Source organism: Lathyrus oleraceus, chromosome 5 (assembly GCF_024323335.1).
Source record: "Lathyrus oleraceus cultivar Zhongwan6 chromosome 5, CAAS_Psat_ZW6_1.0, whole genome shotgun sequence".
In the NCBI taxonomy this organism is placed as follows: Eukaryota; Viridiplantae; Streptophyta; class Magnoliopsida; order Fabales; family Fabaceae; genus Lathyrus; species Lathyrus oleraceus.
Window position 1 is genome coordinate 1,356,722 of NC_066583.1, and position 72,089 is coordinate 1,428,810.

General features: G+C 36.1%; 4 protein-coding genes and 1 long non-coding RNA gene across 5 annotated transcripts; all 5 read right to left on the minus strand.

Moving 5' to 3' along the window:
- Positions 1 to 15,870: 15,870 nt before the first annotated feature.
- LOC127086442 (cytoplasmic tRNA 2-thiolation protein 1) lies at positions 15,871 to 18,015 on the minus strand. Its single transcript, XM_051027207.1, has 3 exons — positions 17,117 to 18,015; positions 16,920 to 17,031; positions 15,871 to 16,517 (listed from the first exon to the last, which is right to left on the minus strand). The coding sequence occupies exons 1-3, from the start codon at positions 17,890 to 17,892 to the stop codon at positions 16,359 to 16,361; spliced, it is 1,047 nt and encodes a 348-aa protein (XP_050883164.1). The 5' UTR covers positions 17,893 to 18,015; the 3' UTR covers positions 15,871 to 16,358.
- Positions 18,016 to 24,187: 6,172 nt separating this feature from the next.
- Positions 24,188 to 25,499, minus strand: LOC127086443 (50S ribosomal protein L3, chloroplastic). Its single transcript, XM_051027208.1, has 2 exons — positions 24,848 to 25,499; positions 24,188 to 24,613 (listed from the first exon to the last, which is right to left on the minus strand). Exons 1-2 carry the CDS (start codon positions 25,389 to 25,391, stop codon positions 24,324 to 24,326), a joined length of 834 nt encoding a protein of 277 aa, XP_050883165.1. The 5' UTR covers positions 25,392 to 25,499; the 3' UTR covers positions 24,188 to 24,323.
- A 2,629-nt stretch (positions 25,500 to 28,128) lies between these two features.
- Positions 28,129 to 37,550, minus strand: LOC127086445 (UTP--glucose-1-phosphate uridylyltransferase). Its single transcript, XM_051027209.1, has 20 exons — positions 36,740 to 37,550; positions 36,542 to 36,642; positions 36,363 to 36,453; positions 35,264 to 35,324; positions 34,936 to 35,013; positions 34,798 to 34,848; positions 34,664 to 34,716; positions 34,194 to 34,266; positions 33,912 to 33,969; positions 33,751 to 33,797; positions 33,602 to 33,652; positions 32,946 to 32,978; positions 32,735 to 32,772; positions 32,577 to 32,652; positions 32,445 to 32,501; positions 31,628 to 31,711; positions 31,435 to 31,533; positions 31,232 to 31,336; positions 29,612 to 29,683; positions 28,129 to 28,685 (listed from the first exon to the last, which is right to left on the minus strand). The coding sequence occupies exons 1-20, from the start codon at positions 37,366 to 37,368 to the stop codon at positions 28,659 to 28,661; spliced, it is 1,884 nt and encodes a 627-aa protein (XP_050883166.1). The 5' UTR covers positions 37,369 to 37,550; the 3' UTR covers positions 28,129 to 28,658.
- A 9,230-nt stretch (positions 37,551 to 46,780) lies between these two features.
- LOC127086827 (uncharacterized) lies at positions 46,781 to 47,533 on the minus strand. Its single transcript, XM_051027643.1, has one exon. The coding sequence runs from the start codon at positions 47,531 to 47,533 to the stop codon at positions 46,781 to 46,783; it is 753 nt and encodes a 250-aa protein (XP_050883600.1).
- Positions 47,534 to 53,596: 6,063 nt separating this feature from the next.
- LOC127086446 (uncharacterized) lies at positions 53,597 to 55,468 on the minus strand. The gene is made up of 3 exons (XR_007789481.1): positions 55,321 to 55,468; positions 54,871 to 54,930; positions 53,597 to 53,715 (listed from the first exon to the last, which is right to left on the minus strand). It is a non-coding gene; the product is annotated as an uncharacterized LOC127086446 (long non-coding RNA).
- Positions 55,469 to 72,089: the final 16,621 nt, after the last annotated feature.

Genomic DNA, 72,089 nt, shown 5'->3' on the forward strand with positions numbered 1-72,089 from the left:
TTGAAGAATTGAGAGGGCAATGCATTGTATTTATAGATGGAGGGAGCTGCAAGCATCATCAAACTCGTGTGCATGGGAGAAGATGGCCTCCATGCATGGGCCTGTACAGGCGCATGGAGGGCCCAATTCTGATTGGAATTGTAAGATATACATCACCAAGTATGAATTGGACGTGCAGATTGGATGTTAATGGATCATGCATGGCAATTGGAATGATTTTCATAAAATGCACTATTTCATTGAAACCTTATAAAATGCCATGTCCAAAATCAAAATGCAAGCTTATGAGTAATGGTTGGAAAGCTTATTGCATAAGGAACAAATGTCATGTTGATCAAAACTTCATTTGGGCTTTGGAAATTAGTGAAATTTGAGCTTGAAGGGTGATGTGCAAAACATGTCAAGGCAAGGTTTCTAAAATTGGCCAACTTTCAAGCCTTTCTGTTTTGATGATGCAAGCTCTAAATGGAAACATCTCCAACATCAAAGTTGTAGATATTTTCAAGACATTCAAAATGGACTTAAATTTTGCATCATTTGGATTTTTGATGAAAGAGTTATGGGCACTTGAAGTTGGACTTTTTTTTACTTTTAATGCCTTTGACCCAAAAGGAACTATAATGTCTTGCATTATCACATGTATTTCCTTTGAGATTTTGAAATTTCGTTCAACATAACATTTGAAGTAGACATCTTAAAATTTCCAATGCGTTTGATCCCACCTCAAAATCATAAACAATGAGTGAGTTATGTCCTTGGGAAGTTGACCCAAATTTAGGGTTTCAGTCAAAATGACCTATAATGTATTGGAATGGAAGATGGTCTTCCATGCTTCAAATCAATTTTTGATGAACATGAAAGTTGTTCATATTGTCTTTAAGAACAGGTTTTCTTTTGGAACCATCTTCATTTGACCAACACATAAAAAGTTAGGTCTCAGTATATTTCAAAAATAGTCAGATGATCTGACTGATCAACTTTTCAAGTCCACAACTCATATCTTGATGAATTGATGATTGAGGACACTCAAATAAGTTCAAATATGCATGAAATGATGAATTAAAGAACTTCCCTTGATTGTATTTGACCATGGGCTGAGGTTGCTTCATGAGCAAGGCATTGTGGTGCACAGATGATTAGGGTTTCTCTGAAGAGCAAGACCTCAAACCCTCTGACTTGTTTTGATCAAAATGATGAATTGAGATGCTAGGGAGACATATTTGATGGATTAGAGCTTTGGGGACCATTACCATGCTGGCTATCATCTCTTCTTGACCAAGTCTTTGTACAAATGATCTCCTAGAAGCTTTTGACCTTGTGATTGCTCAAGCTACAAACAAAAGATGTTAGTGACATATTTTTGTGCTTTTGGTTAGTAAACAAAATGAGAAAAGCAATGATATATAATTCAAGCATGCTTGGTGATCTCAAACCACTCACAAGGAGTCTCACCCAAAGGTAAGGGGAACCAAGATGCTTAAAGATCCTTGAGGCTATGCAAATGCAATGTTATGATGCCATGAGGGATCTTAGGGACAAAATTGGGGTCTTACAGAATGCTCTTCTTTGAATTTCGACTTTGTCTTTTTAGGGCTATCTTTGTTTCCAAGAGTTAACTCTTCTGGATGAGAAGACTTGTACTTGAAGGTCTTCTTGGATTGTGATGCATCTGAGGAGCCATTTTGTGCTTTTTCATATTACTCATTATCAGGATACGCTTATGAGGCAGGATCAACTTCTGGATCATTAGCTTCCGAAGTTCTGATACTTATGAGCATCTAACTTCAGATGTATTGATTACTTATGAACATCCATCTTCTTGACCTCTAGCTCCTGATGTGTCTTCAGATACACAGATTTCTGAAAGAATTTTAACTAGCTCTAACATTTTACTATCAGACTCTTTGTCATCAAATTCAATGTGTATTGAATCTTCAACCATATTTGTTTCAAAGTTATACACTTTGTATGCTTTAGAGCGTTCAAAGTATCCCAAAAAGACACTCTTTTGAGCTTTAGCATCAAATTTCTTCAGATATACTTTATTGTTTAGAATGTAACCAGTACATCAAAACTGATGAAAATAAGAGATGCTTGGCTTTCTTCCCTTGAACATCTTATATGATATATTATTCAGAATATGTCTAATATAGATTTTATTCTGAACATAACATATTGTGTTTACAACGTCTGCCCACAAGTACTTAGGTAAGTTGTTTTCATGGATCATGATTCTGGCCATTTCTTGTAAAAATATGTTATTTCTCTCTACAACTCCATTTTGTTGTGGAGTTCAGGGAGAATAGAACTAATGGAGATTCCATGTTTTTCACAAAATAGTTCAAATGGATTATTTTAGAACTCACCATCATGATCACTTCTTACCTTTAGATTTTTTTTATTCCTTTTCAGCTTGTACTTGTATGCAGAAGATGCTGAACACATCTATGATTCATCCTTGGTTCTCAGGAATTTAACCCAAGTCAATCTGTTATAGTCATCAGCAATGACTAGACCATATTTCTCCCAGTTTATTGAAGCAGTACTAACAGGACTAAACAAATCAATGTGAAGCGGTTCTAAGGGTCTATAGGTAGAGACAATGTTTTTAGTTTTCAAAGAAGTTTCACATATTTTCCCTATTTGACATACTCCAGAAAGAGCATTTGAGTGATAATTGAGATCTGGAAATCCTGTAACAAGTTTCAACTTGCTTAGAGATTAATCTCCACTTAGCCTGATTTAACTTTTTGTGCTAGATTCGCTTCTCATCACTCACTGATAGAAGGAAAAGTACCTTCTGATCAACCAATTTAGAAAAATTAATTTTATAAACATTGCCCTTTCTCTTACATTTGAATACTATGGACTTTTCAGATTCATTCATGGCTATGTAGTTATTCTTATTAAACATGACTTCATAACCACTGTCACAAAATTGGCTAATGCTCGGTAGGTTATGTTTAAGTCTATCTACAAGCCAGTTATTATTAATTGAAATAGAGAAGTTACTAATAGTACCCATACCGGTGATCTTTCCTTTCTAGTTTCCTTCAAATCCCATAGTTCCTCCCTCTTTTAGAGTTAGGGTTTGAAACATAAGCTTTTCTCCTGTCATATGTCATGAGCAACCACTATCCGTGTACCATGACTGCTGCTTTTCTTTTCCCTTGAAGCATATTTGTAGCAAAGACAATTTTAGATTTAGGTACCCATAATCTTATGGGTCCTTTATGGTTAGTTATGACATGTTTCTTCTTGCTTTGTACCTTTGTTTTCATACGATAAGGTTTAGGATTTTTAATGACTTTTGATTTAAAAGTTTGTTGTCTTGAATGAACCTTGACCTTAGGCTCTAAGCCTTTCAGAACCTTAGCTCCTGATATCTTAGGTTTTGGCTTCTTCAGAACGTTGGACTTTAAAGTCTTAGGCTCTAGTTTCTTCAAAACCCTTACCTCAACAACTTTAGGTTCTGACTGAATCAGAACCTCTGCATTTTCAGTAGCAGGTAAAAAATAAGAGTCAAGCCCTTTCTGAGTAGAGCTTGAAGATGAGGGATATGTTGGTTTTCTCAAGGTTTTAAACCTTAGATTAAATTTTTTTGATAGTAACCAAGACTTTCCCATTTGCTTCTACTTACTCCATAAATCATCGAAGCAAGTTTAGTTCTATTGAAGCCATTTATGAGAAATTCTTGAAGAGTCAGTTAACGCTCATCAAGATTTTTGTGAGACATTTCCTTTACTAGAGCAATACGATCTTTCTCTAGAGCTTCATTTTATTTTGAACAAATTTTAACTCATCTTTCAAAAGATCATATTGCTTTTTCAATATTTTCATGTGTCTGGCTTTCTCTTGACATCTTCCCATGAGCTTTTGAATAAAAGTTATTAAATCAGAACGAGATAGTTTAGAAAATACCTCATCCTTTTCCTCGAACTCTGAGCCAGAATCTGAGTTAGATTATGCTTCCGAAGATATAATATCCATCAATGCAAGGTTGGCTTGATCTTCATCCTTTTCAGAGTCTTCCTTGTTGCCTAGTTCATCCCACGTTGCCATGAGACTTTTCTTGATTTTTTTCTTGAAGATATCTTTCTGAAAGTTCCCCTTCTTTGGCTTGTCCATTTCTAGCTTAGAATATTAATCAGTGAAGTGACCAGGCTTCTTGTAGTTGAAGTAACCTTTCCGATCATCCTTCTTTTCTCTGGAGCTAGATCCTATGAAGCCACTACTTATGCCAGAGAATATCTTGTTCTTCCTGGCCAGATGTTAAAACCTTTTAATGATGAAGGCCATTTCCTCATCATCCGAGTCATCTTCAGAATCTTTTGCATGAGAAATTTCTTCAGACTCCAAAACTTGAGGAGCCTTTGCAGTTTTAGCAACAAATTTCAAAGCTAGAGGCTTTGACTTTCTGACAGGTTCATCTCCATTGAGCTCTATCTCATGGCTCTAAAGATTATTGATGAGACTCTCAAGACTTAATGTGTTTAAGTATTTAGCCTCCTGTATAACTGTCACTTTAGGTCTGTATCTGACATGAAAAATCCTAAGAATATTCTTGACCTAATAAGACGTATAATATCTCTTGTTCAAAACCTGAAGTGTAGATACAATAACTTTAAACCTAGAAAACATGGTTTCAATGTCTTTATCCTCATTCATTCTAAACAGCTCATAGTGTTGAACCAGAAGGTTAGCCTTAACTTCCTGAACTTGTTGATTCCATTCATAAGTAGCACATATGGAATTGGAAATGGTCTTAGAAATATATTTGTCAATGATTTTGATGTACTCTAAATGAGGTAGAGCATCAACCAAGATGCCTCTAACTCTACGATATTTTCTATAGAACTTTTTCTGAGTTGGTCTGGGGGATTTTCTATCAAACATCATTTCAACTCCATGTACTATAATTTCAATTTCATCTTCTATAATGTCTCAAAACTCATCATCAAGGCCTATTATATGAGTATCTATCTTGCTCTTCCGCCATTTAAACTCAGTAGAATCTCCACTAAAGGTTGGAGGTCTAGCTATGTAATTATTCTTTTCTGGATTGTTATAATCATTATTTATAGCAGCATGTAGAGTAGGAGTACCACTTCCAGATTCATAAACAACATACATATTTCAATATGTTTTTCTTAGGATCTTTTCTGTACCGGTGTTAAGTGTTAAGAACAAATTGTGCTCTGATGCCAACTGAAGGTGAGAAAAACACAAGAAGGGGGGTCGGTTGTGTTGACTTTTCCTTTCTTTTTAAACTCTTAGTTCAGATTCTAAAAACAAGTTATAGAATCTAATTTAGTCAGATATAGGCCACAAATATAAAATGTAAGAAAGAAGAATAAAACACAGAGTTATCCTGGTTCCTCTCACAACTCGAGAGTAATCCAGTCCCTTTGTACTTACAAGATATTTTCACTATAATCACACAAAATTGCAATTTTCTCAAGTACGCAAGCAATAGACTTCCTTTTTTGAAACACACAAGTAATAGACTTCCTTTTCTCAAGCATACAAGCAAGAGACTTCCTTCTTGAAAACACACAAGTAAGAGACTTTCTTACTCAAGCATACAAACACAAACTCGAGACTTCCTTTGCTCAAACACTTAGTAAGAGACTTCTTACGATCTAGCTAGAAGATAGATGATTGTATGGAAAATACACTTGGTATAAAATTAGAGGTGTATAAAGAATACATAACAAATAGACTCTTACAAACTTAAGGATTTCTAAGATATATAAGGATAAGAAATCCTAAGTTTAGTTTATGGTATTACTTTGATAGAGTAACTTCTCTTTTGTTGTCAATTGATCTATATTTGTGTAATGTTCTTCAAGTATTTTAGCTACTTAAATAGATAAGAAAAGAGTTGTTTAGGATGCAACGTTGTAGAGTCCTTTTAGAAGCTTTAAAAGAGATGTTGGGATGTTTCACCAAATAGTCAGGTTAGGTGAAAACTAGTTTAAAAAGCCTTTGCTACAAAAGGAAATATTATTTGAATCCCAACTGACTATATGAAGAAGATAGAGCTTAGGTCAGAGATGAACAGTGACATATCAGTGTCACCTTGGTCCTTGCTCTTTGACTGGCTCACGTTCTGATCATCAGAAGCAAACTTCTCTAAAGTCTAGTCTTTAGAGGCTGACTCCTTCAGACTTTGATCTTTGGATGCTAACCTCTTCAAAAGATGACTTCTTCAGAGTCTGGTCTTCAGCTTCTGATCCATTAGAATTTGATCTTTACGCTTCTTATTGAATATTCTGAGTCAGAACAAATACTTGGATTTTATTTAAAATTTTAGTCTATGCTTCTTCATACTTGAACAAACACTAGTATACTCAATTGTTCTTTAAAACCTAAGGGATATAAGACAAACCAATTTTGTTCCAACAATATCCACACCCCTTTTCGACCCGAAATAGAAACATGTTTTTGTCTAAATCTTATATTTTGATTAGATTCTTAAACCTCCATGGTTGGGTCATTGTGCTCTTAAAATCCCTAACATTGAAGGAGTTAAAAGTCCATAGCTTTCCAAATAAGTTTTTTTACGATTGTATTTTATTTCCACTTCCTCGACCATCGTCACACCATCTTCCTCCTCTCATAGTGGAACATTCTTCCATTTCTACATCGAAGGATTAACTTTGTTTTGTTTTCAAAAAAATCATAGAAGTATGATACTCCGTCCCAAAATATAAACAAAACAAAAAATGTATTTTTCTGTCCTAAATTATAAATAAAAAATTAACTTTTATTGTTCGAAAGTGAAACTAAATACAAATGATACTATCCCATTTTTTTCATAATCAATAATCAATTGAAATTATTTTCTTACACCTTACTACAAAAAGTATTTTAAGAAAAACACACGATGTTAATGTAAATTATTATGTTTTACTTTATTTTTTAATAAATTTGATTTTTATTTTATTGTGTCTAGTCGATATCCTTTTATACATTTCTTGGATAACTCGAATATATAGGGGTTAGAATTGCAATAAGTTTGCACCAAGGTTCATCCCTAGTTCCTTATGATGACTTCTCGGCAAGTGTACTAATAATGTCACAGTAATAAAAAGATCGAATCTACAGGGACTGCCTTCAAGCAAGACAAAATGTGTGCAATGTATAAAACCTAGTAAAAATGGGGGTTCTCGAGTTTTAGTGTGAAAAGTAAATAAATGAGTAATCGGAATCACTAAAGCGGTCATGTTATCTTTTAGAATCCTTGATCCCTCTATTGTTGATGTTTGATGCCTTGTATGAATGGTCTTATTACTATAATCCCACGACGAATTAGAAAAACCATTATAGTCGATCCCTCGCGAAATAAGTCACTAACCACTACTCAAAGCTTTCTATCCCTAGTCCTCTAGCGTAAGAAGGGTTAGGCAAATGTATATAATGTTAATTCCCTATGTCAATACTTGGGGTCTCCTATTCCTATTCAACCAACGTAAGTGCAACAATTACCATAGGTCCAACATATAGACTAATGGTCAGTATTCCCTATGTGCCAATAATCAGATTAAAAGAGTATCTCACATGAAAAGCATTAAGAACAATAAGCAATTGAGTGGTATTATAGATCAAAAGGTTCATATAAAGTCAAATCAACATAGAATCAAACAATATTGAAATAGGTTCATCATAACACAACCTAACCTAGAGGGGCTTAGCTACTCATAATTCAAATAACAATACCATAATTGATAGATGAAAATAACATGAATTCCCTTGACTAATGACCTCCAATGGCTTTAAATGCTCTAAAAGTCATCCTGTATACTCTCAAAATCGTGATTTGCTCTCTCCAAGTCGCAACCCTTATGAAAGTGCATAAAATCCCCTTTTATTGGCTTCAGAATGGACCAGAATGCGTCAGAAAAGCTCAGAAAAAGTGACCATCGCACGCGTGATGCCTTTCATCGCGTGCGATGCAACTTTTATGGCCCTATCGCACGCGCGATGTTACGCAATGTTGCCTGGATTATTTCCTAAGTTTCATCCTTTTTTGCTCATTTTTCACTCAAATTTTCACTAACTCCACAATCTTCACACTTAGCTATTTTTTTCTCATTCTTTGGTCATTGTTCTTCCTTTTGGCTCATTTTTCACTTGTTTTGCTCTTATTCTATTACTAAATTTATGCAATGACGAACTGTTATCACAACCCCAAACTTGAATGGTTGATTGTCTTAAAGTAACTCGCATGCAACTGCACATTTCAACAGAAAATAAGCCGCACAATATCAATATAACCTCACCAACTTAAATATTTCTTTTACCTGATCATTGTTCTAGCTTCCAACTTCTATCCGGCAAATTCATAAAATGTCCTCATTATTGTTGAGTACTTAACATGTCTCTCATCTCACTTTAACTCACTCAATAGATAGGGTAATCTCTCAATCAACATGCAAAATAAATTATGCTTAGCTTGATCATGTTCTAATAGAGTTCATCACAGAAATCACAACACACACATTAGAGGTCTTTTCTGGTTGTAACTTGACTTATGTTTAGGTAGGATAACTTTAGGGAAGTAGGTTTAAATCTTTGAAGTTAGGTGCCTAATTTTCCTTCTATCATTATACTTTTTTGTTCCTTTTTGACGGTACTAGATATTTTTAGTCATTCTTTTCTTTTGTCATTTTTTTTGAAGAAGTGTTTTTTCCACTTATTTTTTCTCATAAATTTTGAAATTTTTGGCCAATATTTTGTAGTACCACAACCCCAAACTTAAACATTGCTCACTTCCAAGAGCAACCTCAAACTTAATCTTTTTCATACACTTTAGGAACTATACTTCTACCTAAATCCAAAGAGATGGTGGAAAGAAAAGATCTTTCAAGTCATATAGCTAATAATTTTAGGCTACGTCACCGAAAGAAAGGCTAAAGCTCAAAGTGGTTAGCAATGGATATACATATTACTACAAGGTGGTTTAAAAAGGCTTAAAGTTATAAACAAAAAATTGCCTTAATGTGTATCGGTCAAACCAGATAAACTTAATCGGAAATAAATCCAATCAGATAAAATAATAATGCATGGATATACTCATAAAGAATGAAAAGTGAACAATGGAAGTTATTTGCTTAAACCTTACTAGATGAGGTATTTGTAGGTTGATTACAAGTCCATTGATTCTTTTCTCATCCTTCACCTTCAAGTTACTAGTTGTTATTGTGATGATCAAGATTCTTTAAGATCATTTGTTCAATGCTAAAGTGCTAAACTTGCAAATCAAATAAAACACAAACTACAAACTTGTTTATTAAAGAAAGCATAAATCTTATGGAAGGATTATGCTCGAGTAGCTAATTCCTCTTATGGAAGGTCTTGAATAAAAATAAAGAAAGTTCTGCAAAAAAAACTAGTTAAAACCGGTAGGTTGCCTCTCACCCAGCGCTTCTTTAAGGTCCAAAGCTTGACTCTTTTTATTTTGTGTGTTAGGACGACATATATGACACGAAAAATACATAATCATTCTTCTTCCTTTTGTTTGGTAGGAATTCTATCACTTTCAGGAATTAAAGGTTTTTCTTCCATATTTTCTTCAGTTTGATAGTATCTAACAAGGTATAAATCTCATACAATACTTCATCTATTTCTCTTCTTTTATTAGCCTTGTTGCTAGGTGTAAGACTATTATTTTGTTGAAAATCTTGTAGTTGGATATCTATATCTAAATGAATGATTGAATTTGAAGTTTCATCCGAAACTATATAATCTTCATATTTCATTCTTATTTTTTTCTCACATACATTTTTCACACCCGCTTCTTCTATTCTTGCTTTTATTTCTTCATCAGAGGGTGTGCACTTTTCTTCTTCTTTCTCTTTTTCAACTCTTCCTTCATCGACTACCTCACATTCATGTTTTTCAATTTCCGCATTTCTAGGACTATCTAACATACTTTCATATAACTCCCCACTAGATCTCAGTTTTAATGCTAATTAACTAGATACTTGACCAAGTTGTATCTCTAAATTCTCGAAGGATGTTTCCATATTACTTCGCACGGTTTCTTGATGCCTGTTGATTTTCTCGAAATTGAGTTGAGTCATCTTTATAAACTGAGTCAAGGTTTCTTCAAGTTGACATGATGAATCATTCTCCCATGAATGATCAGTGTAAGGTTCTGGTTCTGAATAATTTCTAGCATTTTCTATAATGAACGTTTTTGTTGCAAGTTCCTTTGCATAAGCTTCAAACTTTGCAAAGGTAGCATAGACGTCATCTTGCATGATTGTCGTGACCTTGCATTCAAACAAAAAGAAAAATATATTAGTAGCATTGCACTAGATAAAAAAAATAAAAATAAAAACAAAAAGAATAGGAAAGAAAATTTAAGAAGAAACAAAAATAACTAATTACAAAAAAAAACATTTTAAAAAATAAAAATAAACAAAAAACAAAATTAAACGTTGCACAAGTGTTGCCTTGTTGAAATATCAACAGTCCCGGGCAACGGTGTCAAAAACTTGATGACTTCTCAATAATTGTATTGATAATATCGTAGTAATAAAAAGATCGAACCCACAGGGACTACCTTCAGGCAGGATAAAATGTGTGCAATGTATAATAGAAACTAGTAAAAATGAGGGGTTTTCGAGTTTTAGTGCGGAAAATAAATAAACGAGTAAACATAATTACTAAAGTGGTCAGATTGTGTTTTAGAATCCTCCATTCCTCTATTGTTGATGTTTGATGTCTTGTATGAATGACCTCACGGAGAATTAACAAAACGATTATAGTATATCCCTCACGAAATAACTCATTAACCATTACTCTGAACTTTCTATCCCTAGTCCGTCAGCGTAAGCAAGGCTAGGCGATGTATAGAACATTAATTCCTTATGCCACTATTCAGGGTCTCTTATTTATATTCAATCAACGTAAATACAACAATTGCCTTAGGCCCAACATATAGACTAATGGTCAGTATTTTCTATGTGTCCATAATCAGATAAAAAGAGTATCCCACATAAAAAGTATTAAGAACAATAAGCAATTGAGTGACATTATAGATCAAAAGGTCCATACAAAGTTAAATCAATATAGAATCCAACAGTATTAAAATAGGTTCATCATAACACAATATAAACTAGATGAGTTTAACTACTCATAATTCAAATAACAATACCACAATTGATAGATGAAAATAACATATGAATTCCCTTGAAGTAATGGCCCCAATAGCTTCAAATGCTCTAAAAATCACCCTTTGTGCTATCAAAATCGTATTTTGCTCTCTCCAAATCGTAACCCTTGTGAAAGTGCAAAAAATCCCTTTTTATCGGCTTCCGAATATACCAAAACTCGTCTGAAAAGCCCAGAAAAAGTGACCAACGCGTGCGTGATAACTTGCATTGCGTGCACGATGCAGCTTTTATGGCCTTATCGCACGCGTGATGGTGTCTGTGATTATTTCCGAAGTTGCATCCTTTTTTTGCTCTTTTTTCACTCAAATTTTCACCAAGTCCACATTCTTCACACTTAACTATTTTTTCCTCATTCTTTGGTAATTCTTGATTTTGGCTCATCTTTCACTTGTTTTGCTCTTATTCTTCAACTAAACTTATGCAATGACAGATCGTCATCACCTTACATTTTTACTTTAATTTTAGATGTACTCACATAGCACATCCACGAGCTAGCACCAAAATGCATGTTTTTTCGTAGATGATATAGTCATACTGGGTGAGTCAAAAGAGAATTTAAACGAAAGGTTGGAGACTTGGAGGTGAACTTTAGAAATACATGACTTTTGTCTAAGCAGAAATAAAAAAAATATATGAAATGTAAGTTTGGCAAAAGGAGAGTCGTTTCTAACCTAGAGGTAAAAATTTGAGACCATATCATCCCACAAGTCAAGCGGTTTAAATATCTTGGGTCTTTAATACAAAATGATGGACAAATAAACGAGGATGTAAACCATTGATTCCAAGATGGATGGTTGAAATGGAGGAGAGCATCATGAATTTTATGTGATAGAAAAGTACCGCTCAAGTTGAAGGAAACATTTTATTGGACTGTGGTAAAATATGTGATGTTATATGGAACAAAATATTGGACCTTTAAGAATCAACTCGTAAGCGTAACAGAGATGAGGATATTGTGTTGGATGCATGGTAAGATAAGACATAATAAGATTAGAAATGATAATATTAAAGAAAGCATTGCGATATCACTTACATAAGACAAAATGGTGGAAAATAGACTTCGGTAATTTGGGCATGTAGAGAGAAGATTTTTAGATACTGTGATATAGAGAATATACCACATAAAGAAGAATCAAATAGTTAAAGATGGAGAAAGATCTAGAAAAATTATAAGAGAAATTATTTAAAAAAACCTAAATGAAATACCGATATTGAGTTGGAGAGAGTATTAAACATACAATCCAACTCATTTGTTTTTCTATGTTTGTGTCAAATGGACAACGGTCATAGCATTTTGACACCTACGATAACAATGCTGATCAAATCCTAGATCCTAACATTAGGAAATATAAACATTTATATACATTAATCGATTATATTCATTGGTTTGAGATTGACCACAAAATTATCTTTAAACTACATTTTTAGTTTGGTTTGTTAGAATTTTTGCCAACCCAAATATTAAATAAAGTGCAGACAACTACAATACAAGAGAAGTACTTCCATAGAAACACATAAATTCATATTATTTGAAACATCCGATAATAAGAAATAAGAAAATTTTAAATTTATTTAAAATTTAATTTCTTTTTTTATTGGATTCGTGAAGTAGTTGTGATACGAAGGAGAAAATTTTATTTTTATTTTTTAGTAATAATTTTTTTTTGATTGAATGTGTATAAATATGTGTTATGGTTGTTTCCATCTAAAAAATTTCCACAATACAATAGCTTAAACGAATATAAAAATAAAAACCGACTTCCACAATCATTATAAAAAATTGGGTTAGAATTCTGTATATTTGTAGTAAGAAATTGTGAACCCACGCCATTTGAAGAAAAACCGACACAATAAAATAAAAAAATTAATAATGATGACGATGATGGAACCCACTATCTATTTGGATTTTTTTTAAATAATCATATTTTTTAAATTAAATTCTTAAATAATCATTTTTTTTCAAAATAAATATCAAAATAACCACGTTTCCAATCAGATATGTCAGTTGTACTGGCGCATCCATTTACATTTCAAAGGAGGCGTCATTGAAACCGACGCATGCTCCCAATGGTCATGCATGTAGGCATCATGCCTCTTGGCGCATGCACGTATGCATTGGTGTATGTGCATATACATCTGGCGCATGCAACTTTAATTTTATTTTTTTTTATTTTAAATGTTAATTTAATAATTAAATAAAAAAAATATTAAATTTTTTTATTTATTTATGTTATAATAAAAATTACATGGAATTGACCAAAAATTCAATGACCGACCTGATTGAAACGTCCCTTTGTTCCACATCCAGGTGCGTTAGTCTGTCTTCGAGGTCTCCCACGATTTTTCTGAGGTGTTTGGGTTCTTTGAGTGCTGACATGATCCAATGGTGGCTGGTGTGAAGGTCCGGTGGAAGGTCCAGCGGTATTTGATATATGTGTCATCATTTGTTTCCAATAGCTCGGGGGTTCTTGCCAACGGCGCTTCCGTAATTGAGTTCGGTGCCACATGACAATAAATCTTGTGGAATCAATGAACTCTGTCTTTAAAGGCATCTGAAACCTACATATAACCGCTTTAATGCAGGCAACATATTTCAGGCTAGGGGCAATGTTTGAGATCAGACGTTCCAAATGGAGTTCAGTGTTGCAATCTGGATAGTTGCTCAGTGATGCTTCAATGAAATTCATTAGATACGAAGTTACCAAAGCAAACACGCACGTGGTCACGGTGTTTGACCGTACTAAAGGTTGGTACAATGTTGCTAAGTCCATGGATCACAATGAAGGCATGCCGATGGGATAATACAGAATGAAACTAGATAGAGGTTGGTGTGACTGCGGAAAGTTCCAAGCCTTTCGTATGCCCTGCCCACATGTCATTGCAACATGTTCAAAGGTTTGAAGGGATACATCTTACTTACTATCTGACGTTTACAAAGTCATAAGCATATTCAATGTTTACAAAATTAGTTTTTCAATAGTTGCAAAAGAGGATTACTGACCAGAATATCAATGGGGCATTCTCTGACACAATGAAGTTATGCAAAGAAAGAAAAAGGATCGCCCAAATAGTAACTGTATTCGAACCGAAATGGATACGGCGAATAAAATGGTTCGATTATGTAGTTCATACCGACAGTCAGGTCACAATCGTATCAAATATCCTAGTGTTGGAACGAACACAACAAGATAATTTTATATGTGCCTCTTTTGCAATATATAAAAAAACAAAACTTATTTCATATGATAACTTTGTGAGGTAATACCATTACAAACAAATACAACACACAAGTTACACATAAACAACAACACAAACAACTACAACAATTAAAATACCATTATTATAACTAAGGGATTACAACCATCAAAATAATTTTGAACATATTATGCATCATCCTGCGAACGTCTCTATCAATCTTAATATACACTCATTCATGCACTTCTCCATTTTGGTTGAACATGGACTCACGCCATTGAATCCTTCTCCTTCTAACCAACGGTTCAACGTCCAATTAAGACGTTCTAACGAATCTATATTTCAAAGTCGAATCTTTATCGACGGTGCAACGGTTGAAAAGATTAAATCAACATTCCCCTTTTGAATGTATTCAGACATGATTAAAAAAAAAAAAATTTGAAGGTAGTTGAAGTAGAATGAAAGAAAATAAGGTTGGAGGATAAGAAGCTATGTGAAAAAATATGTGAGATACGCAGGATATTTATAAATGAACCATGAAATGCATGCATCAAAGACTTAGGTGCCACACACAAACACACATGCATGTGTCAGATGCATGGGTGCATGTGTCAGATGCATGGGTGCATGTGCTAAACTACACATGCATGCGCCAACAACCATGGCGCCTTCATGCAATGCCATTGAAAGCATATGCCAATGGAACTGACGCCTCCTTTGAAATGTAAATGGATACATGGCGCATCTGTTTGGAAATATGGTTATTTTGATATTTTTTTAAAAAAATGATTATTTAGAGATTTAATTTGAAAAACATGATTATTTTTAAAAAAAAATCCATCTACTTGTGTCTATTTCTTTTCAAATTAAGTCCTCAAATTTTGAGAAACCGAAAAGATCCCAATCCAACCTCAAGCCAGAAAACAAAATCTCAAAACTTTTGAGCATAAAGAGAACATAAAAAATAATAATAATAAAAAAATGACCAAAGACTATTCCTCCCCTACAGCATACTTCATCAATCCATCAGATTCTCCTTGTGGGGCACTCAAAAGTCAATCTTCACAAAAAAAACTCAATAAAATAGAAATCAAGGGAACTTCTTTCCCTATTCATCATTTGTTATAAAGATTACAATTTCCACTACACAACTGTGTCGGCATCCAGCACCCATAAATATTTACATGACAAAACTATGGAGGAAAACACCAACGGTTTCCGGAATTTAGACTTCCCAAACCATGATTCTTTCGTTCAATACTTAAATTACCTGGATTGCTTCCCCTCCCTGTTTTTTAATTAAGATATTATCACAATGATTGCGGTGGAATTAATCAAGTAACCACTGCCACCAATAATAAACACGCCTTTTCCTTAGAAATACAGCTTGCCCAGCTTAACACTCATCCTTATTGGTATCCTATAACTAAGTCATGTTAGCTCTCTGGTAAAACTAACAAAATAGAAAACTTCATATAACACAATAATATACCAATGTGAAAACAGTGCTCAATTATTCTTGCTTTCTTCAAGAAAGCCATTGCTAGAGAAGAACATAAGCAATATTGCAATATCAAAACTCAAGTTGCATGTCTCAAGGATATGCAAGCCAGTACTTGAGGTTGCATTCTACAGTAGTACATTGTTGAGTTGTATGGACGAATTCTGAGTATAAAGATACAAATAACTGTACCGCAAAATATTGCTCACAAAATGAAGCTAGAGATGTTTAATTAACTACAAGGAAAAGTAACAAAATCTGTGAATAATGCAACTATTCAAGACTTGTTGTTTTAATCAATAATCATTATTTTTATATTACTACAATGTTCTGCAAAGTCTACCTGCCTTATACTTTTTGACATCAGATATACTGACATTTAACCAACTGCCATGGAATTTACTGATAGATATTAACTGCAAGTACCTTTGATCATCAATTAGAACCCGCTGTTATAATGATGCCTACACAGAAAATCAGAAGTCTAAAGATCCACATTGTTTGCTCTCAATGCTTTTTCTTCCATGGCTTTCATTTTCTTCCTTGCAACCAACTTCAACCCGACTCCGTCCAATTCCCAGTTTAGGCAAACCTCGATTCAATCCATCAAGCAGAACACAAGCTTTACACCATTTCTGTACATGAAAAGGTTATTGTATCTCAGCTGTTCTAGTTCAGATGACCCAATAGTGAAATCAAACGGAGAAAAAGACCGAACAATATCTTAAGGACTATGAAAGCCCATTACAATACAGCTCATTGAGCCCAAGGAAAACAGAAGATGAAACTGATCATCAAGTTGAATCACGTGGAAGTCTTTTGAAATGAGTAAGAATATCAAAGTTGAAAAACAAAGTTAGCAATATAAAATAATAACTTAATCAAGCCATAAGCTTACTCAAATTAAGATTTGTTTATAGTGGTATGAAAGCAAGATTAGCTGAAACAATCTTATTCAAAGGAAACCATCAATTTGGATTGAAAAGTATCATTGTATATATATGAAACTATGTTAATATTCAACCATAGGAAAATACCTGACTTGAAATATAACCACAACGTTCACACGTTCCCTGCTCGGGCATTTTAGTAGTGGTAGAAATCCTGAAATTCTCCCCGGATTTTATGATGTCGAGAATGGCCCTGGGTCTGCATTTTCATGAACATGAGTATGATGTAATATTGTGATAAATAACAAACAAACAAACAGGATAAATGGATAGGGGTTTAGCACCTGATTCGCTCCAAATCCTTGATGAACTCGCGAGCAAAACCACGATAAGCATTTGGAGAATAAATGCATTCAGTGGAAAAGTAATCAAGCTTCTTGAAATAAGCATACATAACAATCTCTTTTTCATAAGTATATTTGAAAGGTTTACATCTAGGGATTGGCCCATCTTCACCTGTTACAATTGAACTGCATCTACTCAATCTAGCTATATCTCCTCTCAATATGTTCAACAGAATCGTCTCCGCTATATCATCGGCATTGTGTCCTGTCACCAGTTTATCCACTTTCAGGAAAGCAGCTCCCCGATCAAGCGCCTGGCGACGGAAGACGCCGCAGAAAGTGCAATTGTTCTTCAGACCGATGAGTTTGACAATCTCGTCCATCGTCCAACCGTATAAATCCTTGTAGGAAACAATTTTGAGAGGCAATCCATACTGAATCTGGTTTCGATGAACGGTTTCAAGGGAATCGTCGCGGTAGCCGGTGATGCCTTCGTCGACGGAGAGGAGGAAGAGATGGAGGCCGTAATCGTGGACGCGGTTGAGTTTAGATAAAACGTAGGCGAGGACGGTGGAGTCTTTACCGCCGGAAGCGCCGATGGCGACGCGGTCGCCGCGGGAGAAGAGACGGTTGGAAAGGATGATTTGGTGAATCTCGTTTTCGAAGGCGAGGTAGAAACATTCAGTGCAAATTTGTTGAAGGGTTTTAGGTCTCTTGAGAGAAGCTCTTCTTTCGTTGCATAAACAGCAAATGCGCACGTTTCTCTTTCCTTCCATTATTCACTACGACGGAACAGCCACCTAAACCCTAACGATCTTCAGTACAATAGGCAAGCTACTACTTTCAAAAGAACAACAACAAAAACAAAAATAAAATAAAATAAAAAATTGGATTACTTCCATTTAGAGAAAGAAAAAGAATACTAAGTTATTTCAAAGGTTTAATGGTGATGAATTGGATTACTTACATTTAGACAAAGAAAAAGAAAACCCACCTATTTGGGTTTAGGGTGATACATGTAAAAAATATTTACAATGTCATCTAATAAGAATATATCATTTTATCATGTCATACAAATATTTTAAAATTTTGAGTCTGACTTGGCGGGATGCATGGTCGTCATTGGTTCACAGTGTAAAATTCACTCATTTTTTCTTCAAATTAAATACTCAAATAATTATTATTTCAAAAGATTTATCAATTAATTATTTTTTAATGAAACGAGAAGAGGAGTAGACACTTGGGTGGCACATGCATGCGTTTTCTAATATAGGCGTCAACCCTAGTGGCGCATGCTTGCATATGATGTCACTGCAAGTGACGCATGTATGCATTCAATAGGAGTATGTGTCACTGGCAGTGGCTACTCTTTCGTTTGTGTTTTATTTAATTAGTTTTAAAAAAAAAGAAAGGGGAAATAAAATCAAAAATTAAAATTAATTTATGATATTATTTCATTAAATTCAATTACATAATGATTGAATAGAAAATCAATGATCCGGTCGATCGTAACAACCTTTGGTTCCACACTTTGACGCGTTTACTTATTTTCGAGGTCTCCCACGATTTTTTTGAGGTATTTGGGGTTTCTCAGTATTGGTCTGGGGCAAAGGTGATTGGTGGGAGGATCATGGCATATTTAAAATATTTCTAATCATTTCTCTCTAGGAACGGGGGTTGCGTAGTCGAGTTCGGTGCCCATGTTCTCGTAGTTGGGTCAGGTGGATGGGTTACGTGTGGACGGGTTGGTTGGTTGAATTGGGACATTAAATTATTTTGGAAACTAAGCAATGATTCTTGTGATGTGAGAAAGTCATATGGTAGTTGGGTGCTTTGACAATGTGATGTTTGGGTGTACATTGGTGGGGGTTATGGTGGGATGGGATGGAATCGAATGAATTATCGGGGCTATATAGTTGTTAGCGGAATGGGTCATGCTCTTAGTTTTGTGTTTGGGTGTATGGCGTGAATTGTTTGCGGGGTTAGGTGTTTGATGGTTTGATGGTTTGATGTATCCGGTATGGTGACTTTGTGAGGTTGGTCGTTGGTTTTGGGTGGGTTGACATTGTTATTGGTTTTGGTAATGGTGTGGGATTGGTTATTGGACGGGGTTTTTTGTTGGGTGTGTGATGACGAAGCTCGTTGGCGTGGATCGATCAAATACCTCGGCAGACACAAAAATGTGTTGTTGTAACCAACATATTCCAATTGATATAATTTTGAGTTGGTATAACACCATGTATGATAGGACCGGTTAAGATGTGTCGTTGTAGATTCCTCCATTGATGACACATCTCTTTAGCGAAGTATTTTCAATCAGAATAACCTCCATTGGGCATCAACTTTTAAATGATGTCACTCTCCCAAACACGTCGGAGAGTTTGGAATTTGTTGTTGCATGTCGAACTACAATTTGACACGGTCACTATGGTGCATCTCCACAGTAATGAACCTGATGATTGGTGTTTTTGTTATCCAAACTGCAACACCATCGGGGTTAACTTGATGGTCGAGACTCATATACGGCCTCCAGACAAACTGTATAAGAAAAGTAAATGATTAGAAGATTTGTAATTTGGTAATATTAAAACCAAATTTATAGTTGTTTAATTATAATACATCTTTTGGTCCAAGGTGGTCCAAAAGATTGCAATAGACTACTATAGCATGTTTGGGACATCTTTTGTAGTTCATCCCCAGAATATTATAATTAGCAACAATTTATTGTTGAAGTTGAGTATAATAATCTCGCAAATCGTTACACTATACAATTATACTCCCTCTTACAAGAAAGTGTGGATAGGTAGGACTAAGGCGGTTGAAAGAGTGTTCGGAAATTAGAAGGAGTCGTACAAAGAAATTCCAAAATACTTGGTGGCACTTAAGCATTATGCTCTGGGGACTATTGTCATTTTGGAGACTTTGCTGGCATATACCCCAGACGGGACTTGTGTTAGTGGAAATGGCATTTTCCACCGACTCTTTTGGCCGTATGAACAAATCATCAAAGGTTTTGCTTTCTGTAAATCTATTATACAAATTGATGGAACATGGTTGTACGGGAAATATAAAGGAACTTTACTCAAGGCAGTGGCACAATATGGCAACAACAATATTTTTCCAATCGTCTTCTCTCTAGTTGAAGGGGATAATGCTTGTGGATGGAGTTTTTTCCTAAAAAATCTTGGATTACACGTTGCTCCCCAGCCTAACTTATGCTTGATTTCAGAAAAACATCCATCAATTGAGAGTGCCTATAAAAACATTGATAACGGCTGGCAGGATCCTCCTTCAACATATGTTTACTGCATTAGACACATTGTTTAAACTTTCATGCGGAAGATCAAAGACATGATGTTGCGGAAGAAGGTTGTTAACGCATGGTATGCATTAACAGAACATTTCGTCAAACACTATCGTGAAGACATCAGATTAACAAATGCAGATGTAGTAAGGTGGATCGGTAATATTCCATTGGAAAAGTGGACCAGGGCATACGACAGTGGTCAACGATGGGGCCACATGCCAATAATTCTCGTGGAATCAATGAACTTTGTCTTCAAAGGCATCTGAAATCTACCAATAACTGCTTTGGTGAGAGTAACCTATTTTAGGTTAGAATCACTGTTTGAGATTAGACGTTCAAAATGGAACCTAGTGTTACAGTCGAGGCAACTGTTTAATGATGCTTCAGTGAAATTCATTAAGGAGGAAGCTGTCAAGGCTAACACACATGTGGTCACAGTGTTTGACTTTGTATTTGTTTGTTTTGTTGTTTAATTATTGTTTAAATTATCGTTTAGTTGTTGTTTTTAAATTGTTTTAACCGAATATTATGATATTTATGAAATTGAGATATAAGATATAATTCAAGTTGTGTGTGGCCTAAGTCCAAAGTCAATTAGGGTTTATGGTTTGTTACTTAGTTTGTCACTTAGTAGTCAAGTAACTTTGTATATAAATACACAAATATGTAAATCAGTTTGTAACACATTCATTCTTCAATAATAGTAATCCTTATTTCATATTCTCTTTCTCTTTTCTCTATTCACAAAAGTGTCTCATGCGCTAACATTTTTTTGTGTACAAGTGTGAGTTGGAAGCTCCACATTGCTTAGAAAAGTGAAGATTTGACACTTTATAAGTGAGAGGAATCATACACCTATCACCTTAAGGTTTTGGGTAAATATATGGTGTCTTTATCACTTATGTATTGCTCTTGACCCAATGTGAATGCTCTTCATTATGACCCAACAGTGGTATCATAGCTAATAGTTCAACTAAGGGACTGACTCCTTGTATCGAAAGTCTTTCTGACAATGTGGTGGTCAGACGACGTGTTCTGTTGTAGTGTTTGTAACGGCGGTACAAGAGTATATGGATGAAAGAGCTTCCGTTTTGGGAGGAGTATAGTCGATGAACTCACACTTGAGAGGGAGATTGTTGTGTACAAATGTGAGTTGGAAGTTCCACATTGCTTAGAAAAGTTGATATTGATCATTTTATAAGTGAGATGACACATACACCTATCACCTTAAGATTTTAGGTGAATATGTGGTGTCTCTATCACTTGTGTGCTGCTCTTGACCTAACGTAGATACTCCTCATTATGACCCAATAGATTTCTCATATAAAGAAATACATATGAAGAAAGAGTCAATGGTAAAACTACATAAGCTCTGAAATATTAATTACGACATTCAATAGCAAAGATCCAAAATTAGGTGGTTGGGGGACAAAGATGAGAATACCAAGTATTATCATGGGTGCTTAATTATAGGAAAAAATTCATTGAAATTCTATCTTTAGAAGTGAATCGAAGAAAGTTAAAAAGAAGTGGATGAAACTATAAAAAAAATTGAGCACTTCTAGAAACATTTTTTTATAAGAGAGTGAGATTAAACATTGCTAGTGTCAATTTCAAAATATTGGATGGTGGGGCTAGTGAAGACCTAGTCCGGGAGTTTTCAAAAGACGAAGTTCATAAAGTGGTTTAGAAATGGGAAAGGTCTAGATGTCAAGATCATGAAGAAGTTAATTTCATATTTGTAAGAAAATTTTATGAAGACATTTAAAGTGATTGTATGAGACTAATGTTTGAACTTCATGCAAACCGATGGTCAAAAGGGAAAAATTGTTCCTTCATAGTACTTATCCCAAAGAAAAATAATTTGGTGAAAAAATAAAATTTCATGCAGATATCATTAGCGGAATGTATATACAAAGTCCTATCAAAGATCTTGATAAATAAACTAAAAACTTGTTAACCTAGTCAATTCAACTACAAAATCAATGTCTATATTAGGCAAGAAAATCCTTGACGAGATCCTTATGACAAATAAAATAATTGAAGGAGTTTCAGATGTGTCGAGGGTTAAGACAATGAAACATGTTATAACCATTCCTTTTTCTAATTGCACTTGAATACTTTAGTATGTTAATGAAGATAGCAGTTGAGATGCGGAGGTGGTTGAATATGTGGATCACTATGACAAATATATTCTCTTTGAATTGATGTCAGGATTAAAAGTAAATTATTATAAGAGCTCGTTGGTAGGGGTTAATATATCTCAAAGATGGATTGAAGAGACCACTAACATTCTTAATTGTTAAATAGATCTCATGCCGTTTAAATACTTTGGTCTACCAATTGAGAAAGAATCGAAAAAATGGATTAGAAATTAGGCATTTAGGGTGTTTGACTCTATTTGTCATTAGCTCAGAACTTCCACAGTATTAATAACAGATGGAGTGTTGCCTTTGAAATTGTCATTCTTACTATGTTATGTATAGAGAGCAGCAAGTCTTGGTATAGAATTACTTTGTTTAATTGGGTTGCCAATGTTGTGGTTAATTCTATTTTTTTTAACACACTTTGTTGTTCGTTTAGCTTTAGGCAGGAAAGGTGAAAGGGTGTATCCTAAAGTTATCTTACTTATAATGTCCTCAAGTTATCTTTTAACCAATTGAAAACAGGAATGCGTCCTAAAGATAATTTTAAGAAAGAGCAATTTCGGATTTCTATAAAGCCTATAAAAAATGCAGAGTGGGTGGAGTAATTAACAATCTCCTTTTTGTTTTATTGGCCATGCGGGTGCTTTAGAGTCATTCTATTTGGAAGAGGCCATATGGAGTCTTGTTTCTTTACCTGGCTCAATGTATTCCTTATACTTTGTTCAAGTCCTTTATTATTAGTAGTAGCCACAAATTCATCTCTAGTTTCTTCTATATGAATTCACCGGCTTATCCCTTAAAAAAACCGAATTCATGGAATGTTTAATTATCAAATTCAAATTCAAAATCAGTCAATTTTTCATTGCACCAACATCTCTGAAAAATGGTGTGTCCGTACGTGTCGGACACCGACACTTGTGATTAGCTTTAATTTATTCATTTTTAAAATTATTACCAACGTTGCCGTGACGGTGTCAGTGTCGTGTTTGGGGTGTCCGTGCTTCATATCATAGCACAACTACACAGATAATACTGACAGACACCCTAGACTCTATCCGTATGCATCTGATGTTTTATTTTTTGTAACATAGATGGTGATCAAATTAATTGAAAATATACCCTAACTGTCTTAAGTTTTCTGTTATTCCAAAAGAGAAATAAACTTTTAAAAAATAAAATAAGTGTGCAATAAATCTCTAAAATATGAAGCAATGTTTATTGCAAACACATGACCAGAGGCCATGTATCCAAGACAGTTTGGTTGAACTTCGGATCACAAGAACTTGGTGGTTGTCTGCAGCAACCACAACCACTAGAATTTTAGGGAAAAGTTACAACCAAACCATTAGCTGAATATAGGAATGTTACTCACTAAACTCATGACAACAACGGGAGTTGCATCAAAACCCAATTCCATGACAAGAGTTTAGAGAATGTTACTCACTAAACTACATGATATAGTGTAAAACATGACAATGTTGCAACCAATCTCACCCAGTGAGAAATGTTTTCATTGTTATTTTCGTCTTTAGGGATGAACTGTATTTCCAAGAACAATAATCATGTTTGTTGATTGATTAAGACAGTGCTTGCTTTCATAATTGTTAGGGGGGTGTATAACAGAATCAACTCAATGGATTGAGAAAGCAAAAAGTAGTGTATAAATAAATTTAACAACAGTTACAGACAAGCTAACCAAAGATAACACAAAGTAAGAAGAAAAGAAAAACAAAAACCTTACAAGAGCAAGAGACTAATTCTTTGGAATGTTCTTGCCAACAATCTTGGCCGGAGCTATCCGCAAAAGATTCCCAGGCTTACCAGGAAGAGCACCTTTGATCATGATAACATTAAGCTCTTTATCAATTTTAACAATCTTAAGCTTTCTGATCTTTGTGTTGGATCCACCCATTCTCCCAGGCATCTTTTTTCCCTTGTATACCCGACCAGGTGTAGTTCCGGCACCAATTGAACCCAATTGTCTATGACTCTTGGAACCATGGCTCATCGGACCCCTCTTGAAGTTATATCGCTTGATTCCACCTGTCAAAATTCATCCATTGTTGAATCCAAGGATACATTATCATCAACTCAACTTACACACACTACCTTAAGAACAGTTATAGCTATGCAGAAACATCAGATGTAGGGGCGTGAATTCAAACCCCGGCAACATTCCACTTATTCAAGCCACTGGTCTAGGTTTAAAAAAATACTAATATACTTGTACTTGTTTAAAATAATAATAATGAAAAGGTAAGTAATGCAATTGCAAACCTTGGAAACCCTTGCCAATGGTGGTGCCGGAGACATCAACAAGATCACCCTCTTTGAAAAGTTCATCAAAGACAAGGAGCTGATTAGGTTGAAATCCTTCAACAGTTTGAAGACGAAACTCCTGAAGATGGCGCAAAGGAATGACTCCAGACTTTTTAAGATGACCCAATTCGGGTTGGGTCAATTTGGTGTCCCTAACCCTACGGTAACCGACTTGGACAGCGTTGTAACCGTCCGTGGCTTCGGTTTTGATCTGAGTGACAATGTTGCCTTCTTTGAAACCGACAATGGTAACGGGAACAACTTCTCCGTTAGGTTCAAAATAAGTCATCATTCCGAGTTTGGTAGCCATGACTCCAACGCCAGCCTCCATACTCATGACAACCACTCGTCTTTTTGGTCTATCATGTTGCTGCAATTTGAGGAATTGAGAAGAGGGATTCTTGGAAATTGAAGTTGAGAATGAAAGTGAAGTAGAACGGGAGGAGGAGGGTAATGAAATTGAGAATGAGGAGAATGCCGAAGAAATGGAAGCGAGCGACATGATGGATGGATGGATGCTCTAAGTGTCAATGGTTAGTTAAGTTGTTATGTGAGAAGAGAGAGAGCCATAGACAACAATGCTTTTAAAAACAAGTCTTATCTTCTTTTTGCTATGGATTACGGATTTCATTTTACAGTATTTGTGTTACAACCCGACCCGACTTCATTTTATTTTGGGCCTTTCCTCTACTCATAAAGACGGCCCAATAAAGCCTAATAAAATTTAGAATTTTTTTTCCATCTTTATGGTGCAGCTCACACCTCTGAAAATCTGAAATTATTCTTAGGTATTTTTGAAGATGCATCTTCGAACGCATCTTAAATCTCTTCATCCTTCATAAATCAAGTAGTCACCCCGTATTTGCCCAAAATTCGTCCGGAGATACATCTGCGAAAATTTTATGGGATATATTCGAAGATGCATCTCCAAAAACTTCTCTCCCTGAATGCATTTTTAGTTATTTAAACTGGATATTTTTGATACTGTTGAGATATTCTAAGATGCACCTCTAAAAATCCAACTGAGTGCATTTTAACCTATTTAAACATCATTATTTTGGATATGCATCTTAGGAAAAATATTGTCCTAAGTTTATATTATTTTTTTGGAGCCAAAATTATTTTAAGTCAATTAACAGTGTTATAATTTTATTCAAACATTAATAAACATGCAGATTATAGAACAAACTAATACATTAATTAAAAAAACATATAATAATATTACAAACAATGTTCTCAAAGCATGAAAAATAATACTAAAACATTCAAAAAAAAAGAATAATCTACTGTGCATACCTAATCCTAATCCCATGGCTCCTTCTCTGGCACCGATAATCCAAGGCATTCTCTGACTCGGTAACAATAACATGTGTGAGGCATCTGCATCATCGTCACCTCTCTCAAATTGCCCAGACTTTATGCCTCATACATAAGGCACATAATATTTTGGCATATCGGCAACACATAAATGGCATGGTCATCTCAGGCATGTTCATTCTCCAAGATCTCCTCGTGAGCTGGCCTAGATGGACGTCCAAAAGCGTATGGTGTCATGACAATGTATGACACATTATAGAACCAAGTTATGTAACCGTCCACAAAAGGCCATTGACATGTGGTTGACATCCTCTGATACTCCTCGAGTACCATATGTCTCTCGTAATCCGCTAGTATGTTATCAGGATGTCTACGGACGGTGTTGTCAAGAGCTGACTCGAGTATCGAATGACATTTTAAAACCAATCATCCTCAGACTAGTAAAAAACCAAAATCTTTTTGTTGTGGTTAACAGACTTCAAATGCGCTTCTGTTAAAAAATATAATAATATCAGTCGCTTAGAATTTGTATAAAACCTATAAATAACAATCGTTAACAAATATACATCTTGGCACATACATATCCAACATCATGATCTTTATAGTATATTAGTAAGGAGGTGTCAGAGGACCCTCCTTGATAACCCTCTACATGGACACCATCATGTACAACAGGAGTTACATGTGAATAAGTCTCAGAAGCTTCAGGTTCATCTTGGTCTTCATGAGTAGGGGAGACGTGCCTGTGGGATGAAGACCCCTGAGACAGACAACTCCTAGAAGTCGATGTTTCCTCGTCATGAGGCCTAGGGATGGTTCCTCGTCTAACCCTGACCTGCTCATTCTCGTGTCCAATCCTCTCACATCGAACGAACGCATGTTGGGTTTCATGGCCGAATCTCAATCTGTCAGGATTGTGTTACAACCATTTTTCCAGAAAAAATCAAAAAATAACATCAGTCTACATCCACGACAGATCAGGAAATGACATTAATTTATATCCATAATACTTTTCGAATATGCATCTCTGAATAAGCTTGTGTTTCTCAACAATGGTAGAAACGCAAACCAAATATTATGGACACTATTTTTAAAATATATATGTATGATGGTGAAAAATGTAACAATGGTAAATAAATTTAATATAGTAAAAAATATCTCTTAATAATACTATTATATTTTTATATATACAATGTATGATGGTGAAAAATGTCACAATGGTTTAGTTTTATATATACAATATATTTTTTTAATAGTTTATTTTGATGATATTTTAGTTTTACAACTCCTTAATCAATTCTATAATTATAATTAAAGATAATGGTTTAGTTTTGTCAATCACTCCACTCCAAGATTGAAGGTGTTACTAGGCCTTGAACATATATGATTAAAGAGTTTTTGATGAATTCATCCGACAAACTCATAGAGTGATTAGGATGACAATTAAAGTAAATTGTCATCATCATTAAGGTTAGATTCAACTATAATAATAGTTAAATTATAAAAATATTTAATACGAGTATCACAAAAAGCTGACAGGGGTGTTATATCCTAACTTATATAAAGGTTTTATGGACATTTGAATTAATCTTAATATAATCTTCTCTATGATAATTTTCTAAGAACTTTCTATCTAACAAATTATTAGTTAAATGATATGATTTTGATAGATTCAATGGTATGAATAATTTGTTTTACTTTGAAAATCAAATGTACTAATTTTATAAATTTCTTTAAGTTTAATTCGTAAAATAGACCAATTAACTAATCTATTTTCCATCTCTTAAATTTTTAATTCTTAATTTTAAAAGGTATCTTGACCTAATTCAATTTTATAATTATTACGTGAATTGCTCCCTATCTACCTTGATTATCTGCCTTACATGGTTACTAACTTTATAAACAATTTTCTAAAAGTCAAGTAAAATTAAATATCCGAATTGGTTATTCTTTAGGAGTTTCGAAAGAAACCATTTTGAATAACAAAACAATAAGTTCACAGATGTTCGTGAAAACATTATTTCACAGAACACATTCTTCCTTGGATGAATAACAAAACAATAATTTGTAGTAGTGTATGTTAGCCAACGACAAAAATGCATGCTAGGCTCCAACTCTTTGGCACAGTGGTGTGACTCTAGTATTGGGGGCAAAAGATCACCAAAAAAACTAATGATTTTCTATTCTTCATCTCAGACATCAAGCCTTGCTCTAAAAGCTAAAGCTACAAGATTAAATGAATGGGTGGAGTCCATTATTTCATTACCACCACCACACTTGAAAAAATAATGTGCCAGAAATTATTTGCTTCGGCAGCCGTTTGGACCCGAGTAAAAAGAAAAGCAGGCTGCAAATGTGACATATAAATTGTATTGCACTAACAAAGCAAAGCTTCGGTAGTTCACATATTTGCTAGAACCAAATATATCATCAACTTCCATGACATTCATCCTTAGATATCGGCAGGGTCGTTGATCTCCTGTAAATCAGCAAAAAGTGACTGTAAGAAAACTATCAAAAGTAAAACTCTGGGAAAAGGTTTGATGGTGAATCAAGACGAAGCACATGCCAACACTATCAAATCTACTATATTTCATACTTCTTTCGCTCTTCTCACACTCTCCCCTGTCTTTCTCTCTTCTCAATTTATCTTCACAACCAAACGCGCCCTTAAGGATTATATTGAACTTGTCCTATCTGATAATTGCAGGGTGGTTAACTAACCCCGTAGTAAGTTTTGGGTGTGGTGATTTGTTTGGAAATTAGTGTTGGGTGGTCTTTTGTTTCTCTTGGGGTCGGATGGATATTTTGTTTTGTAAATTGTTTTACTTGGGTTCATCCTCTGCTTATTATTTTGCAGTCTTTTTTTTTGCCCTTCTTGTGCTAATTGTGTTGGTTATATAAAATTGTTTGGCTTATTAAATAAATGTGTCAGTTATTTGTATTAATAGGGTATAGAAGCTATCATATTACGTTGTGTTTTTTCTGTCAGATTTGCGGAAGAGGTGATTCCTTGTCAGAGGGAAGCCCGGTGTTTGTAATTGAAATCTAACCTAAAACCAGATTCTATCAGTAATTAATTCAGAATTGTGTGTTTAATTCTTAAATGCTATCATCCTCTATCTGCAGTCTGGATATATTTTGAATGCTATCTGCGGTCTGGATATATAATTAATAGGGCTACCCTGTGATTCCAATGACATAAATACCCATGTTTTGATCACAAAACATGGAACCAAACCAAAGATATACATATTAAACCAGTACAAACGAAACATGCTTTTTCAACACATCCAACCCAAGAACCACCACCCAATAAATTAAGAAACAAGCCTATAAAATCATGGAAAGGAACAGTGTGGCTATAAAGAAATTCAAAAGTTCATACTTAAATTTGTATTGTACCTTATTCTCAATTACTACCCCATCTGAAATTTCCAATTTTGAGCCAGGTTTTGCAGCAATAGTCACTTGTCCCTGATAGTGTGTATAAAGGGTCAGTAATGCAAATACACGAGAACTCATAAAATTTCCAAACAGTTAAGACAAACTAACCCAACACAATTATATATAATATGTACAGACAATGACATGAATTTGGCATCACAAATTAGTTAAATAGCTGGAGTTTCATTGAATTTGAATTCTTACAACAAGCTATAACAAGAGTTCCACTTCAGGTTGAGCTAATCTCAATTTTCCATTCCCCGAGTAAAGCAGATTGCCAATTTTTGAGTAAGTGGATAAGTTGAAGGAAATTTGGCAGAGAGAAAGAACAATCCTAAATTTTGTTAGGGTTGTGATGTTTATTCCAACTATCTCAAGATATTCTAGATCTCTTTTAGAGTATTAAGAGATCTAGAATATCTTATGGTCCAGTAAGCATTAAACATAAACATGCTAAATTTGAGAATGTTTCATCTAATAGCTTATGCTCCTTCACATGATAACAAAAGCCTCTGCAACATAAAGCTCAGGAATTTTACAAGGTTGTTTAGAGTGAGTCCCATGTTTGATGCCATCTGTCCTGAAAAAGGGTTTATATGTGAGAAACATCCCTCACCTTACCATGCGATTCATAGGATTGAGTAAAGCCCAACCCAAATTTTAAGAAAGGTAACAGTTAAGAGTTTGACCATTGCAACCCCTACATTATACTAAAACAGAGCTGAATTTCGGCACAAGGAAAATTGAGCCCGTGTGTTGTGTTGTCCATGTTTTTTCTTTTTCAAACCCAAAAGATTCTTGCATGAGGGTACAAATTAAACCTTAGCCTATAATTACAAGCTTAAGCAGCTATTCATTTGAGGGAGTTGCCACTGAGATCAGAAATATCTTCAAGCAAAACTGCTTTAACTTCCCACATGATGAGATAACTCTGTATCCTAATTCCTAAAGGGAGCTAATAGGAGAAGCTTGATGCTAAAAGTAATATTGAATTAAAACAATATAACAAACTTGGTCACATCAACAAAACTTCATGACATAAAAGGTAGATCTGTGGTTTCCGCCTGTGCATGTATTAGTCTCGTCAATACCAAGTTTGGACCCACTTATGTCAACAAATCAGTTTCAATATTGTATTACAATTGTATGTCTTTTGACATATAAAAAATCCATTTTTTTTACGGTTTTAGACTTCTTTTTCTCTCTATCTTTTAGTAGTGTTGAACTTCCACTAGAATCTTAGCAAGATCAAAAACTCAATCGCCTCGCCTTATGTCAAGTTCCTATGACACTATGCATCTCACTCGCAGATGAAAAAAGAGGGGAGAGAGGGGATGATAAGGCATGCTACCATGATATTCATAAGTACGAAAGAGAAAAAATATATCAAGCTTGTGTAACAAAAAATAAGCTTTCCCTGATACTCAGAAAAAGGACAAACAAAATACTGCACGTAGTTCTCAGATTTATACGAAATACCAAGCAAGTATAATCCAGACACACCAAATAATTAAAGGGAATTCAAAGCAGCTACTCCACATGCATGATGACTGACTAAAAAAGGAACATCTAGCATACCTTTAAAGTAATATTAGATCCAAACCACACATCACCTCTCACTACCAAACTATCCAACCCAATGATACTTGGAATGGATTTGAACCGACTTTGGAAATCACCAATCTGAGAATGGAACATAGCATATATACAATGCATAAGAAAGGGGATGGCCAATATAAAAACCTAATAATAGGTAACTCGAGGAATCAGAATTTTTTTACCTTAGCAAATTCCGGTCCCAAGTCAAACACAGGATTTAATGGGTTGGTTCTAGCGGGATTACGTGTTAAAACACCTTCTCTACAAGTGTATAGATCTGACTGCAAGGATGCATAATTGATGGAGGGGGGTCAGTTATGTACAGCAAAGTACATATTTCAGTAACAGAATTTACATAGAAATTAGGTCTGCTACCTGTAGAAGCAGTAAATCCGAGGTTGCGTCCAAGGGAAGAAAACGAGATTCGGGTGTTGAGACACCGATTACATTATCAAAGAACTGGAATACATAAATAGAGACAATACATTAAAAACTGATATTAGTAACTTCATACCTAACCGGAAAAAAAAGCTTCGTTGGTACCAATCAATAGTTTATTTTCACTTGTTTTTCTCACTAAGATGCAAACAGTGTGATTAATGACATCATCAATGTATATTTTAGTTAAGCTTGCAAAAAATAAAAGATGCTGCGAATGAGTGTTTATATAAAGTATAATTTATACATTGTCGTTTCTATATACTTTTTGTATGTTTTCTCTTTTGGTCCTCACTGTTTTAGTCTCTACAAACAAAAAAATGAACATGGAAACTAAAACAAAACAACAGAGACAAAAATGAAAAACAAATATATTACAGAGGGCACTTTGTGAGAAAAAAGCTACATAGACAATATAAAATAAGAATGTCACACAGAGCCAAAAGATAAATAATCCTAATAAGATTCTAAATACCAAAAAGTCTCCTAATTCCCAATGCACCCTGGACCTAAAGTATAGTCCATCATTAGCCCCCTGCTATTTTACAGCAAGAAGAATAGTATATTAAGAAGAAAAAACCTAACTCTAAGAAATTTTAATTTAAATTTGATATACAAAAATATATTAACTGGTCTTATATTTAGGAATGCAATCGCGATTTGCTAATACTATGGTCTTAAATTTGAAGCTGCCTAAGCAAAACCCATTTTAGAAGAAGACACCAGGAAAAAGCATAAACAATAATGAATATACCTGTACTGCTGATTCAGCATTGGTTTCTTGCCGAAGAGTTTGATCATAGTCACTCCCCTGGGAACATTAACCCTTTCAATTCATTTGTCAGAGTTAACAATAGAATACAGAACTAATAATAGGGAATGGTACCTTCAAAATTGAGGGCTTCTTGGGCTTTAGTCTATTAGTATCAATTAGTCTCTTAATGGCTCTTAAACTCACCCACCTATACAGAGGACAACCCATGAAATATACCACATTTGGTAAACATAGGTAAGAAATTGAACGAAAACCAGCATTTCACTCACATGTTTGTTGTATCTATGAGTTTGAATTTGTCCTTCAACTGAAATAAACCCAATCAGGGAAAATAAACAAAAATGTAAAAGATAAATTGAATTATAATACTCGCACAAATCTTGTTGGCAACCTAGTATAAAACTTCTAAAATTATTACATAATTTTGAAACAAAATAGTATAAATATTTGTGAGTTATGACAATAAATAAAAAGACTTACATGTTTATCTTGGTTTCGAGCAATCTCCTGAAGCTGGACAGATTACAAAACATATAATGGTTAACTCACTCTGTTCAAGTTTACTAGCAGCAAAGCAACAAAATCACCCGATTACGAAATATGTATTTGATTAGAATTACTAGGACATGATTCAGGAGTCAGGACCTAGACCACTACATAAGTGCAATGGACTCGCATCAATCATAAAGTGTGTTTAACCATAGCATCTTCATGCTGTAAGTGAAAAATTGAAGAGCCTCTTGGATTTGTTTCCATTTCATGTTTTAATTTTTTATTACAAAACTGCTATGTCGAGTCAGTTTGATTCTAATTTTGAGGATTTGCATAGGAAATAGTGAAAACAAAAATAAGTTGTTTCACTGTTTTCTATGCAAAACTAAGAAAATGGGAAACAAAAAACAAATGGACATTTTTAGCAATTACAGACGAAAATAAAAATCAAATGGGCCCTTAACTTTCAAAAATCTTTGTTTATTAGCAAGACGCTTTTCCATAATAGAATTTATACAGCCACAAGGTAAATCTAGCACAAATACTAAAGAACAATTAATTTAGCATCAAACAGTGACAAGCCCAATAACAAATGTTAAGGACACTGAATGGGGGAGGAAAAAGTAAAGTAAAAGAAAATACACCTTAAAATTCATTGGAGTTAAGATTAAATTAGATGAATGGCTTGGTGTCACCTGAAAAAAGAAAAAGGAAAGAAAGTGAATCAGGTAACTCAGATACCTTAAAATTGAAGTGGCAGTTTTACACATGACATGAAAATAGTTTTGTTTACCTCCATGCAATAATCAATAGTATTTGTCATCAAATGATTTAATATATCTACAAACACAGTCAAGGCTGACAAAAATCAAAATATTGAGTCCCAATGCTCAGTTATGAAGTTGTGACCTCAAAGAATATTATAGTTCATGATTAAAATTATATGAAGGATACTTGGATCAACGATTGTAGCCACATTGTCTGACTTCATCACAAGGATGTACTCCTTTCCCTAAAAAAATACATGAAGAGATAGTAAGAAATCTACAAACAAATATGAGCAAATTCTAAATCCTAAGTATGTACATATTTGAGCATGTTCAATTACAGTTTGTGTCTTTACTGTCATATAATACACTTAAGTGTCTTACGGCTCATGTTTTAAAGTTTTAAAGTTTTAAATGAGTGGGAAAAAGGAGATATATGAAGAGTGCTCAGCTGCATAAAAGCCTATACCTGTGACAATAATAAATCAAGGGTTCCATCTATCATCAGTGAACGGAATATATCACCGTCGTCAAATGTTTGCCTTCACACATATATAATTAGCGGGTTAGTTCAAAATGATAATATTTATCATGTAAGCAATTTTCAAATCATGGAGAAAATAATTTGATATCTTGAAAGATATTTTAACTGCTAGGCATTATCATTTTGACATCTCTAAATTACAAGCATTAAATATTTACTGTTAATATTTTGTTTCTATTAAAGTAGAAAACTCTGGGTACTTTGAAATATTTTATGATAATAAGACTTTCTCATTTCTTTATGAAGTTGAATATTTTATTAACAATCCACTAAATAGTACGCCTAGTAATAGCCAACGTTTAGAGCTGAAACTTAAGATCTCTTACTCTACAAGTGTTCATATGATTGAACATCTAAAATTCAGTTAAGAGACGAATGTTTGAAAGAAGACATACACTTCCTCTTTGCTGTCATGTTCGCCTGATATTGTTAACTCTGGATGTTCACCCTATATACATTATGATGTATGGATCATGAGAAATCACAAATCAACATCAATTCATTCATAAAAAATGGAACAAATGCAAACCTGCTTAAAAGTGTGCACATCAATGCTTGACTCCGAATACTTTTCCAAAACCTATGGAAGATGATGAAGTTGAAGACTTCAATAATAGTAGAGGTAGTAATACAATCAAACATGGAAGAAGTTGACATGGTATTTCACCTTTAAAGTACTATCGTGAGTGTCATCTTTGTTAAAAATAAACAATGGAACCTGGCATCCATACTTGGAGTTGAGGATCTAGAGAAAATTACAACAGTAAAATAGTCAAAACCAAAAAAAAAACAGTTAATGGCAATAATATATTAACAGAAAATAAGAGTTGCAGATAATATATGAGGTATATGCACAATCAGGACTAAGCCGGTGAATATTTGTAGCAGGCTAACACCCCGCAAGGAATAAGCCAATGACTTGCAGAGGAAAATGACATTGTATGTGTGTGTATGTGTGAATACCATAACTACTATATCAAGTATAAATGTCTGACCTCAATTTGGTTAATGATCAAGTCAAGAAATGTCTTTCCATCACCAATATCTATTGAAGATCTACATGAAACAGATAAATTTCATCAGTATAAATTTGTCAAGTGAGGCATTTTGAATAATCCATGGATGGTGGAAGCACGAACAAACAAGGACGCGAAAATGACCTTAAACATGTGATGCATACATAGATATGCATGTGCAAATCAAGTACAAAGCACTATCTACCTAGTTTCAGCAAACCTCTAATACTTATCTTATAATGGCATCGTTTGATTTGATCCATATAACCAATCTGTCCCACTTGTGTGAAAATATTTTTATTGTTGTTTTTTGTATAAAAATAAACAAAGAAGGGTTAAAAACAGCAGCAGACAAGTAGGAGGAGAAAAAGATAAGGAACAAGAAAGGCATGATCAGGGTAGTCAATTGCAGCGCTATCTCACTATAGCGGAGTAGAGGCTTGGCCACTAAGGGAAGAGCCTTAGCAGTGCAGAACACTATAGCTGTATAGCAGCTGCTATAGGATAAAAAGCAGGTAGCGGGGGCGGAGCGGTTACCAGCCCGGAGTGGTTTCTGTCCCGCTATCCTTTTCCCCTATGAAAAACCCAAATTACCCCCTTAAATTTAAAATGTTTTAAGGATAATTTTGGGTTTTTCAATCAAATTTGAGTTGAGACTCAACCCTAACCTTCCTTCACCGACGGTTCTGCACTTTAGTCGTTCAAAAGAAAATCACAAGTTCCTCCCTCACCTCTCTCTGCACTTCATTCTTCCCCTTGCACTTCATGTGTTTATCACTATTATTCATGTAATTTGTCGAAAAAAATTATCAAATGGCAGCCATCCCGCTAACCCATTTTTGGGGTCGGCCACTCTGCTTCGCTATCCGGGATTGACTACTCTGGGCATGATACCACAAATAACATAAGGGAATTGACATGGATGTGTGTGCTTTCAAATTGGGAAATTCAATAAATAAACACACTACTCAGCCTCAAACCAAGCCAACATTGTAATTCAAAACAAACATAAAATAACATATGCATGACAGTTCCAATTTAGATGGATAGTGTACTTGTAGTGTTGGAGAATGCTTACTTGGGGTTTTCAAAACCCATTTTACTTCCAGAGGCATGATTGACCTTCAAAACAACAAACTTGTCCAAAAGTTTCTTAGTTTCTTCTATGTCTGCTTTCAACGTCAAATTACTCAGTACTACTATAAAGATGGATGCAGAGAAAATAGAAAGCACTAAGGTTCTTCAACAATGGTTTACCTTCAGGTAAGGATGCTAAATCATCGTAGGGGATAACAGTGAAGCCAACTTTAGCCAATTTATTCTTCCGCTTCTTATCTTCAATTCTGATAGCTTCTTCTCTTTACAGTTAATAATAACAGAATCATTAAAAGAAATGATAAAACAGAACAGTACAGTGAATCAAAAAAGAGAATGAGGCAAGGCAAATTACTATACCTAATATCAATTTTGGGATTAGAGAGCTGCAAATTCTTCTTCTCGAGAAGCAGAGTTTTGGTAATCAAATTACAGAACAGATAGACAAATTGAACAGAGGGATTAACAGGAATGGGATAAGCAATGCGGCTGAAAGTATGAAGCGGCATAGCAGAATCGACGAGCGCCACAATCGGAATCTGAAGCTTGTAAGCCTCATCGATAACAGAAGATTTGCTCTCAGTATCAACAATAACGATGCAATCAGGAGGCTGCGTCGGACCGAAACATAGCTTCTTGTTTCGAGAGCGAAACTTCTTAGGGCTATTACTGTTAGTGAGGAATCCACCAGTGCGCCAGAGAGAATTGGAAGAGGGACTATAGCAATCAACTTTTTTGGTCATGAGCTCGAAGATTTCATCGAAGAGAGGGTTGGTGTTGATGAACATGAAGCGTCCGTTTTGGCGAGCGAGGGAAGAGATGAAGTTGAAGGCACTACGCATGCAGATTAAGGTCTTATCGGAATCGATAATGGCCATTCTGTTGCGGAAACCGTAAGTGTAGTCTTTGAAATGATGAGTGGCGACTTGACGACCAATGTGGGCATTGGTGCTCAGCAGCTTCTGTATAACTGCGGAATGAATCGTCATGATGGTGGTGATGATGATGATGATTCTCGATTGATTGGAGTTGAAGTAAGAAATGGAATTCGTTAAAGTTTCTCTTGCATCAGCATTAGGGTTTTCAGTTTTTCGAACGCTACCTCCCTCCGGCCACTCTCTCGCTCTTCTTTTTTCGCTTGCGGCGTTATGTTTTTGTTTTTTTGTTTTTTTTTTAATCTTGTGACGTTTTTTTGAATTCTTTTTTAAAATATCCAAAAAAAATTAATTAAAATTTTAAAATAATTTATTTTTCAAAATATTTATCGGAATAATCACCTTTCATATGCGTCAGTTAGACTGACGCATCTATTTTTCCATTGAACATAGTCCTCAATGGTCTTGATGCATACAATGAAAATAGTATCCATTGGCGCCACATGCAATGGCGCATGCATGCGTAGGCGCCACATACAATGTTGCATACATAGTGTTTTCATGTATACGTAAATGCATGTGACTATTTCTCCACCACTCATTTATAAATACAATATCACTCTTCCATAATTTTTCACACAACTTCTTATCCCCTCCTTCCATTTTCCTTCAATCTCCTTCAATTTTTTTTAAATGTTTGCATATTCAGACTTCTGTCCTTATATTCACAAGAGAAATACCGATTTAATATTTTTAGGCAGTCTCCGATGAAGATCCGACTTTGAAATATAGATATATTCAGATATCTTCACAGGACCTTGAACTGTTGGTTAGATAGAGACATTGCAAATGGTGAAGTGATCAGAAAAATTCAATCGCTTGATAAGACGTTCAACCAAAATGGAGAAGTTTGTTTCTGGGTCAATATTAAAACTGACAGAGACGTCTAAATGATGATCTATACTTTTCACAAAATTGTTTTGATGGTTGTAATCACATAGTTATGTTGTATATGTGTTGTATTTGTTTGTGATGTTATTTTATTTGTTGTAGTATCTTGTGTTGTTGTTTAATTACTTTAAGGATCCTGTTGAACCTTTGAACATGTCGTTATGGCATGGGAGTAGGGCATAAGAAGGGCTTCGAACTTTTTGCAATCGCACCAACTTCTATCTAGTTCCACTCGATAGTGTCTCCTTTGTATGCCTTTATTGTGATCCATTGACTCAGCAACACTGCACCAACCTTTAGTACAGTCAAACATCGTGATCACATCTGTGTTAGCTTTTGCAACTTCCTCTTTAATGAATTTCATTGAAGCATCATTGAACAATTACCCAGATTGTAACATCGAACTCCATTTGGAACGCCTGTTCTCAAACAACGCCCCTAGCCTGAAATAGGTTGCTTGCATTAAAGCGATTATAGGTAGGTTTCTGATGCATTTAAAGACAGATTTCATTGATTCCACAAGATTTATTGTCATGTGGAATCATCGTTGACCGTTGTCGTATGTCCTAATCCACTTCTCCAATGGAATATTGTCGATCCACCTTATTACATTTGCGTTTGACAATCTGATATCTTCGCGGTAGTGTGTGAAAGAATAATTTGTTAATGCATACCCTACATTGACAACTTTCTTCCGCAATGTTTTGTCTTTGATCTTCTGCATGAAACTTTGAGCGATATATCTAATGCAGTAGACATGCGTTGAAAAAGGATTCTGTCAGTCATTATCAATGTTTTTGTAGGCACTCACTATTGAAGGGCGTTTTTCTGAGATCAAACATAAATTATATTGAGGAGCAACGTGCAATCGGATATTATTAGGAAAAAACTCCATTCCCCAGCAATTTCCCCTTCAACTAATGCAAAGGCGATTGGAAAAATATTGTTGTTGCCATCTTGTGTCCGTGCCATCAGTAGTGTTCCTTTATATTTCTGTTACAACCATGTACCATCAATTTGTATAATAGGTTTATAGAAAGCATAATCTTTGATGCATGGTTGATACACCCAGAAGAGTCGGTGGAATATGTCATTACCACTAGCACAAGTCTCGTATGGGGTATACGCCGGCAACGTTTCCAAATTAACAATAGTCTCTGGAGCATAATATTTAAGAGCCACCAAGTATATTGGAAGTTCTTTTATGACTCCTCTCAATTGCCAAACATTTTTTCAACTGCCTTAGTCTTAGCTATCCATGCATTCTTGTATGATGAAGTATAGTTGTATTGTGTAACAATATGCGAGATTATTGTACTCACTTTTAACGACGGATTATCATTAATGACATACAAAATTTCACCGCATATTAACTTAGAGTTGAGTTTGTGATGGTCTCGCCATGGTCAACGAGAAGCCACTCACATTCCCATATGCAACAAAGTAAGTTTATATTAAATCTTCTAATTTGTTAGACTTTATACTACAACTAACTCTAACTAATATATTTTCAATCTTTTCGATCTAGATGATCAGTTAAGGGGATGAACTGCAACAGGTGTCCCAAACACGTTGTAGTAGTCTATCGCAATCTTTTAGAACACATTGGATCAGAAGATGTATTATTATTAAATAAATTTACTTTTGATTTTAAAAAATTAACCAATTGCATATCCTTTAATCATGTAAAATTCTTATACAGTTTATCCGGAGGTCGTATATGGGTCTTGATCATCAGTTAACCATGATGATGTTGCAGTTTGGACATCAAAAATACCAATCATATGGTTCACTATTATGGAGATGCACCTGAGTGACCGTGTAAAACTGCAGTTCGGCATGCAACAACAAATTTCAGAACCTCCGACGTGTTTAGGAGATTGGCATCAACAAAGAGTCAATGACCAATGGGATTATTCCGATCGGAGAGACTTCGCAAAATAGATGTGTCGTCATTTGAGGAATCGACGATAATACATCTTAAACGAACCAGTCATACATGGTGCTAGACAAACTCAACATTATATGACATGGTTTAAGTCAGTTACAACGCCATAATTTGTGTATGAGCCAAGGTATTTGATTGATCAACGCCAACGAGTTTCATCATCAAACGCCCAACAATAAATCTCCGCCCAACAACAATATCAATACACTCAAACCCAACGACCAACCTCACACCATCAACCTACCATACACACCCAACCACCAAACACTCAACCTTGCAACCAATTCATGCCACACACCCAAACTCAAAACCAGGAATCAAACCTTAACCACCAACAACCATACGCGGCCACCACATCTATATATAGCACATATGATTCATATGATTCAACCTCATGCCATCGTATCCCCCCATTTAGGAACATCCAAACATCACATCGCCACAACACCTAACCATTGTTTGACTTTAGTACACCACGGGAACCATTGCTTTGTTTCCAAAACGATTCAATGTCCCAAATCAGGCAATCATATCGTCCACAAACCACCAAAATACAATGAACTAACTATGACAACATGGGCACCGTACTCAATTACGGAAGCGCCGTTGTCGAACCCCCCCCCCCCAAAAAAAAAAACGTGAGAGACCTCGAAGACAGACTAATGCATCGGGATGTGGAACATAAAACGTTTCAATCACGCGGGTCATTAATTTACTTGTCAATTGTTATGTATTTTAACTTTATATTATAATATTAATAATTATTTTTCATTTACCTATTTAATTTTATTATTTATAAGTATAAAATATAATATTTTTAAGAAATATTTTTACATAGATCATGCGCCACATGAGATAGCCTATGTCCCATTAGTGAAATTCTAAAATAAAATACAGAAAATTTAATTTTTTTAAATAATAAGACTGAATTAATTAAAATATACTACTTCACATATCTATGCTTCAAATATGTTTTAAATAAAGTTTGACACCGTTAAGACTAGTGGCCTTGCCACGTAGATAAAACTTAAAATAAAAGTACATGAAGAAAATCAAAAGAAAGCTTAACAGAAGGACCTCCTAAGTCCAACAGGACTGACACTTATACTGACTGTATATAATATTACGTATTAGTAAAGATGTGATAAGCGTTTGACAAAATGCTAGCAACCTTCAGCCTTGACATTATCGTAATCTGTCACTCCATAGCCTTCCCTCCTAAATGGTCTAGCTCATCGCCTAATCGTCATAGATCAATCCAAAGATGCAAGACAAAAAGAATATAGGACTAAGATTTACGTACAAGTTTAAAAGTGGGAATAGGATGTAAAATAGTAATATATATACATGACAACCACAATTATTCGAACAAGCGCATCTTTATCCCATATTTACCTATACTCTATAAGTATTTATTCTAATGCATCCTTGAACTATATGCTGACTCAGACCACTAAACGCTATCAAGGATACTTATCCCATTTACCAAGATCAGATATCACAAGACCACATGCCACCAACGTACTCCCAATTACCAAGAGCTACGCCACCTAACTTCACATGGAGTCCAGGTGTTATAAGTCGATCGTCCCTGAGGATTCAGGCCAAGACCCTCGTCTTGCCTAGCATGCATAAATAATAATCCCCGTCGGGATTGTAGGCGACTGATCAACCTCGTACGTCCCATACCGCACGGCAGTGGACTTACACATTCCTCAATGCAGTCTATATGATCACTCAACCATCTTGTAGCAACTCTCAACCATAAGTATTTAGTTAATATTTGGGAAATATCATATCAACCTTTCATGTCATAGTTATTATTTAATACTTCGGTTGAGTGTCAAATCCATTAAATGTCTTGTCTATTTTTCCTTGGCGTGATCCTTATCTCTATATAACTAGTTCAGTTTATACAGTGAATAATGTATGGTTGACTTCCCAAGTAAGAGAGGTGGACCGTAAAGGACATGGTCGACCAAGTCTTTTCCTTAGCCAGAACCCAACAGAATACAACTACTCAATGTATCCAACTTCCTTTATTCCATTGGGGATCTAACACTTAATATCTAATCAATGTTGTTGTTTCTCTCCTTAATAGATCGTTTTCTTAGTCTATCAATCACAATCATTCAAGTATAAATAAAGTAAACAATTAGACAATTAATCAAACAATGTAAGCACAATACAACCTCAAATTGTCATAAATCATTCTTATGATAAATAATTAAGGTCGACATAACCTCGCTTAGTGATTTGGGAAAATCATTATTCGAGAATAGGCTCTCCTTACTTATTTATCGCTGGTAGGGCTTGGGTCACCACTACACACATATATATATTAAGCTATTTTACACTAACCGTCCCAACGTATACGAGACCTTGCCCCCACCTTTTGTTGTTGATCGTTGTTGAAAGTCCACGAGCGTTTTCTCTGATGTTTGCCCAGAACCTAATTTACGATAACCGTTGAATTGTACGAAATTTATAAAATAATTAGAATATAATTTACGGTTAAATAAACATGATCCCGTTACAAATTAAAATATTGATTTATTTAAGCAATTTAATAGTAACCTCCACTATATATAAATCGTTATTAAATTCAAGTATAAATTAGACTATACTCCCGTTTGGATTTGTTTGTTTTAGAAAATTATCAAGAGTGTATTCCTAATAACATTTAATTTTATAATAATACTTGGGCGTTATAACAACTTAAAATGGTAAAACTTATCTTGGACTTTATAAGTTCAATATCTCGACGTCTTAACGGAAATTTAAATCAAATTCTTAAAATAACCTTTATATAAATAAAATAATTAAATTATAACGACTTACCGGTTACTTATGAAAATGATTTGAGCAGAACTTTGACGTATCAAACTCCTTTAAAACTTTAGAAGAACTTTGACCCCAAAATAACTCTAAAAACTACAAACCGACACCGTGAAAACTTCGACAACTAAAACTAATATTTTTATATGAAGAAACTAGAGAAAGAAGGAAATAAAGAGGTAAGAAAGATGATTTGTGAATGAATGAATGAAAATGGGGTGAGAAAGACCCCTATTTATACTAGTTGTAAGATATTAAAATAATGTAAATTTATCTCCTTTTGCCCATGCTTTCTAACTTTTCAACTCTTGCTAGTAAATATGTCTTTGTCAAATCTTTACAAGTCTTGCATGAATAGTTTTATAGGTGTTCTAATATGACTTTGTGAAAATAGTTGGTGAGAAATGTATGAAAGTTTGATTTTTCTACTATTTCATGACATATGATCATGTAGAATATTAATAGTAAAATAAAATATATTTCTTTTATAAAATGAAAGGATAATAATAATAATAATAATAATAATAATAACAAGGGTAATTATTTAATACATTTATTAACTTAAGGTTATTTTATTTACTATTAGTTTGTAGAGTAAAATAGTGATATTCAAATCAAATAACATCAAATAATATAATAACAAAAATAATATGGATAATTAATTAACTTAAAATTAAGTATTTAAATGACTAATTTCAAAGTTTAGTTTGTAAAATAAAACGATGATATTCAAATTGAATAATAATATTAATAATAAAATAAAGAGTAATTAGTTGATAAATTAATTATTATAGCGGCTAGTTTCAATGTTTAGTTTGTAATAATTAGCGATGTTAAAGTCTCAATTATAATCATATATATTATTTAAGGTATGGAAAATTAGGATGTTACATTACCACCCCCCTTAAAAGAAATTTCATCCTCGAAATTTAACGTACCTAAAACATATGTGGATACTTTTGACGCATGTACTCTTCTCTTTCCCAGGTAGAATCACCAGTTACATCATCCCACAAAACTCTAACCAATGGTATCTGCTTTCCACGAAGTTCCTTAATTCGATGATCTAAAATTTTGACAGGTAAAGCCTCATATTCTAGGTTATCTCTAAGTTCCACACTTTCAGGCTCAATGACATGTGGAGGGTCAGGATAATACTTCCTTAGTTGTGATACATGGAATACGTCATGAAGATTAGACAGGTTTGGCGGTAAAGCAATGTGGTATGCTACAGGTCCAATCCGTCGTAGAATTTGAAAAGGCCCGATAAACCTTGGTGTTAACTTCCTAGTTTTGATTGCTCGTGCAATTCCCACTCTAGAAGTTACCCTAATGAACACGTGATCTCCTGCCTCAAATCCCAAAGGTCTTCTCCTTTTATCACTATAACTCTTTTGACGATCCTGTGCAGCTTTCATCTTTTCTCTAATAAGCTTAACCTGGTATGTTGTTTGTTGCACAAATTCTGAACCCAATATTTTATTTTCTCCAACTTCATACCAACATAAACGCGTTCGACACCTTCGTCCATACAATGCTTCATATGGAGCCATGCCAATACTTGAGTGAAAGCTATTGTTGTAAGTAAACTCAATCAATGGTAAGAACTCATCCCAACTTCCTTTGTGTTCAAGAGTACACGCTCTTAGCAGATCTTCTAACGACTGAATTGTCCTTTCTGATTGGCCATCTGTTTGGGGATGATAAGCTGAACTTAACCTTAGTTTGGTTCCTAGCTCTAAATGCAACTGATGCCAAAACTTTAATGTGAATCTGGGATCTCTATCACTGACTATACTTGTAGGTATCCCATGTAATCTAACAATTTCCTTTACATATATCTGAGCTAGTCTCTCTAAGCTAAACGTTTGGTTGATGTGAATGAAATGTGCACTCTTTGTCAACCTATCAATGATTACCCAAATTGCATCATGCTTCTTCTGAGTTTTGGGCAAAGCAGTTACAAAATCCATAGTTATTCCATCCCACTTCCACTCCGGAATGTCTAAAGGTTGTAATAATCCAGATGGCCTTTGATGTTCAATCTTTGCCTTCTGACATATCAAACAACTTTGAACATACTCTGCTATATCCTTCTTCATTCCAAACCACCAAAACATTTTCTTCAAATCTTGATACATCTTTGTGGCTCCTGGATGAAAACTCATCTTACTTTTGTGGCCTTCTTCCAAGATCAACTTTCGAATATCCTGGTTTTGAGGTATACACAACCTTTCTCCAAACCTTAGGATTCCATCACTCCTTATGTTAAAATCCTCATTTTGACCATCTTTGATAGTTTCCTTTATATTCATTAATTGGTCATCAAGTTGTTGTTCATCTTTGATCCATTTTAGATATTCATTAGACACGACAATAGTGCCTATGAACATACTTCCTTCACTGTGATGTACTCTTAAGTTTAAATCCACGAATTGGTTAAACAACTTTTCTTCCTTCAACATCATTGCAGATACATGAAGTTTCTTTCGACTCAAGGCGTCTGCTACAACATTGGCCTTTCCTGGATGATATTGTAACTCAAAATCGTAGTCCTTTAAAAATTCCATTCAACGCCTTTGTCTCATGTTTAGATCTTCCTGATCAAATAAATGCTTCAGGCTTTTGTGATCACTTAACACAGTGAACTTTGATCCATAAAGATAATGCCTCCAAAATTTTAAGGCAAACACAATTGCTGCCAACTCTAAGTCGTGAGTTGGGTAGTTTCTCTCGTGCACCTTCATCTGTCTTGATGCATAAGCTATCACTTTCCTTTCTTGCATCAACACACAACCAAGACCTTGGTATGACGCATCACAATACACATCGAATCGTCCTAACGGGTTTGGTAAGATGAGTATTAGTGATGAAGTCAATCTTTCCTTCAACTTCTGAAAACTTTCTTCACACTCTTTTGTCCATTCAAAGTTCTTACCCTTCCTCGTTAACTGAGTCATAGGCAAAGCGATCTTTGAGAATCCTTCAATGAACCTCCGATAATATCCAGCTAGTCCAAGAAAACTTCGAATCTCACCAACATTCTTTGGACTTTCCCACTTTGTTACTGCTTCGACTTTACTCGGGTCTACTGCAATACCTTCTTTGCTGATAACATGACTAAGAAATTGTACCTCCTTCAACCAAAATTCACATTTCGAGAATTTCGCGTACAATTGGCGGTCCTTTAATATATGTAGCACAATTCTCAAATGTTCTTCATGCTCTACCTCATTCTTGGAATAAATCATAATGTCATCAATGAAAACTACAACAAATTGATCTAAGTACGACCTAAAGATCCTATTCATGTAATCCATGAATACTGCTGCAACATTAGTCAAACCAAATGGCATCACTAAGTACTCATAGTGTCCATAACGGGATCTGAAAGCTATTTTTGGAATATCATCCTCCTTCACCCTGATCTGATGATATCCAAACTTCAAGTCAATCTTCGAGAATACCGATGCTCCCTTTAACTGGTCCATCAAGTCATCGATTCTAGGCAAAGGATACTTGTTTTTTTACAGTAGCTTTATTAAGTTGTTTGTAATCTACACAAAGTCTAGAAGAACCATCCTTCTTCTTGACAAACAAGACTGAAGCTCCCCATGGCGATACACTCGGTCTAATAAATTCCTTCTCTAACATCTCGTCTAACTGTTTCTTTAACTCAACCATCTCTGAGGGTGACATTCGATAAGGAGATATAGAAATTGGTCCAGTGCCTGGAACCAACTCTATAGAAAACTCCACTTCCCTAACCGGTGGTAAACCTGGAACCTCTTATGGAAAAACTTCCGGGAATTCACAGACCACTGGAAGATTTTCAACACTAGGGGTTTCTCCTTCTGACATAGAGAATAACATCATAAATTTTTGGGTGAGAGTTTCCACCTTTATGACTTCTCCATTATCTTCTCCAAACGTTAAAATTTTCTTCTTGCACCCTAAGTTTACATCGTTGGCTGATAACCAATCCATTCCTAAGATGACATCTAGGTCTTTTAGCGGGAGTACTATAAGATCTACTAAGAATCTTCTATTTTCTAAAATTACAGGGCAGTCTGCACAGACTGAACAAGTTACCATTCTTTCTCCCGAGGGAGTTGTAATGGTCAACTTATTATTGAGATCAACAATTTCAAATCCCAAAATTTCCGCACAAGATGTAGATATAAATGAATGTGTAGCTCCTGAATCGTATAATAATGATACCAACTTATCTCCAATTAGATACATACCTTGGATTAACCCATCTGACTTGGAGATCTCAACTCCTCTAATTGCAAATACTCTTCCTGTGGTTGGCTTGTTCTGATTCTGAGGTCCTTGACCAACATTTGGGCCTCCGTTCCTTGCTCTCCCTACATTGTTATTGTTTATTAGGACACTCTTCTGGCTTGTTGGTTGGTTTTGTCCTTGGGGACAATCTTTGAGAAAATGGCCCTTCTGACCACAACGAAAACAAGCTCCAATATTTCTATTTGGATAATCTTTGTTAAGATTTGCCCCTCCACAACTGTAACACTTGAACATTAACCTCCTAGAATCCTAGTTATGATATGGTGTGGGCCTTTGATATGGCCTACCCCCTTGTTGGGTCCTTCCTCCATGGCCTCGGTTAAAATGGCCCTTGTGATTGTTGTTTCGGGTTGGTACTCCTGATCCATATTGATTCTTCCTATTGTCAATTCCTTCCAACTCCAAACATCTTTCTATCAGCTCACCAAAGCGCATAATATGCAGAGGTAGAACCACCCTCTGAATATCATATTTCAATCCATCTTGATACTTTTCACACATTCATTCTCCCCTTGGATGCAAGCGGTAAAATTCAAAATACTTTAGCAAGGATTCAAACTTCCTAGTATACTCTCCCACCGTCATCATACCTTGACGCAGGTTCTGGAATCATCTCTCCTTCTCTTTCCTACATAGCTTTGGAAAATACTTCCCCAAAAATTCTCCTTTGGACAAGATCCAATTGATCTCTCTTCCTTCCTCTTCCAATAATCTATGTTTTCCTCTCCACCAGGCTTCAACGTCACCTGTCAGCATGAATGTTGCATAACCGACTCTTCTATTCTCTCTACAGTGAGTGAAAGAGAATATCTTCTCTATCTCTTGCAACCATTTCTCAGCACCCTCCGGATTAAAGTCACCACCAAACTGTGGTGGTTTACCTTTCAGAAACGAGTTCAATCCTGTATCTTAATGCACAATTTCTGTTTGTTGTTGCTGAAAAAGTTGATGATCACGAGTGATTTGCAGGATTTGAGCATTTTGTTGTGTTTGAACTAACACAGCAGCAACAAGTTCACGAACATCTCGAGTGCCAGCTTGAGAGTTTGTTCCAGTTTGGGAATGATGTTCTCGTCCTATGGGGATGTTAGCTACCCATTCGGGAGTAGCTTCACCACTCAGATTCCTACCTACACCTCTACTAGCGCCTCTACCAGCACTCCTACCACGCCTCACGCTTCTGGCGTTTTGAACCATAACTTCCTGAAAAGGATAAGTTATTAGGTTCAATCATCCACAAGACATAAAGAACATAATAAATATGTATATTTATATCCCAATGAATAATTCATCGATAAGGATTTTGTCAATTCTCTCACATGCAATGTTATGTTTAATATGTTGAATTAATGCTTAACGTTAGTTATGATTATATCTAGAATTTTGGCAAAGATAATCAATATTTAGTGTATAAACAAAAGCATATCAATTTATTCAATAACAACGATTACAAGAACCATGACCATGTTTCATTTAAAAACCTCTATTAATAAACCAAGCTAAGACTAGTAATGGTAACACTATAATTATCATTATTGCTAAGAAATCTTTACCTAATTCTTCATGCTTGATAATACCAATAAGAAACAAGATAATGACAAGAAGAGTGATGAATAAAAGAAAACATTTAGCCATTTGTAAGGTATGGATAAGTACTTTGAAATTGATATGAAAATAATGAATAGGTGTGAAGTATTTATATAGTGAATTTTGTGAAGTGTCTGTTACGTTACCGTTGGGTTTGTGACCGTTAGGGGAAAAAGAAAGAAGAATAAGTTAAGTGTGTTAAAGACGCTTCCTAGATCAGTATTGAAATTCTGGTGTAGTCAGAGTTTAGATGTTCTATTCCAAGTAATGACATCTGATCTAACATTGTAACTAATACAGCAATACAGTTATACAAATTACAACCTAGTACTGATATGCACACATTCACAGATGTCACGACATCTGCTACTATATCACCATATAATGGAAGAACACCCAGTTCTGTCCATCTGGTACACAGGCACAGCAGAGATCAAACATAGCACTTACTTCTGTTGAGCCTGCACAGTTATCAGCATGATGTCTCAACATTGATTGGAACATCATCTGTTACAGCATTACAGGTTTACCTTATTTTATAACAGACAAAGTTATAACATGCAAAAGGTAAAAACACAAGTAATTGTTAACCCAGTTCGGTGCAACATCACCTACGTCTGGGGGCATACCAAGCCAGGAAGAAGATCCACTATTAGTAGTATCAATTCAAAGCTAAACTCACCCGTTTACAACTTATCACTTAATCCCTACCCAATGCAATCTATACCTAGGAACTCCTAGATAGAAACCTCCAGTTTCCATTCCTATCACCACAATTACAATGTAATGCTAAACAACTTGAACTTGCTTCACAGCTTCGTTCAAGAACATAATCACTCTTGCCTACAGGCTTTGAGTTACAAATACTCTCAGCTTTGAACACTGAGAACACAACTTGAACTTGCTTCACAGCTTTGTTCAAGAACATAATCACTCTTGCCTACAGGCTTTGAGTTACAAATACTCTCAGCTTTTACCACTGAGAGACATATGGTAACCTTCCCACAGATTGGGAGGTTTACCTCACACACACCCCTAAATTTTCATTCTAAGAGGCTTACAAAGACCAGATTACAATCAGCTATTATAACCTAATCACCCAAGTGGATTTGGGCCTTCAGAAATCACAGCAAACTTCTCCTTTGCTGTTACAACATCAGCAGAAACTTTCTGCTACAAACAAGGTCTTCAATCTTTTAGTTCCTAAAATATCTCCATATTTAGTTCCTAAAATGTCTCCATATTTAGTTCCTAAGATATCTCCATATTTAGTTCCTAAAATATCTCAAGACCTCCACAAATAATGCCACATAGGATTCTAACTAATTTCCACATATTAGTGTGCTAACAAATAGGCTATTTGTTAGGTTCCTTAATTGTAGCTTGGTTGTTGGTTTCCTGGATTTTAGCCTGAGAAAAATGCTGAAACAGAAAAACTAAACAACCTACAATCTAGCATATGCTGTCAGGAATGAATGTTACAACATTCAGTTTGACATCAAGGACCATATGCTAAGTCTGTTTTTCCTGAAAACAGACTGTACAAGTTTGCTGAACTGTACAGGACCAAACTGTCCATTCTATAGTAACAGCTTACATTAATACATGTCAACGCATCCAATTTGACATTTACACATTTAGCCTTAAGTTAGTTCTGTTATCCTCTTGGAGAACAAACTAAGAAACATACTGAAGTGTAGCAGAACCCCACTCTGTCTATTATTCAGTATATACTGTCCATGATGAATGTCATAACATCCAGTTTGACATTCATACAGTAGGCCTTATGCCAGGTCTGGTTCTTCCTTTATAACCAGACTGCAAATGAATACTGAGCTCTAACAGAACACCAACTGTTCTATTCCTCAGTAGCTGCTGACAGGGATGAATGTCACAGTCTCCAGTTTGACATTCAATAAATCCTGTATTAGCTAATCCTGCAGTAACTACTCAAGTGTGTCATGACATCAATCAAGACATTAGAGTATAGTTAGATATTCTAACCTACAATGCAGTCACACATACACACCATGTCATGACATCAGTCAAGACATTAGAATCCAGCTAGTGTTTTACCATATAATGCAGCCAATTAAACACCTACAAGTATATTAGAAGGCTATCAAGAGGAAGACTCAACGCACAAAAGAAAAGTTATCATCCTGTTTGGAATCCAACTTGATACAGTCAGTATAACTCTAGACACTTACGGACCGAGCTGAATCGACCAACTCTTATACCATTAAATGAGACAGCCTATGTCCCATTAGTGAAATTCTAAAATAAAATACAGAAAATTAAATTTTTTTAAATAACAAGATTGAATTAATCAAAATATACTACTTCACATATATATGCTTCAAATATGTTTTACATAAAGTTTGACACCGTTAAGACTAGTGGCATTGCCACGTAGATAAAACTTAAAATAAAAGTACATGAAGAAAATCAAAAGAAAGCTTAACAGAAGTGTCACAACCTACCTGCGAAAAAAACAACCGGCGAAAAAGGAAAGACAGAAGAGTCGCCACCGTGCGTTATTTATCCCAAAGGAGGGAAAGGAAACGCTCGAAGTAAACCTGGAAAAAGGAAAGGAAAAGACAAGGTCTCACAACCAAATCTTGGGTTCGGGAGTCGATTATGCGAAGGGAAGGTATTAGCACCCCTACGCATCCGTAGTACTCTACGGGATCCACTCTTGTAGTTCTTGTCTAAAGGGTGTGGGTTATCTAATGTACTATTTACTAAAAAAAAGGGTCAAAAGGAAATGACTCGTACGGATGTCGCATCCACTGCATACGTATCTCATCTGAATATGAGAATCAGAGTCTTCGTAGCTCGGCCACCTAGGGGTTAGGGGGGAGTGTGCTCGCTAAGACATCGCGTCTTATGCCTACGTATCTCATCTGGAATGAGAATCAGAGCAAGTCGTAGTTCGGCTAACTACGGGTTAAGTTTTGGGATGAACGACGTTACTACGCAATCTACCGGATGCTCGACCTTTGGAGACTTACTCGCCTATAGTAGAAGAAGTAAACGTGTTCTTAGGAGAAGAAAAATCAATGAGTTTGTTTGTGGTTTTGGGGATGCTCATGCAAAAAGGGGTAATGAGGATAAGACCCCATAGCTCTTAACCCTGGACAGGGTGAGCTCATGACAAAAAGTGGGGGTTCAGAAAGGTGGAACCCTCTTCACTGACTGACCGGACAAAAGATATGGGGTTTTTGTTCTGAAGCATCGACACATAGTGTGATCTTAAAGAACGACGCACTGAATAACGGGGGATTGACTATTGATCCCTTTTATCCGTCAATTGCCTCTTCATGGAGGTCTTTAGGCAAAAAGTAGTAAAATGCGGGAAAAATAAAGGGGGTTAAGAGATCTAACACACGGATAAAGATCCGAAGCAACAGCAAATAAAGAGATAAGAAACCCAAAGATCTCTCAAGCTAGCACCATCAAAGAAAGCGAGTCAGTACAGGTAATCGGGATAAACCTCCAGGTGGTATCCCACAAATAAAGTGGAACACCAGGCAAGCCATCTCTGCAAGAGTCATATGAGCCCTCGCAAAATAAAACTCAACAAACAGGTTAAAGAAACAAGATAGGGTAATCAAGAGTTGCCCCCAAATTAAAATGTAACCACATGAATCATGCCATTAAAATTCACAAAAAGCTCACAAAAAGCAACCAAGGGTAGGAGGCCTAAACATCTTGTCAAACACATGCATCAAAAGGGTATCAAATTCACCCATAATACCTCATACATTCAGAGCATTCAAATTAAAAGCATAAAGTAATGGGAATAAGGCAAACCTGACTGGAGAGATCGAATGAAATTGAATTGTCCGGTTGGGTTTGCAAAGCAATTTGAGGGTTTATATGAGATGGAATTGGCTCTTTGCAGATGAGTTCTTTTCAGTCTCTGGAGGTTGCTTTGAACTCTGTTAGCTCTTCTCTCACTATCTTTTTCCCAGCCAGGGTAATAGGAATAGAATGACCTTTTGTTTCACTAAAACTCTGAATTTATAACCTGATTTTTGTGGACCTGTGGGCTCAAATGAGAGAGGCCCAAGTCCAAAAAATTTCTGTTATATATTTTTTTCGTTTTTATTTTATATATATATATATATATATATATATATATATATATATATATATATATATATATATATATATATATATATATATATATATATATATATATATATATATATATATATATATATATATATATATATATATATATATATATATATATATATATATATATATATATATATATATATATTAAACACGTGGGCTTCGCCTAGCGAGCATGACAGTTCAAGAAATTCCTCTGAGTGTAGGTGATTCTGGTGGCTTTTCTTGGGACTCGCTAGGCGATCCATTCTGCTCGCCTAGCGAGTATGACAACTCACGAACAAACTTTTGCTCCTTCAAGATTAACGTTTTGACTGACGAATAGACCCCTGTTGGAAGTAACTCAGGTCCTTCCCTTGTGTTGACTGATCATCTAAATAGAACCCACAAAGTGTCCTAGATGATGTTCAAGCTTCTTGGAGCTAATCCTGACTGACATGATGAAATGCAATATGAAATGCTAAATGACCTAAAAATAAATGCATGAATGAGGAGGACAAATTTTGGGGTGTTACAAGAAGGACCTCCTAAGTCCAACAGGACTGACACTTATACTGACTATATATAATATTACGTACTAGTAAAGATGTAATAAGCGTTTGACAAAACGCTAGCAACCTTCAGCCTTGACATTATCGTAATCTGTCACTCCATAGTCTTCCCTCCTAAATGGTCTAGCTCGTCGCCTGATCGTCATAGATCAATCCAAAGATGCAAGACAAAAAGAATACAGGGCTAAGATTTACGTACAAGTTTAAAAGTGGGAATAGGATGTAAAATAGTAATATATATACATGACAACCACAATTATTCGAACAAGCGCATCTTTATCCCATATTTACCTATACTTTATAAGTATTTATTCTAATGCATCCTTGAACTATATGCTGACTCAGACAACTAAACGCTATCAAGGATACCTATACCATTTACCAAGATCAGATATCACAAGACCACATGCCACCAACGTACTCCCAATTACCAAGAGCTACGCCACCTAACTTCACATGGAGTCCAGGTGTTATAAGTCGATCGTCCCTGAGGATTCAGGCCAAGACCCTCGTCTTGCCTAGCATGCATAAATAATAATCCCCGTCGGGATTGTAGGAGACTGATTAACCTCGTACGTCCCATACCGCACGACAGTGGACTTACACATTCCTCAATGCAGTCTATATGATCACTCAACCATCTTGTAGTAACTCTCAACCATAAGTATTTAGTTAATATTTGGGAAATATCATATCAACCTTTCAGGTCATAGTTATTATTTAATACTTCGGTTAAGTGTCAAATCCATTAAATGTCTTGTCTATTTTTCCTTGGCGTGATCCTTATCTCTATATAACTAGTTCAGTTTATACAGTGAATAATGTATGGTTGACTTCCCAGGTAAGAGAGGTGGACCGTAAAGGACATGGTCGACCAAGTCTTTTCCTTAGCCAGAACCCAACCAAATACAACTACTCAATGTATCCAACTTCCTTTATTCCATTGGGGATCTAACACTTAATATCTAATCAATGTTGTTGTTTCTCTCCTTAATAGATCATTTTCTTAGTCTATCAATCACAATCATTCAAGTATAAATAAAGTAAACAATTAGACAATTAATCAAACAATGTAAGCACAATAGAACCTCAAATTGTCATAGATCATTCTTATGATAAATAATTAAGGTCGGCATAACCTCGCTTAGTGATTTGGGAAAATCATTATTCGAGAATAGGCTCTCCTTACTTATTTATCGCTGGTAGGGCTTGTGTCACCACTACACACATATATATATATTAAGCTATTTTACGCTAACCGTCCCAACGTATACGAGACCTTGCCCCCACCTTTTGTTGTTGATCGTTGTTGAAAGTCCACGAGCGTTTTCTCTGATGTTTGCCCAGAACCTAATTTACGATAACCGTTGAATTGTACGAAATTTATAAAATAATTAGAATATAATTTACGGTTAAATAAACATGATTCTGTTACAAATTAAAATATTTATTTATTTAAAATATTTAATAGTAACCTCCACTATATTTAAATCGTTATTAAATTCAAGTATAAATTAGACTATACTCCCGTTTGGATTTGTTTGTTTTAGAAAATTATCAATAGTGTATTCCTAATAACATTTTAATTTTATAATAATACTTGGGCATTATAACAACTTAAAATGGTAAAACTTATCTTGGACTTTATAAGTTCAATATCTCGACGTCTTAACGGAAATTTAAATCAAATTCTTAAAATAACCTTTATATAAATAAAATAATTAAATTATAACGACTTACCGGTTACTTATGAAAATGATTTGAGCAGAACTTTGACGTATCAAACTCCTTTAAAACTTTAGAAGAACTTTGACCCTAAAATAACTCTAAAAACTACAAACCGACACCGTGAAAACTTCGACAACTAAAACTAATATTTCTATATGAAGAAATTAGAGAAAGAAGGAAATAAAGAGGTAAGAAAGATGATTTGTGAATGAATGAATGAAAATGGGGTGAGAAAGACCCCTATTTATACTAGTTGTAAGATATTAAAATAATGTAAATTTATCTCCTTTTGCCCATGCTTTCTAACTTTTCAACTCTTGCTAGTAAATATGTCTTTGTCAAATCTTTACAAGTCTTGCATGAATAGTTTTATAGGTGTTCTAATATGACTTTGTGAAAATAGTTGGTGAGAAATGTATGAAAGTTTGATTTTTCTACTATTTCATGACATATGATCATGTAGAATATTAATAGTAAAATAAAATATATTTCTTTTATAAAATGAAAGGATAAGTATAATAATAATAATAATAATAATAATAATAATAATAATAATAATAATAACAAGGGTAATTATTTAATACATTTATTAACTTAATGTTATTTTATTTACTATTAGTTTGTAGAGTAAAATAGTGATATTCAAATCAAATAACATCAAATAATATAATAACAAAAATAATATGGATAATTAATTAACTTAAAATTAAGTATTTAAATGACTAATTTCAAAGTTTAGTTTGTAAAATAAAATGATGATATTCAAATTGAATAATAATATTAATAATAAAATAAAGAGTAATTAGTTGATAAATTAATTATTATAGCGGCTAGTTTCAATGTTTAGTTTGTAATAATTAGCGATGTTAAAGTCTCAATTATAATCATATATATTATTTAAGGTATGGAAAATTAGGATGTTACACCACATGCATTGGCACATACACATGATGTATTGTATGCATGCACCAATACAACTGGCTTCATTACATACACGCGCCCGGGCCATTGGTGCATATGTTCAATGGGCAAATAGATGCATCAGTCCAACTGGCGCATGCTTCATGAAAGGTGGTTATTCCGGTAAATATTTTTAAAAATAGGTTATTTTAGAACTTTAATTGAAAAAAGTGATTATTTAAAAATATCACGTTTTTTGTTTGACTTAATGGCCCCTTTATTTTATCAATTTAAGGATTTTAGCTCACCATTTTTTCTTCATATTTTTGTAAAGTAAACTTAACATTTATCATTATATCCTCATCCTAAATTGTGTTTATTCATAATAGAAACTTTTTCGATGGTGTCTTTGTTGTTAATGAAGTCGTAGATTTCGCCCGAACAAAGAACAAAGTTCTCTTTGTTTTCAAATTTGATTTTAAGAAGGTATTTGATTCAGTTTCGTGAGAATATCTTTTATACATCTTGAATAAATTTTGACAAGACATGAATTAAATGGATCCAATCTTGTGTGTGTTTCAGTTCACTTTCTACACTCATTAACGGTAGCCATACAATAGAGTTTAAAGCAGAAAGAAACCTCTGATAAGGCAATATGTTATCTCCATTTCATTTCATTCTTGTTGTTGAAGGATTAACCGATCTATTAAAAAATGTTACAACTTGTTTGAACTTTAAATCGTTTCAGCTTCAGGATAACTTGGCTTTTGACATTATGTAGTTCGTAGACGTCACCTTAACCATGGGGCAACCTACTTGAGATGACATCTCGTCCATCAAATATGTTTTACGCTAATTCAAATTTGTATTTGGGCTTCACGTAAATTTCCACGGGAGTATAATTTGGGGCTTCAATGCTTATCCAAATTCTCTTTCTGTTGCACCTGACTTCTATCATGTTCCATATGTATTTTTCCCTTTACATTCCTTGGTCTGCCTATTGGGATAAATCCTTGCAAGCATAAACAATAATTCTATATTTTGTTGTTTACAGGTTTCTAAAATCATAATTAGTCATTCTAGAATGTGTCCAAATGGTAGTTAGCAGCGGTATATCTTTTCTACATAGTTTCTGTTGACGACTGTTGCGACAACTGAGAGCGGTGTAAGACCCTAATTTTGACCCTAAGATCCCTTATGGCATCATATCATTGCTCAGTGCATTGCCTCAAGGATCATAGTAGGTTTGGTTCCTTAACCCTAGGTTTGGGACTTGTGTGAGTGGTTTGAGACCACTAAGCATGCTTGTAATGTATATTGTTGCTTTTCTTATTTTGATTACTAACCAAAAGCACAAAAATATGTCAACTAACTCTTTTTGTTTTGAAGCTCAAGTGATCATGTGCTCCCATGCTCCTAGGAGTCTCCTAAGCTCAATGAAATGGCTAAATAAAGATGAGAAAAAGCATGACAATGGTCCACAAAGTTCCTAATCATCATATGTGTCTCACAAGTATCTCAATTTTCCAATTTGATCAAGATAACCCAAAGGGCTTGAGGATTGTTTCCCAAGGAAACCCTAATTCAATTGTGCTTTGACTGTGCCTTGCCCATGAAGCAACCTCAACCTATGATCAAATTTAATCAAGTTAAGTTCTTTAATTCATTATTTTATGCATATATGAGCCTATTTGAGGATCCTCAATCATTCATTCATCAAGATTGGAAGTTTGGCCTTGAAAAGTTGACCAGTCAAGTCATCTGACTAAACTGAAGATCACTGAGATACAACTTTTAATGTGTTTGTCAAATGAAGATGACCCCAAGATAAAACATGTTCTTAAGAACCATATGAACAACTTTCATGTTCATCAAAAATCAATTTGAAACTTGGAAGGTCATCATTCATATTAAAACATTATAGGTCATTTTGACTGAAACCCTAATTTTGGGTCAACTTCCCAAGGACCTAACTTCCTTAAATTTTATGATTTTGAGGTTATACCAAATGCATTGGAAAATTTAAAATTTCTAATTCAAATGTTATGTTGGACAAAATTTCATAGTCCTAAAAGAAACACATGTGATAATACAAAACATTATAGGTCACTTTGGACCTAAGTCATTGAATTTGAAAAATGTCCAACTTCAAATGTCCATAACTTTCTCATGAAAAATCTAAATGATGCAAAGTTTGAGTCTAAATTGATCATCTTGAAAATATATACAACTTTGATGTTGGAGATTTTTCCATTTGAGGCTTGCATAATTGAAACAGAAGGGCTTGAAGATGTTTGCTTTTGGTAAAAAATTTCAAAGGTGACTTAGACATGTTTTGTACCCAAACTTTCACAACCAGTTTTCTTTTATTTCCAAATTCCAAATGAATTTTTGCCCAACATGACTTGTGTTCCTTATTTCAAGGGGTTTCCAACCATCACTCACATTACTTTTTTGGACTTTCCATGTGTGAGTTTCGAAGAGCTTTCTATTTAGATCCATTTTTGCATTTCATGTTATAACTTCATGTGCAAGCAAATGCCAATCCAATTGCACGTCCAATCCAATTCCATTTGAGTTCAACATGGCTCATCACACATCATTGGGCCTTACATGCGCCTGTACAGGCCCATGCAAGGAGGATTCAAATCTCATGCACACGAGGGAACCATGCTTCTCAGCACATTTCAGCTATAAATAAGTGTGCATTCTCATTCAAATGGCAACGAAGTGGAGATCTGAATTGCTGCTAAATTGAAATCCCAACCCTCACTAAAGGAATTTTCAATTTTCTCTTTCTCTTTCAAGCTTGAAATTCAACATCATTAGTTGATTTTCAAAGCTCAATTCCTTAACCTAGCATCACCATCACACTTCCAGAGTAAAAGCAGATCAAGAGCTTGAAGGATTCGTGTTGTTTAAAGCTTCATTTCAGAGGTAGAACCTCAATTTTTTTTGATTTAGATCTTGCAATACAATGTGATTTTCTTTGATTTGTGTTGTTTTCTGAAGTCCTCTCATATGAGGCAGGCCAGTGGTGGTCTTAATTGTGCAAATCGTGCCATTCCAGTTGAGACACCATGATTTTCAAGCTCACATTTCTCTCTAAATAGGAATTGTGAGGATGATCCATGGTTATAGTGGCGATGTACATCACCTTAGCTTCATTTTGATGTACTTATATTTCATTTTCATTGCAATTCATTTTCCTGCGCGTGGTGGCCGGATCTTGTTGGATTGCCGGAGAAGATGGTGGTTTCCACCACCATCCCCACGTGGTAGCCTCCCAGCCTTTGGATCGTGCCTCAACGTTTTAATCACGAGCGTCCAATGTGTTTACCTGTTTTAATACCATGTGTTGCGCGCTTGACTTGAGATCACCGTGTATCCGCGCCTTAGAGCCATGTGATCATTGCCACGTCAATTAATGAAATGATCTGATGGTGCTGGATTTTTTCTATTTTCCTTATTTTCTTTTAATTTCAGTTAATTCCTTTTATTTTCAAAAATTCATAAATATTTTATTTGAAGTCACAAAAATATGGGACCAATGCCAAAAAAATTCTTGAAAAATCTAGTTTCATATTTTGATTTTTAATTATTTTTGTGACTTCATTTAATATTTTTTGTGAAATATTTGATTTTTGATAGTTTTAATTCATTTTTAATTACTTTCTGATATTTGAAAAATCCAAAAATATTTTCCTAACACCTATGGATCATGATAAATCAATGAAAAATAGTCCATCAATTTCTTATTTATTTTGAGATTTATTTGAGATTTTAATTCATATTGTGTTATTTTCCATTATTTTTAATTATTTTTAAATAGTTTCTGATTTCAAAAATTGTTGAAAAAATTTGAGAAAGTTTGTTTGACCATGTTAAACCTATGAGAATTTAATTGGACTTGTTGAAGTTGATTTGAATTGAATTTGAGGTTTGACCATAATTTGTTTATTTTATTTTTGCATTTATTTTTAATTCAAAAAATACCAAAAAAAATATGGTTGACTTGTTGACTTGTAACCTTCATTTCTCTTTTGTTTGACATTGATTGATGATGATTTGGTTCATATTTGATCAATTGAATTAGACACTTGAGTTCTCTTTCCATTCAATTCATCTTCATCCCTTTCTTTTTATTTTGGCCAATGAGTTAATGTCTTATGGTTGGTCTTGACAAATGAGAGGTTTAACCTTCTTTGATCCAAACCAAACTCAACTTGATCCAAGATTAAGTGAGTTGTTTTGTGTCCAAGATAGGTTACTTCTTGGTCAAGCAAAAAACCTAAAGTCCATACTGTCGCATCCGCGAAAATCAACCGGCGAGCTAAAAATAAAAACACACAGAGCCGCCACTGCGCGTTATTTATCCCAAAATAGGGAAAGGAAACGCTCAGAGAAACCTGGAAAGGAAATGGTCTTGCGACCAAAGAGACAGGGTAAGGGAGTCGGTTACGCAAGGGGAAGGTATTAGCACCCCTCACGTCCGTCGTACTCGACGGGATCCACGTCCTAGATTAAAGAATAGGTTGCTAAACATCACACACACACGGGGAACGCAGGTGGGGTTAAGAGAAGGGAGCTCGATAAGACGTCGCATCCTATGCCTACATATCTTGTCTGGAACAAGAATCAGAGCCACTGTAGTTCGGCTTACGCACGCCAAACAACACAAAACATACAAACACACAAGGGTGGCAAACATGGAGCCCGACAACCACTTGATGGAATTACGTCAGCATCCGAACCAAAACACAACCAAAACGGCAAACGTGGAGCCCGACAGCCAATTATTGGACTTATGTCGGCATCCGAACCAAACACACAGTCAGATAACAAGTAAACACACGCAAAAAAGAAAAAGGTTGCCCGGAGTGGTCTCGCACGACCACCTGCCTACATACCTCGTCTGGAACAAGGATCAGGGCGATGTAGTTCCCCTGAAAGGGACTGAATTACTAGCCGGAAACCAGGGGAAGACACACTACTAGGGAGCTGGACTCGAGCCTAGTGTTGTCATGCATCGTTACCCTAAGTTCAGTTTTCTATCCTACTTGCATAAGCAAACCACTCCTATCCAGGAAAGAAGCAAGCATACAAGCATACAAAATAATTCAAGCATACATCAAATGAGAACAAGCATCTCAAACAGATATCCACATAGCACGCACTATAGCCAAACAAGGGGCTCACACAATAGGTTTGACTGCCTCAGCAAGTCATCTGTACGGGCTGTGTTTGCTCTTAACCTTGCCATTACGAGGCTAAGGTGAAGCAGATGAGAGGTGAAGTGAGGATCAGACCTCACAACTCTTATCCCTGACCCGGGAGAGCTTCTGACAAATGAGCATGGGTCCAGAATGGGGGAACCCTTCTATACTCAGAGACTCTGACACAATGTGCACTGCACAAGATCTTGGGCTTGTGATCTCAATGCTACAACCATGTAATGGGAGCAAGGAGAAGACTCACAGAATAGTGGGGGATAGATTGCATATCCCTACCTTCCACCAATTGCCTTGATTAAGGACTTTACCTGCTTAGGCACAATATTAAACAATCACAATCATCGCCTCTTAAGGAGGACTTCAGACATTTATTTGCCCGGCCAAATAACAGACCGGGTCTCCAGACTACATGAAGTTAGGAAGTTATACCTCGATGCAAGTTGCTTAAGCAAAGCAAAGCAAAAGTTCACAAGGAACTGAGCAACTAAAAGTACCTGGAAACAGTCAAACACAGTTAGTACTCAGACATACCAAAATAAACAACAAGTATTAATCAGTCAGACTATACAAACTAATGCACAACAAAGGCAAGCTATGAGCTCAAGCCCAAACTTCACAACCTACAAAACAAAGTTGTGTTAGTGTACAAACATCAAACAACATCAATTAAATTGACTTGGATCATTCTCCACACACATTGCACCTTTTCATCCTGAAAAATCAATCAAATGTTAGAAACTAGACCACTAGGCCAAGCCTAGGGTCCAAAGGCAAGAAAAATTCCTAAACAGCAAGGTATCTCTAACCAAACTCAAATTAATGTCAAACAAAAGCCAACACAATTAATCCCATGTCCATATCATTCATTATATTTATTTCATGCACAAAACAATTCAAACTAGTTCAAATGGAGCACCAAACATGCAAACAGAACTATTGCATTCAATTCCATATCAAAACAATTCTAAAAATTCTCAAATAATTTACACCTAAACAGGGGATACTCTAGGTCTAGCATGTCAAATTTTAGCTCATTTGGGCAAAGGGAACCATGTCAATGAAAATCAACAAAAACAGACACAATTACATGCTCCAAATCACAACATCAACACATGCTTCCACTTCAAAAATTCACAAGTCAATGAAAACAGTAAAGAAATGAGTGAGACCAAAACAGGGATGTCATACAATGTGTCTATAACATTCCTACCAAATTTCATGATCATTCAATACCATATGAGCATTTCACAAAAGATCTACCAACATATGTCACATGAGCTTGCACATTTGACCAACAGAGATGAAAAATAGCAATCAAATTGAAAATGCCACATAAAATTCCACAAAAATTCACATAGCATCTTAACATGTTAATGAACATCCATGCAAAATTTCACATCATTCTAACAAGCCTAGGTCATTCAAATAAATCCAGCAAATTGACATAAATGAGGTGTGACACCAATTGTCACACCTAAGTTCCAAAATTTGTAACTCAATGACCAGGTATCAAAAATTCATGAAATTTACATGTAAATAAGCATCAACCAGTCCACAATCATCACAAAAATTTTCAGGAATTTCTTTTATACTATGAGCATTTCACAATCAAAATGGTAGAATGTATCAAAATGTAGCACATGTGAAACAAACCTAGGTCAAACACAATTTCTACCATGCACAACTTCAACCAATAGGTCAAAAAAATTCTACAGTCAACAAGGAAGTCAACACAAAAATTCCTACATTTTTCTGATTTTTTATTGATTTTTTATGAATTTTCTAAGGTGTTAATGATTTTTTTAAGAATTTTTTAGAATTATTATAATTAATTAAATGCTCCAATGGCAGAGTTGTAAATAGTGGAGCGCGGGGGCGGTAAACGTGTTATTCAAAAATTCAAACGCAATTTTGGATCAAACACTCAAATATTCCCAGAAATCCATCGTCTTCCCCAGAACTCCTCAAGAACGCGTGAATCTCAAACCATCACCAAAATGGACAAGTGGATATCCGTTGGACTCGTCTCACTACGCACAATCCAAATATCAACCTAATTTAACCTAACTATTCCTAAATCTCCTGAATCGATCAACTTAGGGTTTTGGTTCGAAACTTAAATTCCAGATTGCATGAGCCACAGTTCACCATTCCTAAAACTACAAACATCACCATGACCTACATGAAACGCACTACACAAAGCACATGCCAATCGAACAAATCGTGACATTCGAAATTTTGACATACCTGATGTGCAGTGGCTGTTCGTGTGGCCTTTGCGCTCAATTTAGTGAAACAGATGGAGTAGAGGCTCGTGGCAGTGAGATGCAAAGCTTAGATCCAATTGGTTTCACTCTTAGTGCATGAAAACTCGATTTGCCATTGATGGAGCTTGTATGTGCAGTCACGATCCACAGCTTCTTGCCTTCCAAACTTCATAAACAGTTGATGAGGATGATGAAAGGAGATTGATGCAAAAAGAAATTCGAAGATTGATCAAGATTTGGAGAAGTTCTTGTCAATTTTTGGTTTTTGGTGTTCTTGAGAATTTGAGAGAATTTCAAGAATTTGAGATCTGATTTTGGGAAATGTGTTTTTCTGTTATGATTTGGAAGTGATTAGGAATATATATGATACCTTAATCCATGATTAACCATGTTAATTAACCATTTGGAATGTGTTAGTGAAATGGTTAATTTTCAAGTTAGGGACAAAATGGTACTTTCACATATAAGCCAATGCCAGCTCATTGACAGCTCACACACTCTCAAAATGACATGTGTGAGCTGTTGCAACTTGTTTCACTCTCATTGGATGCATATTTTTGAAATTCACTATGTGATGGCACTTTGTCCAATTTTACAAGTTCATTTTTCAAGCCAATTTCCAAATCACAAGGCCTAGCCATGTTATGATGATTCCAACAACTTTCAAATACCATTTATGAGGTGTTGCAAAAATCCCCACTCAAAAATTCCAATTATTTCACAAGTTGGACAATTTTGCCCTTGGTCCATTTTAACTGTCCAGTTGAAAATTGACTTTTTGCATTGACCACTTTTGAGAAAATCCAATTATGCACCATGAAAGTACATGTCAAATGGAGTTTGTGCATATAAAGAACTTGCAATTTGGACAAACCATGTGGAAGTTATGGCCTCCTGATTATGGGTCATTTTTGAAATTCACTGAGCCATAATTTTCCAACCACACATGGGATTTTCAAGTTCTTGGACTTTTTGGAAAGGTGAGAACAAGATCTACAACTTTCATGTTGAACAAATTTTCATTTGAAGCTTCCTTGGACACGTGGTCTTGAGGTCAAAAACTTTCCATTTTAGGAAACTTCAATTACAAGTCACTTTCTATTTTTGGCAGTTTTTGTCCTGACTTGATTTTCTTCATTTTTAAGCTTTGAGAGGTCATGTATCACCTGTTCCAACATGAATGAAGTGTATCCAACTCATTTCCACCTCCAAATCCATCAGATCATGTACAGTTGACCACAGTTGACTTTTTCAACTGATAGATGAATCTGGCAATGCATAGATCAATCTGAGCTCCAATCTTCAACTGAAATGGCTCAAGGGTGAAACCCTAGCCTCAATAAGCACAAAATAACCACATAATGAACCCCATAACCATCATAGACCCCATCTCCTAATCATGCCCTGATTGGCTCAATGCAACTGATTAGGGTTGACCAATGGTCAAAACCCTAATCTCAAGGAATCTGCCTCAACACTTGATGAAAACAAACCAGGATGATGATGATGATGTATCATTTCAATCAAGATGAAGACCAATATCCTCTGAGAATCATGAAACCCTAATTTGCAGCCCAATCCTCAAATGGCCCATGATCAGTCCAATAAAACCCTAGGCTTGCATTTTGACTTCCTCAGCTTCTGATCAAGACTTGGGAGAATGGCTTGCACAATGTAACCACATGATATGCAATATGCAATGCCTAATGACCTAAGAATGATATGTAATATGTTATGCTAGTCCCAAAGAAGAGGGCAAATTTTGAGGTGTTACAGCTGCCCCTATTCAATCCACTGTGAACCTGTCGATACGAATAGCCTTGGCTTTCGGATGATCAGGATGAAGAGTGATTGAATACCAAGAACAGACGAACAATTTGCACTCTGATGGGATAATAATTAACAACGCCCGTCAGCATCGGCGAAGAAACAAACTCGATAAACGTCGACCTGGATACCAAAATAAATGGTAACTCAGGGATAACCATGGTCTGATCACCACACATCCACGCGGGATTATCATCTCCTCTTTTTTCTTGCTTTTCTTGAACCCCGAAATTTTCTTATTGCGCAAACGATCCTCAGATCTCTGCATTTGAACCCCAGAAGATTTTCTCTGCTCTTTTTATTTTCTTTTCTTGGACCCCGAAATTTTCTCTTGCGCAAATGATCCTCAGATCACCGCATTTGAACCCCAGAAAATGCCGTAGCACTCCTTTTTGCCAAAATAATGAACCCCAATCTCCAGTTTGAACCCCAGTCGCCTGACGATAACTCGCGATCGCCAATATGAACCCCATTCTCCAGAAAATGCCGCAACATCTCCTTTTCTCCGTTTGAACCCCAGAAAATACCTCAGTATTTCCTTTTCTCCATTTGAACCCCAGAAAATGCCTCAACATTTCCTTTTCTCCAATCTCGTGATAATTCCGCTGGCAACGTCGGAAATAACACCAAACCACTCTGAGGGCGACATGTCAGAGGGTAAACCTTCTCAAAAGGAAGGTAGCATGTGTAACTCTTCCTCAGAAGACACCTATAACGACCTCCATTGACCTCAGCCAGAGTCTAAGGTGACACATGAACAGAAGATAATCCTGAGGACCTCATCCCGGATACAATCTTCAACTCCATCTCCATTTGAACCCCAGAAAATACCTCAGTATCTCCTTTTCTCCGTTTGAACCCCAGAACATGCCTCAGCATTTCTTTTCTCCATTTGAACCCCGAAATCGCGCTGATCGCATAACGTCTTCTGATTTTATCTCCATCTCTGTCCGACGGAAACATCTCCTCCAATATCGCACTACTGGGGAACATTGTTGATCTGACGTCGTGATGCTAAACTCCTCGGAGTAACATCTTCACCACCCGATGAAACAAAACTCCAAGCGGTAACCACGGCTTGAATGGCGCTGGTCGCAAAATATTTCCCATCTCTGCACGACGGAAACAAACTCCTCCAGTATCGCACTACTGGGGAAATACCTTTGATCAAATCATGAGGCAAAACTCCCCGGAGTAACACCTTCACCATCTGGCCAAAACCACTTCTCAAACGGCAACCACGGCTTGAGACTAGCTGATGCTTGCAATGATGCATGATTGATTTTTTCTGCGTAATGCTCCATAAACATGGAAATGCTACGCGATTATTATTTTTCTATGCAATATGCCATGTTATTTTTTCATGATGAATGCATAAAAAAAGTATCCCCCTCAAGGGACTCCTCTGGGGAATACGAGACACTCCGCTGAGGAACTCGTCACCGCTCCGATCACCACCCTGCCGGGGAACAGCACTGCTGCTGCTGGGATAAGGTAACCCTTGCTGGGGAAGAACCTCCTTTGCATCCAATTCGCTCGGGAAACTGCTGGGGATAAGCACCACCAACACTCTATGGGGATACAACAGTCTTTGACTTGCTGGGGATGTACATCCATCTCTACTTTGGGAAACCCTCACAGATACCTGTTGACTTCACTGGGGAAACACTCACAGAGACTCTGCTAGGGGAATAGCAATCTCCATACTTATCTGGGGATGCATCACTCTATTACCTGCTGGGGATAACCCTCCTGACCTTGCTAGAGAAACGCATACTACTCCGCTGGGGACAACCCATGCAATCCATAGGTAAAATCAACTCAGCTGGAGATGCAAAAATCCGTCCGCTACGGGAACTTGTTCAACCCACTGATAGGATGAACACTGCTGGAGATATATTTCATTGAAACCCGCTCCACTCGGGGAGAACAACCTTCAGACCTGGCTACTGAGGAAACACCGCTGTTGTAAACCTGCCGGGGATAACCATCCTGACTCGACTGGGGAAGTCACAGACCTTGGATCTGCAGGGGATTTGGTCCTTTAATTCTGCTTGGGGACCTAGCTGGGAAATGAGAAAAGTAGGTACAGAACACCCATCGACTCATCGAACCATGGTATCCGCCTCCCAATCTCGTACCGACTTTCCACTTTTGAGAACTCCCAGACTCGTCTGGACCTTTTCTGCTCCATCATCTTGTATTCCCAATCGCTCCGCGCCCGACAAGAACGTACTCCTGGGATGTACACAGAATTTTCAATCTTCCGACTTTGAAGAGTCTTCTTGATTAATTTCAAGGGTCGTCGTACGTCTCGTCGTTTCTCCGTCCCTTCTTCATATGCACTCGTCCCTGTTCGGACTCTGCGGGGAATTACATACTTTCAAGTCTCCCGACTTTGAAGAGTCTTCTTGATTATCATCAAGGATCGTCGTACGTCTCAACGTCTTCGTCATTCTTTCATATTCATTTGTTCCTGAGCGAACTCTCTGGGGATCTATTACAAAGCTTCCACATCACAACCTGCAAGTGAGTGAAAATATCTAACAGTTCCTGCAAAACAGATCGTCAGATAAAACCGTGCCCCAGGCGTGTCAAGATTTCAACACTTGGGTCACTCAACCTTCCAAATAAGATTTCAAGCATTCAATCTTATAAACATGCATTGGAAGGAAACCTGTATGTTTTAAAATGCAAGATTCTTTATCAAAAATATCTGGATGTTTTTGCAATCAAAGCGGTAATGAAAGACAAAAACAAAATTATTTGACTGAATATGCATTTTATTGATCGAAAAGTGTGGCTCAAATGAGCAATACAAAAGGAAGCAATTCCTGAAAAGAGGTAATTGCGCTCAAAAGGAAAAATCTATCCTAATGGCAATGTGAAACCCGTGATCTCATCGAGTTCCAACTCGGTTACACCCCATATGTCCTCAGACTCTCCGTGCTTTCTGCCTTCTGAACAAGACGATTCCAACTGATCCCCACCGGATATTGTCCATGATGCTTTAACCAAAGCGCAAACGATCATGCTAGACGCAGTTGTTCGTTTCAATCCCTCTTTTGCCTGGACCGCCCTTTCGGGTTTTCAATCCACCGGGATACCCATTTTTGCCCAAGTCGCCTTTTCAGGTTTTCGACTTGCCGGGTGTACAGTTTTTCTTTTATCCCTAATTTTTGCCCAAACCTTTCTTTCTGTTTTTTGGTTCGCCGGGATGCCCATTTTTGCCTGGACTATTTTATTCTTTTCGTCCAGCGGGTCAATTATACGAAGTATTTTTTAACTGCGTCCGCATTCACAGGGGATGGAAAATCTTCGCCATCCATGGTCGTTAACAACAAGGCTCCGCCAGAGAAGACCTTCTTGACCACGAATGGACCTTCATAATTCGGTGTCCATTTGCCCCTTCGATCGTTTTGAGGAGGAAGGACCCTTTTCAGCACCATATCACCTACGTGATATACCCGAGGTCGCACCTTCTTGTCAAAAGCACGCTTCATCCTTTGCTGATATAACTGCCCATGACAGATGGCTGCTAGCCTCTTTTCCTCTATCAGGCTCAACTCTTCATACCGGGTCCTTACCCATTCAGCCTCTTGCAACTTCACGTCCATCAGGACTCTCAACGAGGGAATCTGAACCTCAACGGGTAACACAGCCTCCATCCCATATACCAATGAGAAAGGAGTTGCCCCAGTAGATGTACGTACCGACGTTCGATACCCATGCAATGCAAACGGCAACATCTCATGCCAGTCTTTATAGGTTACCACCATTTTCTGCACAATCTTCTTTATATTCTTGTTGGCTGCCTCCACCGCCCCATTCATCTTCGGACGATAGGGAGAAGAATTGTGATGTTCGATCTTGAATTCCCGGCACAGTTCTGCCATCATCTTATTGTTCAAATTTGAACCATTATCAGTAATGATTCTCTCGGGAACCCCATATCTGCAAATGATGTCTCTTTTGAGAAATCTGGCAACAACCTGCTTTGTCACATTCGTATAAGAGGCTGCTTCAACCCACTTGGTGAAGTAGTCGATAGCCACTAATATGAATCTGTGCCCATTCGAAGCTGTAGGTTCGATTTTTCCAATCATATCAATGCCCCACATAGCAAACGGCCATGGAGACGACATTAAGCTCAACGGATTTGGAGGCACGTGCACCTTGTCTGCATAAATCTGGCATTTATGGCACTTCCGCACGAAATTGAAACATTGGGCCTCCATTGTCATCCAGTAATAACCTGCTCTCAACAGCTTCTTCACCATTGCATTCCCACTGGCATGGGTACCAAACGACCCCTCATGAACCTCTTTCATCAATTGGCTTGCTTCTGCATCATCAACACATCTGAGCAAGACCCAATCAAAATTCCTCTTATATAGGACCCCATCCTTGTTCAGATAGAATACCATGGCTAACCTCCTCAGAGTCTTTCGGTCCTTTTTTGATGCTCCCTCAGGATACTCTTGCGTCTCTAGATAGCGCTTGATATCGTAATACCACGGCTTCTCATCATCATGCGCTGTATCGACAGCAAACACATAAGCCAGTCTATCCAGACGACCTACCTCCACACTGGGAAACTGATTCCACCTCTGCACCTTAACCAAGGCGGCCAGAGTAGCCAAAGCATCTGCCAACGGATTCTCCTCTCTAGGCACATGATGCAACTTCACCTTGGTGAAAAACGTCAACAATCTCCTCGTATAATCTCGATACGGAACCAAATGAGACTGATGCGTATACCATTTCCCGCTAACCTGATTTATCACCAGAGCTGAATCTCCATATATGACAAGGTTCTTGATCCTCAAATCAATCGCCTCTTCAATACCCAATATGCAAGCTTCATATTCAGCTACGTTGTTGGTGCACTCAAATGTTAGCCGGGCAGCAAAAGGAATGTGAGATCCTTTCGGCGTAACCAAAACAGCACCAACACCGCTTCCATTCACGTTAACGGCCCCATCAAACATCAGAATCCATTCGGATTCAGGGTCAGGCCCCTCCTCCGGGATTGGTTCCTCGCAATCCTTCGATTTGAGAAACATGATGTCCTCATCAGGGAATTCAAACTTCATCGGTTGATAATCATCAATGGGCTGTTGGGCGAGGTAATCAGACAATACACTCCCCTTAATCGCCTTCTGAGAGGTATATTGTATATCGTACTCAGTCAAAATCATTTGCCACCTCGCAACCCGTCCGGTCAATGCTGGCTTCTCAAAAATGTACTTGATTGGATCCATCTTGGAAATCAATAAAGTGGTATGAACCAGCATGTACTGCCTTAGTCGGCGAGCAGCCCAGACCAAAGCACAGCAAGTTTTCTCGAGCAGTGAATATCTTGTTTCACAGTCGGTAAACTTTTTGCTAAGGTAGTATATGGCATGCTCTTTTCGACCAGACTCGTCATGCTGCCCCAATACACACCCCATAGACCCCTCGAGGACTGTCAGGTACAGAATTAACGGTCTTCCCTCCACAGGAGGCACCAGAATCGGAGGCTCCTGCAAATACTCTTTGATCTTTTCAAATGCCGCTTGGCAATCATCATTCCACCTGACCGTTTGATCTTTCCTTAACAATTTGAATATCGGTTCACACGTGGCTGTTAGATGAGATATGAACCGCAAAATGTAGTTCAATCTACCCAAGAAACCACGAACCTCCTTCTCTGTTCTCGGTTCAGGCATTTCTTTTATCGCTTTCACTTTTGCAGGATCAACCTCGATTCCTTTCTCACTCACAATGAACCCCAGCAATTTACCGGACCGCACTCCGAACGTGCACTTGTTCGGATTCAACCTCAGTCTGAACTGTCTCAACCGGTCGAACAACTTAGCCAGATCTACCAAATGCCCCTCTTCTGTCTGGGACTTTGCTATCATGTCATCAACATAACATTCAATTTCATGATGAATCATATCATGAAACAAAGTCACCATGGCCCTCTGATAAGTAGCACCGGCGTTCTTGAGACCAAATGGCATCACCTTGTAACAAAAGGTACCCCACGGCGTAATGAACGTTGTTTTCTCCATATCATCTGGCGACATTTTGATTTGATTATAGCCAGAAAAGCCATCCATGAAGGAAAACACCGAGAATTGAGCTGTATTATCTACCAACACGTCGATGTGAGGTAGCGGAAAATCATCCTTCGGACTAGCTCTGTTCAGATCTCGGTAGTCCACACACATTCTCACTTTCCCATCTTTCTTCGGGACTGGCACAATATTCGCAACCCATGGCGGATAATTAGTGACAGCAAGGAAACCAGCATCCCACTGCTTTTGCACTTCTTCCTTAATCTTCATCGCCATGTCAGGTCGAGTTCTGCGCAACTTCTGCTTCACTGGAGGACAATCTGTTCTCAACGGTAGCTTGTGCACCACAATATCGGTATCCAACCCGGGCATATCTTGATAAGACCAGGCAAAGATGTCGACATACTCTTTCAACAATACTACCATTCTGCTCTTAACACTTTCCTCCAAAGCAGCCCCGATTTTCACCTCTCTCTTGACCTCATCGG

Excerpts from the sequence above, each read along its gene's own strand:
- LOC127086443 (XM_051027208.1), bottom strand. The coding sequence starts at position 25,391 with ATGTCGCTCGCTTCCATTTCTTCGGCATTCTCCTCATTCTCAATTTCA. Across the intron at positions 24,614-24,847 it reads CATTGGCAAGGGTTTCCAAG|GTGGAATCAAGCGATATAAC; the intron begins GTTTGCAATTGC and ends GAATTTTGACAG.
- LOC127086827 (XM_051027643.1), bottom strand. The coding sequence starts at position 47,533 with ATGTTCAAGTGTTACAGTTGTGGAGGGGCAAATCTTAACAAAGATTAT.
- LOC127086445 (XM_051027209.1), bottom strand. The coding sequence starts at position 37,368 with ATGACGATTCATTCCGCAGTTATACAGAAGCTGCTGAGCACCAATGCC. Across the intron at positions 35,014-35,263 it reads TGATCATTAACCAAATTGAG|ATCCTCAACTCCAAGTATGG; the intron begins GTCAGACATTTA and ends AATTTTCTCTAG. Across the intron at positions 32,773-32,945 it reads CTCGAAACCAAGATAAACAT|TTGAAGGACAAATTCAAACT; the intron begins GTAAGTCTTTTT and ends GGTTTATTTCAG.
- LOC127086442 (XM_051027207.1), bottom strand. The coding sequence starts at position 17,892 with ATGGAAGGAAAGAGAAACGTGCGCATTTGCTGTTTATGCAACGAAAGA. Across the intron at positions 17,032-17,116 it reads AAGGATTTGGAGCGAATCAG|ACCCAGGGCCATTCTCGACA; the intron begins GTGCTAAACCCC and ends ATGAAAATGCAG. Across the intron at positions 16,518-16,919 it reads GTGGTTATATTTCAAGTCAG|AAATGGTGTAAAGCTTGTGT; the intron begins GTATTTTCCTAT and ends TTTCATGTACAG.